Source organism: Rutidosis leptorrhynchoides, chromosome 3 (genome assembly GCF_046630445.1).
Source record: "Rutidosis leptorrhynchoides isolate AG116_Rl617_1_P2 chromosome 3, CSIRO_AGI_Rlap_v1, whole genome shotgun sequence".
In the NCBI taxonomy this organism is placed as follows: Eukaryota; Viridiplantae; Streptophyta; class Magnoliopsida; order Asterales; family Asteraceae; genus Rutidosis; species Rutidosis leptorrhynchoides.
Window position 1 is genome coordinate 533,432,825 of NC_092335.1, and position 72,089 is coordinate 533,504,913.

Sequence of the window (72,089 nt, forward strand, 5' to 3'; positions counted from 1 at the left end):
ACATAAATGGAGAAACAACCCAAAATGCTTGAATTCATTTAAAATGGAATAAAGGAGAATAAAAAGGCAAAGAAAAGAATAAATAAAAGCTAAGTGTGGGAAGAATTTACCAATTTCTTTAAAACACATATCACATATTTGGTACAGATTATTGTAGGTACTTTTGCTTTGGACTAAACTAATCAGTTTTACCCGATTTATTATAATACCTTTGAAAGAATAGATGGATCTACACGATGAATCAATTCCATCATTAAAAGGAAGTAAAGTCTTCCAAAAAAGACACGCGCTTCTTAATTTAGGTCAGGAAGTTGTCGTCCAGACCAGTTGTAGAGTCTACGAAAAACCTTGAAAAGTTTTCTCGAAAATCAGTTGGAAATCCACGGACCTCAGCATCAAACAGGGTCGCCAAGTGGTCAGATTTATCCTAACCATGAGAAGGATTTATCTCGTAAAATGGGGAGGGCGCCGTGCAAATTAGCTTGATAAGACTAATGAATCAGACCCCCAGAAAGGATAATCTCATTAAAGATTAAAAAACAGCTTTTAAGACTGATATTACTCAATCCTTGAGATTGACTTTAAAGATTGAGAATTACAAACTCATAGAATTCGATGATATCTAAACTCGAGCTTGAACGAGTAAATATTTTGATCAAATTAAAACCGATTTATTTTCTGAAAACTCATTTTCAATGCTTTCATTACCATTGAACGTAAAATCCTAAGAATTCACCGGAATTCATTAGGTCACCTGAACCAAATCGGGTGTCAACCGTAAGAACGGTGGTTGCATAGCATGGTCGAAGACAGGACCTTGTGCCAGACCGAAAAACTATAGGGTGATCTTTACTATTGCTCCTACCAAGGATAGTAATTGCATCTGACACGATATAGACCATAATCAAAAGCATGTCACGAGACATTGCCTTAACAGTTGCTTGTTCAACGCTTTCCTTTACAATCGGACGGTAGTTTACCGAAAGTTAATATACGGAGCAAGTAAACTGGACGTGTTGCTTTTCTAATACAAGGTTAGCAAGTGGGTGACACAAAACCATGAGTTTTAAGCTAAAATTTTAAAATCTGAAACCCACAAAACCCACAAAAATATTTTTGCAAACACCGGTGAAGGGTTATTCCGAAAAACTAATCTAGAGTAAAAGCTAGATTGAAATTTCAAAAGATCAAATGTTTTCATAAATATCCAATAACCTTAAAGGATCTAAATTTTCATAGTCATGTGGGACTGTAAACCACAATGTTACTACCATTGTTCATATCGCCGTATAAAAATCACTGATGTACAAAGTGTGAAGAATAAAGAAGTGATTCTAGTATTTTTATTTCAAGACTATATTGCTTGAGGACAAGCAACGCTCAAGTGTGGGAATATTTGATAATGCTAAAAACGAACATATATTTCATAGCATTATCCTTCAAGAAAGACAAGCTTTTAGTTGCAGTTGTTCTATTTACAAGTTATATTAGTTTAAATAATAAAAGGTGAAGACAAAAGACAGATTCGACGAATTGAAGACGCAAATGACCAAAAAGCTAAAAAGTACAAAGTACAATCCAAGTGGTTCAAATTATTGATGAGAAACGTCTAAAAATTACAAGAGTACAAGCCGCTAAACGCAAAGTACAAGATATCTCAGCGTACAAAAGGACGTTCGAAAATCCGAAATTGAGACATGAACCAACTATCAACGCGCGACGCAACGGACCTAAAATTACAAGTCAACTATGCACATAAATATAATATAATATATAATTAATTAAGTAAATTATATTTATATATATATATATATATATATATATATATATTATAAAAATAAATGTCGGCAGCCTAGGATCTAATTTGTGTGAGCTGGAATTCGAACCTCCGCACTCGCGGAGCTGTGAAGCACAAAAGCTCCGCACTCGCGGAGCTGTACAGTGAAACATGGGCCTATAAAAGGCCGCGCATTCTGATCGATTTCCTTACCTTTTTTCTATCTATCTATCTACGATATATTTATATTTATATTTTATAATTTTAATTTTAATTTAAGTTTAATAATAATAAGGTTATAGTGGCTAATGTTTTAAGTTTGTAAGTCAAAATTTTGTCCGTGTAACGCTACGCGATTAATACTCATTGTAAGTTATGTTCAACCTTTTTAAATTAATGTCTAGTAGCTAAGTTATTATTATGCTTATTTAAGCCGAAGTAATCATGATGTTGGGCTAAATATTAAAGACGGGGTTATTGGGCTTTGTACCATAATTGGGGTTTGGACAAAAGAACGACACTTGTGGAAATTGGACTATGGGCTATTAATGGGCTTTATATTTGTTTAACTGAATGATAGTTCGTTAATTTAATATAGAAATTTACAATTTGACGTATCTATAAATAACCATATACACTCGATCTGACACGATGGGCGGGATATTTATAAATACTAATAATCGTTCATTTAACCGGACACGAGAATAGATTAATAGTCAATGGACTCATTAAAACAGTGGTGAATTATGTACAAGAACACTTGGCGTAATTGTTAACAAAGTATTAAAAGCTTGGGTTACACGCAGTCGATATCCTGGTGTAATTATTAAACAAAATATTAAGACCTTGTTACAGTTTAAGTCCCCAATTAGTTGGAATATTTGACTTCGGATATAAGGATAATTTGACGAGGACACTCGCACTTTATATTTATGACTGATGGACTGTTATGGACAAAAACCAGATGGACATATTGAATAATCCAGGACAAAGGACAATTAACCCATGGTAATAAACTAAAATCAACACGTCAAACATCATGATTATGGAAGTTTAAATAAGCATAATTCCTTTATTTCATATTTTATCGCAATTTTATTTACTGTCATTTTATTTAATTGCACTTTTAATTATAGTACTTTTTAATTATCGCAATTTTATTTATTTTCATTTTATTTATCGCATTTTAATTTATCGCACTTTAATTATTGTTATTTACTTTACGCTTTAAATTAAGTTATTTTTATTTTTAATATTTTACATTAGGTTTTAACTGCGACTTAAGTTTTAAAATCGACAAACCGGTCATTAAACGGTAAAACCCCCCCTTTTATAATAATAATATTACTTGTATATATATATATATTTATATTATACAAATATAGTTTTAAAATATAGCGTTAAACTTGGCTAGTTCCCTGTGGACGAACCAGACTTACTAAAAACTATACTACTGTACGATTAGGTACACTGCCTATAAGTGTTATAGCAAGGTTTAGGTATATCCACTCTATAAATAAATAAATAACTTGTGTAAAATTGTATCGTATTTAATAGCATTTCATAATAAATATATAACTATTTCGTATACACCTCTACGCACATCAGTAATAAGACTTGGCCTTTGACAAATTCACGAACCTAATAATAATATTCTTGTGTCAAGATATATATATATAATTAATATTCCATACTTATGATACTTGTGATAATTTTAATTGTCCATTGTTAGTAGTCCAATGTTCGTAGTCCAATAGTCCGATAGTCCAACAGTATAAATATATATATATATAAATATAAATGCGTATATTGTGTTAGAATTTACTATACTATAATATACTGTCTTAATATAATAAGACACATAATATGTATATTATCTGAAGCAATCCGCGACCCATTGTATACATGTCTCAGGCTCGATCACAACTCAAAGTATATATATTATGTTGGAATCCACTTCGACCCACAGCTAACTCGAGATTACTGCCAATGGTGTCTTATAGTTCGTTCCAATAATATATATAGAAGAAGTCAAAATGACATGTCAAAACTTTGTATACGAATCCACGGTGATCAAGTCATATATATATATATATATATATATATATATATATATATATATATATATATATATATATATATATATGGTGCTGATGGTTATGCGAGGTGTATATGAAATACTATTAAATTTTACAAGAAAATACTATTAAATACGATACAATTTTACACAATATATTTATTTATTTATAGAATGGATATACTTAAACCTTGCTACAAGACTTATAGACAGTGTACCTAATCGTACAGTAGTGTAGTTTTTAGTAAGTCCGGTTCGTTCCACAGGGAAAATAAATCTTTAAACAAAGCTTGACGCTATATTAGTTTTATTTTATAAAAATACAAATATATATATAAGTAATATTATTATTATAAAGGGGGGTTTTTACCGTTTAATGACCGGTTTGTCGATTTTAAAACTTTAGTCGCAGTTAAAACCTAATGTAAAATATTAAAAATAAATAAAAGACTAAATTTAAAGCTTAAAGTAAATAACGATAAGGAAATTGCGATAAATATAAGTGCGATAAAATAAAATTACGATAATTAAAGAGTACGAAAATTAAAAGTGCAATTAAATACAATAATAATAAATAAAAGTACGATAATTAGAAGTGCAATTAAATATAAAATAAAGGAAATTAAATATGAAATAAAAGAATTATGCTTATTTAAACTTCCGTAATCATGATGTTTGACGTGTTGATTTTAGTTTTATGCCCATGGGTTAATTGTTCTTTATCCTGGATTATTTAATATGTCCATACGGATTTGTCCATAATAGTCCATCAGTCATAAATATAAAGAGCGAAAGCCTTCGTCAAATTATTCTTATTCCCGAAGTCAAATATTCCAACTAATTGGGGATTCGAATTGTAACAAGGTTTTCATACTTTGTTTAATGAATACACCAGGTTATCGACTGCGTGTAAACCAAGGTTTTACTACTTTGTTAACAATTACACCAATTACCCTTGAATGTAATTCACCCCTATTTCAACAAGTCTATTAACTATTAATCCAGTTCCGTGTCCGGTAAAATGAATAATTATTGTTATTTATAGATATCCCGCCCACCGTACCCAGTCAAGCGTATGTGGTTATATATAAATACGTCAAATTATAAGTTTGTATATTAAATTAACAAGGTATTGTTTAGTTAATATAAAACCCATTAATAGCCCATAGTCTAATTTCCACAAGTGTCGTTCTTTTATCCAAACCCCAATTATGGTACAAAGCCCAATTACCCAATTTTAATAATTAGCCCAACATCATGATTACTTCGGCTTAAATAAGCATAATAATAACTTAGCTACGAGACATTAATGAAAATAATATAAACATAACTTACAATGATTAAAAATAGCGTAGCGTTACACGGACAGAATTTCGACTTACACTCTTACAATATTCGCTAACATACCTTATTATTAGAAATTAAAATTAAAATTAAAATTAAAATATAAATATAAATATTTACGTATACATATATAGAGAGAGAGAGATTTTTGGATATTTTTTACGATCAAACTGCGTTTGCTTTATAGGCAGTTTTTGAAATTGGGGCTCCGCGAGTCGCGGGATTTTTCTTCTTCAAACTCCGCAAGTCGCGGAGTTCGTAAAACCAGCTCACACCATTTTGTCTTTTAATTTTTCGACGGTTTATATATAATATAATATATATATATTAATTTTAAGAATTAATTATATATTATATTATATTCATGTGCATAGTTGACTTGTAATTTTTAGTCCATTGCGTCGAGCGTTGAGAGTTGACTCTGGTCCCGGTTCCGTATTTTCGAACGTCCTTGCGTACAATTTTATATCTTGTACTTTGCGTTTTGAATCTTGTACTCTTGTAATTTCGAGACGTTTCTTATCAATAATTGGAACCTCTTTGATTGTATTTTGTACTTTTGAGCTTTTTGGTCGTTTACGTCTTCAATTCGTCGAATCTGTCTTTTGTCTTCACTTTTTATTATTTAACCGAATATCACTTGTAAATAGGACAATTGCAACTAAAAGCTTGTCTTTCTTGAGGAATAATGCTATGAAATATATGTTCATTTTTAGCATTATCAGGTGTTCCCACACTTGAGCGTTGCTTGTCCTCAAACAATATAGTCTTGAAATACTAGAATCACTTCTTTATTCTTCACACTTTGTACATCAGTGATTTCTTTACGGCGGTATAAACAATGATAGTAACGGTATGGTTTACAGTCCCACATGACTATAAAAATTTAGATCCTTTAAGGAAATTGGATCTTTATGAAAACATTTGATCTTTTGAAAATTAAATCTAGCTTTTACCCTAGATAAGTTTTCCGGAATAACCCTTCACCGGTGTTTGCAAAATATTTTTGTGGGTTTGGTGGGTTTCAGATTTGAAAATTTTAGCTCAAAACTTGCGGTTTTGTGTCACCCGCTTGCTAACCTTGTATTAGGAAAGCAACACGTCCAGTATACTTGCTCCGAATATTACCTTTCGATAAACTACCGTCCGGTTGTAAAGGAAAGCTTTCAACAAGCAACTGTTAAGGCAATGTCCCCTGACATGCTTTTAATTATGGTCTATAACGTGTCGGACGCAATTACTATCCTTGGTAGGAGCAATAGTAAAGCTCACCCTTATAATTTTTCGGTCTGGCACAAGATCCTGTCTTTGACCATGTTATGCAACCACCGTTCTTACGGTTGACACCCGATTTGGTTCAGGTGACCTAATGAATTCCAGGTGAATTCCTAGGATTTTACGTTCAATGGTAATGAACGCATTGAAAATGGGTTTTTAGAAAACAAATCGGTTTGTAATTTTGATCAAAATATTTTCTCGTTCAAGCTCTAGTTTAGATATCATTGAATTCCATGAGTTTGAATTCTCAATCTTTAAGGTCAATCTCAAGGATTGAGTAATATCAGTCTTAAAAGCTGATTTTTGATCTTTAAGGAGATTATCCTTTCTGGGGATCTGATTCATTAGTCTTATCCAGCTAATTTGCACGGCGTCCTCCCCATTTTACGAGACAGATCCTCTCATGGTTAGGATAAGTCTGACCACTTGGCGACCCTATTTTATGCTGAGGTCCGTGGATTTCCTGCTGATTTTAGTGATGACTTTTCTAGATTTTTCGTCAACTTACAGCTGGTCTGGACGACAACTTCATGACCTAAATCAAAAAGCGCGTTTCTTTTTCGGAAGACTTTACTTCCTTTTAATGATGGAATTGATTCATCGTGTAGATCCATCTTTCTTACAGTAAATCGGGTAAAACTGTTTAGTTTAGTCCAAAGCAAAAGTATTTTGTATCTTTAAAAATATGTGACATATGTTTAAAATAACTTGGTAAATTTTCCCACACTTGGCTTTTATTTTCCTTTTTATTGTCCTCTATTCCATTTTAAATGAATTCTAACATTTTGGTTTGTTTCTCAATTTATGTCCTTTCCGAGGTAACAATAATTTCGGTGTTAACACCTAGTTTTATTGTTCATAAATATGTATAAACATGATTTTGAGTTCATTTAATTGAAAATTTTGAAAAATTTTACTAGAATTGGGTAGTCAGTATATAAGACTAGGGCTGTTCTTTATTATCAGAGAGCACTAGATTCTAATACAACTACTGCTTTACTAGTATTTCTAATGGTAACCAAGTGTATAAAGTAAAAATTTTAAAATTTGAAAGAATTTAACCCCTTCCCACACTTAAGATCTTGCAATGCCCTCATTTGCAAGAAATCAGTAACAATTTAAATTATTGAGGGTGATTAGCGTAGAAAAATGATTAAATTTTATCAAAGTTTCCAAACATATTGGCGTTTGTTTTCTGAATGATAAATGGTGCATATCATTTGTTCATTCCTTCTTGTTGTTACATCACATATATTTTGCATCTTGTCGTCAAAATTAGTAGCTTTTGTTGAACTTAATGCCAGTCTTTGAAAATGCGTTGTTTTACCCTGTTGTGTACATAAGATAAACTGCAAACATATATACATATTTTTGAAGTTTGGTATATTACCCCACGTTCAAAAATTATTAAAATCTAATAATAAATGTTAGAAAATTATAAAAACTATTACAATATTAACATAAGTGTTAAATGTAGTAACATTACAAAAATAAAATAAATAAAACTAAATAAACTAGGGTTGTTACTGATACCAGTAGTGGTTCCATGCATAACCATATGTGTTATAAAATGCTTCAGCTGGGTTATAAGTAGGATACGGTGGTTGCATCTCTATAGACCAGGGAGGAAATATGGGCGTTGGAGTAGGAATATAGTTTCTACCTACATGTTGGCAATGAGCTATGATTTGGTTTTGATGAACTTGCCAATCTTCAAATGCTCGATGTCTAGCATTTTCATACTCTTGTGAAGCTATAAACCTTTGCATTTCTGTCATTTCATTTCCCCCTCCCACATTACCTGGCTGTTGATTTCTCTCAACCTGTGGATGTCTTCCATGGTATTGTACTGCGGCGTTATTTCGCCTCTTCAAAACCTTAGCACCATGATATACATTTAAACCAATTATATCGCGAGGTTCTGGTTCTCCGATTAATAATCCCCCCGACTTATATCCACATCGAGATACTCAGCAATTAATGTAATAAATATACCACCTCCTATTATACTGTGCGGTCTCATCCCCCTAACCATAGCTAATAAATAATAACCCACACAATAAGGTATACTTACAGCGCTTTGTGGGTCTCGAATACACATATGGTAAAATAAATCTTGCTCATTTACCTTTTCCTTATTCTTACCTCGTTGTGTAATCGAATTGGCTAAAAACCTGTAAATTACTCTTAATTCAGCTCTATCTATATCCAAATAAGAGTAATTTCCCCCTTTAAATCGGTGATGGCTAGTCATTTGACTCCATACACCATGCGTATCAAAATTTTCATCAATTTTCCTACCATTTAGTATCAACCCTCGACAATCGGCAGATGCTAACTCCTCAGGCGTATATATATGTAAGGCCTGAGCCATGTCTAGTAGAGACATGTGGCTCATCGAACCTCCTAACAAAAATCTAATAAAAGATCGATCGGTTAAACTAGCTACCCGATCATTTATTTCTATACTACACAATAATTCTTCACACCATACTTTATATACAGGTCTACGCATGTTGAATAATCGTACCCAATCGTTAAAAGTAGAATTACCATACCTCTGTGTAAGTAATTCTCTAATTGGCTCAGCCAATTCTACAGCTTCTAATGGTCCCCATTCTATTACCCTAGGTACTTCAACAGCTTTAGAATGAAGAGTATGCAAGCCCCTTTGGTATTTTGGATAATCTATCCAACGTCTGTCTAATCTCAAGTTCGGGTGCAAATTTTCCACGTGCATATCTGAAAATGTCATAACTAGATGAGGTATATCTTGTTTATAATAGCTATCAACATCCTGTTGTTCCGCATTCTCAGGAGAAGCATTGCGAGCTTGGGATGAAGATTCACCCCTTTCAGTCTGCAAAACACATCAAACACAATTTTTGTGCATCCAAATATGCATTAGTGTCAGCAACATCATCAATCAAAATAATTACAATGACATGATCAATTTATATCAAACTTATGCTCATTTTCATATTTTTATCAAATCTACACTTTTTCAAATAAGCATATACGAAAATGTTCGCCAAGTTCATAAGCTTTCAACTCAAATAACATGTCAAAATAATCATTATTAGCAATTAAACAAGTTTTAAATGGCATTATCTCTCAAAAATCAAGTTCATGAATTTTAGACTTGAAAAAGTCCACTTTAATTCTCAAAAATCATGTTTAGGCTCAAAGTTTGGATCATTTAACTACCTAAACATGTTACACTATTTAATTTAGCAATAATTCATGACAAAAATCGGCCATAACCTGTTTATATCAAAAAGCCCCAAATTTGCTCAAGAACACAAACCCTAGATTACTCAAAATTTGAAGTTTAAGGCTTCTAATCATGTTAAATAGCATCAATCTAGGTTATACAAGCATAATACATAAGCAATTTAAGCATAATTACACTAAAAAAAGCATCAAAATCGAATTGGGTATAAAATTGCTCAAGAACACTAATTTTCGGATTAAATGGTGTTTAGGTGTAGAAATTTACCGTTTTTTTTGAGTAATTCCTTGATAGCATCCTTCTCAACATGATTTTGTGAAAGATTTGATGAAAAATGGTCAAAAATTGCGAATTTAGTGTGTGTTTTTTGTTGGTTTTTCGCAGTTATTTTGGGTTGTGGTGTGCAAACTGATCTGATCCAGCATTTTTATTTTTTTCTGGATTTTTTATCCTCCGCGACTTGCGGTGAATTTCTTCTTCAAACTCCGCGAGTCGCGGAGTTCCCTTTTTTTTTTATAAACTTTAACTTATAAAACAAATATAAAATAAATTTAAAATTTTGTTTCCCTTGTTATTTAGGACGAGGTCGTTTCGGATCGATGTCCTAGTCCGTCCCTCGACAAAATTTTAAAATTTGTCTATTTAAAGCGCGGTTTTAAAAGCAAAGATTTTTGGGTTTTTTTTTTTAATGTTTTTGACATACTTTAATTCAATAAGATTAAAAATAATGATAATAAAAGTTCTCGTCCCTCCCTCGGGTAAAGCAATTTCGGTTCAACGACCTAGTCTTCAACTCACGACGAATTTTAAAAATCATATTTTTAACTTAGCGAAATAAAGTAAATTTTTGTTTTTAAATTCACACCAAACTTAAATTAAAAATGCATAAAATTAAAAATTCACACCAAACTTAAATTATATTTTTGCTTTTATACATACAAACTTATATTAAAAATATTAATTTTCAAATATTTACAATTTTAAATATATTGATTTAATTTTAACAAGTTTACAATATTATTTTAATATTAATTTTAATAACAAAGTAAAAATAAAATTAAAAATATTTTTTTGGCTTTTATCCCACTTTAATCAATCAAATATTATCAAAAATATGCGCCCCTCTTTTCGGTAAAGTAATTTCGGTTCCATGACCTAATTTAACTCATGACGAATTTTTGAAATATTTTGGGTTGATTGATTAAAGATATTTATACCTTAAGAATAAACGTTAAATTTCGCAGTGATGTAATAAATTTTTGAATGATATCAATAATTTCGGTCGCAAGACCTAATTTTATCGAATACCAATTTAATACTTTATAGCGAACAAATTAGCGTTTATTATCAAAAGGTTAAAAATAAAAATAAAAATAAAAAAAAAACTGTACAGACTTACCTGTGAAATAGATTTCTTAGTGATATGCTCTAGCCCACTCATAAGATAGTCGGACTAATTGATTTTCCATGGCTACATAGGCGTAACCTCGAGCGTTTAATGTTTTTTCTTCTAAACATATGAACGGTCCATCTCTGCATAAAGTAACAAATTCGGTGTTTGAATAGGTTTGATTATTTGAACATTTACCTTCGTGTGACCATTTTCCGCATTTGTGACATTTTTCAAGGTGTCGTGCTCTTCTTTTCGCTGCGGATTTTTATTTTCCTTTACCAAATTGTAACTTATTATCTTCGCATCTGGAATCTTTTCTTACTCCGTCAAATTTTTCTCTGATTAATGATACTATTTCACTTGGAAGTGTGTCATTATTACGTTTAGTGATCAAAGCGTGTAGCATTAGACCATGGTTTAATTCACAGGAAGTCTTCATTTCGTAAAAACCTAAAAAAAATAAAAATTCAGAATGGGGGGAGAACACTAGTTTTTTAGGGTCTGCTAGGGAAAGACCATTCGGGTTCCATTTTCGAGAACTACACGAAAACAGAAAATCTAACTCTAACAGAAATACATATTATCCTTTAAAGACTTGATTCTCCCCACACTTAGTTAGCTGTGGTATCGAAATTGTGATTAACTTCGTTGTCAACTTCCATCGGACCATGTATGTAATGTTTAACTCTGTGACCATTAACTTTAAATTCAATCCCATTTGAATTTATTAATTCTATCGTTCCGTATGGGAAAATTCTTTTGACTATGAATGGTCCAGACCATCTTGATTTCAATTTTCCAGGAAATAGCTTGAATCGTGAATTGAAAAGAAGAACTCTGTCTCCTTCTTTAAATTCTTTTGAACTTCTTATTCTTTTATCATGCCATTTCTTCGTTCTTTCCTTATAGATTAAGGAATTTTCATATGCTTCATGTCTTAATTCTTCTAATTCGTTTAATTGACTTAACCGTAGACGTCCAGCTTCATGTAAATCAAGATTACATGTCTTCAAAGCCCAAAATGCTTTGTGTTCAATTTCTACTGGAAGATGACATGCTTTTCCGTAAATGAGTTTAAAAGGTGTGGTTCCAATTGGAGTTTTGTAGGCTGTTCTAAAAGCCCAGAGTGCATCCTCTAACTTAATGGACCATTCCTTTGGATTTAATCCTACGGTTTTCTCTAGAATACGTTTTAAAGCTCGGTTGGTATTTTCAACTTGTCCACTTGTCTGTGGATGATAAGCAGTGGAGATTTTATGAGTTACTCCATATCTTTTGAGAACTTTCTCAAGTTGATTATTACAAAAATGAGTTCCCCGATCACTTATTAAAGCTTTCGGTGTTCCAAACCTTGCAAAAAGACGTTTTAAAAAAATGACTACAACTCGCGCATCGTTAGTTGGGAGAGCTTGTGCTTCCGCCCATTTAGATACATAATCAATGGCTGCGAGAATGTATAAATTATTATGAGATTTTGGAAATGGACCCATAAAGTCAATACCCCAAATGTCAAATACTTCACATACTTGAATGACATTTTGTGGCATTTCATCACGTTGACTTATTTTTCCGGCCCTTTGACAAGCATCACAAGATTTGCAAAGAAGGTGTGCATCTTTGTAAATTGTAGGCCAATAGAATCCAGCATCATAAACTTTTCTTGCTGTTAGTTGAGGCCCATAATGCCCTCCTGTTGGTCCTGTGTGACAATGGTTTAAGATTTGATTGGCTTCATCTCCGAATACACATCGGCGTATTATTCCATCGGGACAACTTTTAAACAGATGTGGATCTTCCCAGAAATAGTGTTTTATATCACTAAAGAATTTCTTTCGTTTTTGGTACGACAATCCTTTTTCAAGGAATCCACATACTAAGTAGTTTGCATAGTCTACAAATCATGGAATTTCATTATAATCTATCTTCAATAGGTATTCATCAGGAAAGTTGTCTTGTATGGCCGATTCATTTAGAACTTCTAAGTCGGGATTTTCAAGACGAGAAAGATGATCAGCGGCGAGATTTTCTGCTCCTCTTTTATCTCGGATTTCAATATCGAACTCTTGTAAGAGTAAGATCCAACGGATTAATCTTGGTTTAGCATCTTGTTTCGAAAATAGGTATCTAAGAGCAGAATGGTCGGTATAGACCACCGTTTTTGCTAGAACGAGATATGATCGAAATTTGTCAAAAGCAAAGACAATAGCAAGGAGTTCTTTTTCAGTAGTTGTATAGTTTATTTGTGCTCCTTGTAACGTCTTACTAGCATAATTTATAGGTTGAAATCGTTTTTCAATCCTTTGTCCTAAAACGGCTCCCATTGCAAAATCACTTGCATCGCACATAAGTTCAAACGGTAGATTCCAATTTGGTGTTATCATGATCGGCGCATTAGTGAGTTTATCTTTAAGAATATTAAAAGATTTGATACATTCATCTGAAAAGATGAATGGAGCATCCTTTTCTAGGAGTTTATTCATAGGAGTGGCAATTTTGCTAAAATCTTTTATGAAACGTCGGTAAAAACCGGCATGCCCTAGAAAACTCCTAACTCCTCTAACATTGGTGGGATGTGGAAGTTTAGCAATTACATCTACTTTAGCTCTATCCACTTCAATTCTTTCTTTTGAAATTTTATGTCCAAGAACAATGCCTTCTTTAACCATGAAATGGCATTTCTCCCAATTAAGTACTAGATTTGATTGTTCGCATCTAATAAGCATTCGTTCAAGATTAACTAGACATGTTTCAAATGTATCACCGAAGACTGAAAAGTCATCCATGAAAACTTCCATGCATTCTTCTATCATGTCGTGAAAAATCGCCATCATGCACCTTTGAAAGGTTGCAGGGGCGTTGCAAAGTCCAAATGGCATGCGTTTGTAAGCAAAAGTACCATAAGGGCACGTGAATGTGATTTTATCTTGTTCTTCGGGTGCTATTGGAATTTGAAAATATCCGGAAAAACCATCTAGAAAACAATAGTAACTATTTCCGGCTAATCTTTCCAACATTTGATCAATGAAAGGTAAGGGAAAGTGATCTTTTCTGGTGGCGTCATTTAATTTTCTATAATCAATACAAACACGCCATCTTGTTACAGTCCTAGTAGGAATAAGCTCATTTTTCTCATTTGTAATAACAGTCATGCCACCCTTCTTAGGCACGCATTGAACTGGGCTTACCCATGGACTATCAGAAATTGGGTAAATTAAACCTGCATCTAGCAGTTTAATAATTTCTTTTTTAACTACATCTTGCATATTAGGATTTAGTCTTCGTTGGCGTTGCACATACGTTTTATGACCTTCTTCCATAAGGATTTTATGTGTGCAATACGAAGGACTTATGCCTTTAATATCATGAATCTTCCATGCAATGGCTGGTTTATGAGCTTTCAACACAAAAATGAGTTGAGATTTCTCATTTTTAGTAAGAGAAGACGATATTATTACAGGTAATTCAGATTCACCATGTAAATAAGCGTATTCCAAATGGTTTGGAAGTGGCTTTAACTCTAATGTCGGGGGTTCTTCTATCGATGATTTATATCGATATCTGTCTTCTTCTTTTAGCATTTGAATTTCTTCTGTTGTTGGTTCATATCCATTAGCCATTAGTGTAGCTAACATTTCAGCTTCATCAATTGGTTCAGTACCTTCTCCTAAAGAACATTCTCCTGTTCCTTGTAATTCTGGAAAATCTTCTAATAATTCTGCATGTGAATCTATAGTTTGAATATAATAACATGTATCATCTGCAGATTGCGGTTGTTGCATTGCTCTATCAACTGAAAAGGTAACACTCTCGTCCTCTATACTTAGGGTCAATTTCTTACCAAACACATCTATCATTGCTTTAGCCGTGTGATAATGCTAAAAACGAACATATATTTCATAGCATTATTCCTCAAGAAAGACAAGCTTTTAGTTGCAACTGTTCTATTTACAAGTGATATTCGTTTAAATAATAAAAGGTGAAGACAAAAGACAGATTCGACGAATTGAAGACGCAAACGACCAAAAAGCTCAAAAGTACAAAATACAATCAATGAGGTTCCAATTATTGATAAGAAACGTCTCAAAATTACAAGAGTACAAGATTCAAAACGCAAAGTACAAGATATTAAATTGTACGCAAGGACGTTCGAAAATCCGGAACCGGGACCAGAGTCAACTCTCAACGCTCGACGCAACGGACTAAAAATTACAAGTCAACTATGCATATGAATATAATATAATATATAATTAATTCTTAAAATTAATATATATATATATATTATATTATATTTATAAAACGTCGGCACAAGGAAGCAAGCAACATGTGAGCTCTCCCAGCTGGCCATGCGATCGCATGGCCAGGAAGAAGAAAGTCCATGCGATCGCATGGCATGAAAAGTCAGGCCACATCTCCTATAAATTCGAAGTTTGGTGCACCACAAAAACATATCTTTCTCTTCTCCATTCATACGTAATATTTATATTTATAATTTATATTTTAATTTTAATTTTAATTTTAATTCTAATAATAAGGGTATGTTAGCGAATGTTGTAAGGGTGTAAGTCAAAATTCTGTCCGTGTAACGCTACGCTATTTTTAATCATTGTAAGTTATGTTCAACCTTTTTAATTTAATGTCTCGTAGCTAAGTTATTATTATGCTTATTTAATCCGAAGTAATCATGATGTTGGGCTAATTACTAAAATTGGGTAATTGGGCTTTGTACCATAATTGGGGTTTGGACAAAAGAACGACACTTGTGGAAATTAGACTATGGGCTATTAATGGACTTTATATTTGTTTAACTAAATGATAGTTTGTTAATGTTAATATAAAGATTTACAATTGGGCGTCCCTATAAATAACCATTTACACTCGATCGGACACGATGGGCGGGGTATTTATATGTACAAATAATCGTTCATTAAACCGGACACGGGAATGGATTAATAGCCACTAGAATTATTAAAACAGGGGTGAAATTATGTACAAGGGCAATTGGCATAATTGATAACAAAGTATTAAAACCTTGGGTTACACTCAGTCGACATCCTGGTGTAATTATTAAACAAAGTATTAAAATCTTGTTACAGTTTAAGTCCCCAATTAGTTGGAATATTTAAACTTCGGGTATAAGGATAATTTGACGAGGACACTCGCACTTTATATTTATGACTGATGGACTGTTATGGACAAAAATCAGACGGACATATTAAATAATCCAGGACAAAGGACAATTAACCCATGGGCATAAAACTAAAATCAACACGTCAACCATCATGATTACGGAAGTTTAAATAAGCATAATTCTTTTATTTCATATTTAATTTCCTTTATTTTATATTTAATTGCACTTCTAATTATCGCATTTTTATTATTGTATTTAATTGCACTTTTAATTATCGCATTTTTATTATTGTATTTAATTGCACTTTTAATTATCGTACTTTTTAATTATCGCAAGTTTATTTTATCGCACTTTTATTATTCGCAATTTCATTATCGTTATTTACTTTACGCTTTAAATTAAGTCTTTTATTTATTTAATATTTTACATTTTGTTTTAACTGCAACTAAAGTTTTTAAAATCGACAAACCGGTCATTAAACGGTAAAAACCCCCCTTTATAATAATAATATTACTTATATATACATTTGTATTTTTATAAAAGTAAACTAATATAGCGTTAAGCTTTGTTTAAAGATTTTCCCTGTGGAACGAACCGGACTTACTAAAAACTACACTACTGTACGATTAGGTACACTGCCTATAAGTGTTGTAGCAAGGTTTAAGTATATCCATTCTATAAATAAATAAATATCTTGTGTAAAATTGTATCGTATTTAATAGTATTTCCTTGTAAAATTTAATAGTATTTTATACCCCTTAGCTTTAACATCACCGTGTTTAAGAATGGTCTTCCTAATATGAGAGGAACTTGAGAATCTTCTTCCATGTCCAGAACAATAAAATCTACTGGAAATACTAAAGTACCAACTTTAACTAGCATGTTTTCCATTATCCCTCTAGGATATTTTATTGATCTATCGGCTAGTTGTATGCTTATTCTTGTTGGTTTCAATTCTCCAAGGTCTAGTTTAGCGTATAGTGAATACGGCATTAAATTTATACTAGCACCTAAGTCTGCCAATGCTTCTATTGAACTAAGACTACCCAGAAAACATGGAATTGTGAAACTTCCTGGATCAGATAATTTTTCTGGTATCTTATTCAACAGCACTGCTGAACAATTAGCATTCATAGTAACAGCCGAGAGTTCTTCCATTTTCTTTCTATTCGATATTAGATCTTTCAGAAATTTAGCATATCTAGGCATTCCTGAAATTACATCAATGAAAGAAAGATTTACATTTATCTGTTTAAACATATCCAAAAATTTGGATTGCTCGGCTTCAAGTTTCTCTTTTTTCATTTTACTCGGGTAAGGAAGTGGTGGTTGGTATGGTTTAACATAAGGTTTAGCCTTAACTGTGTTATCTTCATTAACCTTTTCAACTACCGGTTCTGTTTCCTTATCTTGTTCAGGTTGTGGTTCTTGTGGAGTAGGAATAGCTTCATCAAAGTTACAGGTATTTCAGGTGGTTTAAGTGTTGTACCACTTCTTGTGGTAATGGCTTTAGCTGTTTCATTCCGGGGGTTTGCATTTGTATCACTAGGTAAACATCCCGGTTTTCTTTCACCTATTAACCTTGCTAGGTTACTTACTTCTTGTTCCAAGTTTTGAATAGAAGCTTGTTGATTTCTAAATGCTTGAGCATTTTGTTCATTGGTTTGTTTCTGAGATGTGAAAAACTGCGTTTGAGTTTCAACTAGCTTCGTCATCATATCTTCTAAATTTGACTTTTTATCATCGGTTTGTGGTGGTTTGTTTTGAAAATTAGGTCTTTACTGGTTGTAAGTATTATTGGATACTTGTTGATTATTAGGACCTTGTTGGTTGTTGTATGGAATATTTCAGTTATAGTTCTGGTTTTAATTGTAAATCGGTCTTGGCGATTGATAATTATTCTGATAATTATTTCCAGGCCTTTGGTTTAGATATGAAACATTCTCTCTTTGTTCCATTGTTAATTCAATACTAAGACAATCTTTTGTCAAATGTGGTCCTCCACACTGCTCACAACTAATTCGTATTGAGTGTATATCTTTAGTCATCTTTTCCATTCGTCTTTCGACAGCATCTATCTTTGCTGAAATGGAATCTAAGTCATGGCTAGAATCGGCTCTAGCTGCTTTAGATGATCTAACGATATCTTTTTCTTGGTGCCACTCATGTGAGTGGGAAGCAGTGTTATCAATAATTTTGTAAGCATCAGTTTCTGTTTTCTTCATAATAGAACCACCAGCTGCTATATCGATGTCTTTTCTTGTAGTGATGTTGCATCCTTGGTAGAATATTTGTACTATTTGACAAGTGTCTAAACCATGTTGCGGACATCCTCTTAATAACTTTCCAAATCTTGTCCAAGCCTCATATAGAGTTTCATTTGGTTTCTGTGTGAACGTAACAATTTCTCCTTGAAGTCTTACGGCTTTAGATGCCGGAAAGAATTGTTTAAGAAATTTTTCAACTAAAACGTCCCATGTGTCAATCGCCCCTTCAGGTAACGATTCCAACCAATCTTTGGCTTCTCCCTTTAAAGTCCAGGGAAATAACATGAGATATATCTGTTCATCCTCCACTTCTCTATTTTAAATAGTGTGCAGATCCTATTAAAGGTACGAAGATGTTCGTTTGGATCTTCCTTCGGCGCACCACTAAATTGGCATTGATTAGTCACCATGTGTAGAATTTGTCCTTTGATTTCATAATCTGGCGCATTAATGTCTGGATGAGTAATTGCGTGACCTTGGCCAGTGCGTTTAGCTCTCATTCGGTCTTCCATGCTTAAAGGTTCCAGATTTTTCATAATTGAATTTGTTGAGTCTGAATCACTAGAGGATTCTGATTTAATGGTTCGTTCCTCAACAATCTCTGTTTGAATGATTGGTGGTTCCGGAGGAAAAATTAATGGTTCAGGATCTATAAATTGTCCCTGAATATTCTCCGGATTCTCAATTGTGAGGTCGGGTTCAAAAAATGGATTATCGGAAATTTGAATTGGAGTACTTGGTTGACTGGATGACGATTCTAAAGAAAAATCAACGGCGACAATATTTGCTAGATGTCTTGATCTGGTTACAGGTGGTGAACGTACAAAAGGTGGTGAACGTCTTGCTCGGTGCATTCTCTGAATATCCTATTAGTTTTTAAAAGGAAAGAAAAATTATATGAGTTATCCAATTAATAGACTTTTCTGATTTTGCCCACGTTTCGAATAGCCAAAAGATGCAGCAGAGGGGCAGGATTCGTTTGGTCTCAATATAATTGAGTACTGTTTGGCTCCAATAACCCGGTCCACGTACAAATCCAACTATTACTACGAACCAGAAAATTTTGATGTCTATCAATTTATCCACTTAAAATAAATTTTCGTAATTTTAAGAAATTTAGATAAGAAGTAGAATAAAAAATCTATGTCCTAAAAACTAGAATGGCGAGAAATAAGAAAGAAAAAGAGCGCGTCGAAAAAGGTCGAAAAAGAAAAGAATTGAAAAATAAAAGGCGTCGAAAAATAAGAAAGAAAAAGAGTGACTTATAAAACTTTAAAATACTCGACTAACCCAACCTTATTACTATCACTAACTTAAAATTAAAATTGCAAATTGAGATTACTAATTGGAGTGATAATTGATACATAGGTAAAAGGCGTCGAAAAATAAAAATAAGAAATAAGAAAGTAGTGCGTTGAAACTTAAAAAGGAACTAAAAACTAAAAATTAAAAGTTGTGTCTAAAAATATTAAAGCTTACGAGTAAAACTATATCCCAAATGGCAATAACTTAAAAAGGAACTAAAACTTAGATAGGCGTCGCAAAATTCTAAAGCACCTAAATCTTAGTCTAAAGAAAAAGCACTTAAGGGATTTTACGACAAAGCCTAAAAATCTAAAAATAAAAATAACTATGGCAAAAACTATATTTAAAACTAAATACGAGCAAAAATTACAAAAGTTGCGCTAAAACAATTAAAAAGGAACAAAATATAAAAATATACTAAAATTTGTAAAAAAAATACAATTTTTATAAAAATATTATTTTTATATTATTTATTTTATAAAACTATTAATTTTATATTAATTAAACTAATTAAAACTAAATAAAATAAGAAAATTAAAACTAAATATTATACTAATAATACCCTAATTAGGGTTTAAATAATAATAATTAATTAATTACTCCGTATTAAATGCGAGATTAGGGTTCTGGTCTGGCCTGTCAGGGCGGCTCCGCGAGTCGCGGTTGGCCCGGTTCAATATCTCCGCGAGTCGCGGAGGTTACAGGTTCACGTGCACCAGGTTCAAATTTCGACAGGTCAGTTTTTTATTTATATATATATATTTTTTATTTTTCTGTTTTTAGTATTTATATAAAATATTTATATTAATTAAATAAAATCTTATGTTTTTTTAAAAACTAAAATAAAAATAGAAATACATAAAAATCTTAAAACTAGATTTATATGTATATTTTTTTTCGGTTTCTTTTTTTTTTAAATAAACACAAAATATTTAAATAAAACTTATATTTTTATAAAATAAAAATAAAGAAACTTTATAAAACTTAAATATTTAACAAACTCTTAAAAATATTTATATTTTTGTTTTTCTTTTTATATTTTCGAATATTTAAAACGTATTTTTACACAAGCGTATTTTTTTATAAAAGTAAACTAAAAATAAAAATCTTTTTTTTTTATATTTAGCGTTGCGCTTCCGGCATTTAAGCTAGATTTTAAGATCCCCGGCAGCGGCGCCAAAAATACTTGATGGTTATGCGAGGTATATATGAAATACTATTAAATTTTACAAGAAAATACTATTAAATACGATACAATTTTACACAAGATATTTATTTATTTATAGAATGGATATACTTAAACCTTGCTACAACACTTATAGGCAGTGTACCTAATCGTACAGTAGTGTAGTTTTTAGTAAGTCCGGTTCGTTCCACAGGGAAAAATATCTTTAAACAAAGCTTAACGCTATATTAGTTTTGATTTATAAAAATACAAATATATATATAAGTAATATTATTATTATAAAAGGGAGGTTTTTACCGTTTAATGACCGGTTTGTCGATTTTAAAACTTTAGTCGCAGTTAAAACCTAATGTAAAATATTAAAAATAAATAAAAGACTAAATTTAAAGCGTAAAGTAAATAACGATAAGGAAATTGCGATAAATATAAGTGCGATAAAATAAAATTACGATAATTAAAGAGTACGAAAATTAAAAGTGCAATTAAATACAATAACAATAAATAAAAGTACGATACAATAAATAAAAGTGCGATAATTAGAAGTGCAATTAAATATGAAAATAAAGGAATTATGCTTATTTAAACTTCCGTAATCATGATGTTTGACGTGTTGATTTTAGTTTATTCCCATGGGTTAATTGTTCTTTGTCCTGGATTATTTAATATGTCCATACGGATTTGTCTATAATAGTCCATTAGTCATAAATATAAAGAGCGAAAGCCTTCGTCAAATTATTCTTATTCCCGAAGTCAAATATTCCAACTAATTGGGGATTCGAATTGTAACAAGGTTTTAATAATTTGTTTAATGAATACACCAGGTTATCGACTGCGTGTAAACCAAGGTTTTACTACTTTGTTAACAATTACACCAATTACCCTTGAATGTAATTCACCCCTGTTTCAACAAGTCTATTAACTATTAATCCAGTTCCGTGTCCGGTAAAATGAATAATTATTGGTATTTATAGATATCCCGCCCACCGTACCCAGTCAAGCGTATGTGGTTATATATAAATACGTCAAATTATAAGTTTGTATATTAAATTAACAAGGTATTGTTTAGTTAATATAAAACCCATTAATAGCCCATAGTCTAATTTCCACAAGTGTCGTTCTTTTATCCAAACCCCAATTATGGTACAAAGCCCAATTACCCAATTTTAATAATTAGCCCAACATCATGATTACTTCGGCTTAAATAAGCATAATAATAACTTAGCTATGAGACATTAATGAAATAATATAAACATAACTTACAATGATTAAAAATAGCGTAGCGTTACACGGACAGAATTTCGACTTACACCCTTACAACATTCGCTAACATACCCTTATTATTAGAAATTAAAATTAAAATTAAAATTAAAATATAAATATAAATATTTACGTATACATATATAGAGAGAGATAGATTTTTGGATATTTTTTACGATCAAACTGCGTTTGCTTTTATAGGCAGTTTTTGAAATTGGGGCTCCGCGAGTCGCGGGATTTTTCTTCTTCAAACTCCGCAAGTCGCGGAGTTCGTAAAACCAGCTCACACCATTTTGTCTTTTAATTTGCCGACGGTTTATATATAATATAATATATATATTAATTTTAAGAATTAATTATATATTATATTATATTATATTCATGTGCATAGTTGACTTGTAATTTTTAGTCCATTGCATCGAGCGTTGAGCGTTGACTCTGGTCCCGGTTCCGGATTTTCGAACGTCCTTGCGTACAATTTAATATCTTGTACTTTGCATTTTGAATCTTGTACTCTTGTAATTTTGAGACGTTTCTTATCAATAATTGGAACCTCTTTGATTGTATTTTGTACTTTTGAGCTTTTTGGTCGTTTGCGTCTTCAATTCGTCGAATCTGTCTTTTGTCTTCACTTTTTATTATTTAACCGAATATCACTTGTAAATAGGACAATTGCAACTAAAAGCTTGTCTTTCTTGAGGAATAATGCTATGAAATATATGTTCGTTTTTAGCATTATCAGGTGCCTTACGATCTTTATTAACACTATAATATATTGTCGTAGAACTTAATCACGACTATTATAAATTGTATTTCCATAAGTTCGGGAACAAGACATGTATAAATACATGTAGGATAAAAGGTAAGTTAGCTAGGATAAGGTTAGCATCCATTTTTATTAATCAATACCGTAGCTAAAAACAAACAAAAATATTAAATTTTGTTTTACCCATAATTTCTTCGTTTCAAATCCGTTTTGTGTGATTCGACTTGCCATGGTTTTGTATCGAACCGTTATTTATTAATCTAAACAGAAAAAATATATGTTTATAGTTGAAAATACATCTTAGATGTCAAATACAAGAAGATAGTCATATCCGTCGTAAGAACGACATCTTGATGACTCTTTTGAAAAACATACTTCCAATTAAAGTTTAACCATGGATTTTGGATATATTTCATATCCATATAAAATAAGATTTTTCACCAAAGGAAATCTTTTAATTCAAAGTTTAAGATAGGTTTTTAAAATCAAACCCAAAACAGCCCCCGATGATCTATGACGGCGTATGTTCAGTTTTAAGGTGTTCTTCGTGTTTACAAGTATTATATCCTTATGTTAGCTTGACATACTGTCATAATACATGTGTTGAAGTATTTTAAAAGTCAAGTTAGAAGGATTAAGTTTGTTTGTGAACAAGTTTAGAATTAATCTAAACTATGTTCTTGTTGTTGTATGTTATAAACTCATAATAAGATAGCTATATGGATATGAATCGAAAAAGATTATGAATAAGGTGACTACCTCAAATTAAATGAAAAAAGTTTCTGATAAAATAAGATAATAATCTTGTGATTAAAGATATCCTTGATGGCTTGTAATCCTTGGAGTAGAATCATAGAATGAACAAAAGTTCGAATAAGATTTCTATCTTGAATTAAGATAGTTATAAGTATATGAATTGAACCAAAGCTTATATATGATTCTTACCTTGATAAAGAGGAGTAGATGAGTTAACAAAGTGTTCTTGAAGCTAGTTTATGATCAAAGTGAATGAAGATTTTCTAGTACTTGAAGTATGTGTGTTTAAAGAGTGTTTAAAGAGTAAGAAATGGAGAGAATACTTGGAGTTCTTGTGTGTGAGTATTATGAGAGTGAAGGTAAGTTAAATAGCTGATATGAATGAGTAAAAAGAGTATTAAAAGTCGTGGTTCATGTATATGGTTAAGAGACTTTATTAAAATTTGGAATATAGCATAATAATGCAAACTAGAAGTTAAATGTTGGTTCCCACAAGTCTCCATCATGTTTATCCTTATCTTGTGACTCATAGGGCTGATAAGGAGGCTATAATTGGTATTTCATATTGGTATATACTCATAGTATTTAAGTATGGAAGCTGGGTATGATACGGGTGTAAATACCGAATGAATACGAATAGAATTCTTGATGGAATTGAATGAGATTATGAGTATAGCTATCTTTGTTGAGTATAAGTATGTTAGTATATATGTTTAAGTCCTTAAAAAGTGTATTAATACATATTAATACAATACATATACATACATTTTAATTTAGAAGTTATTACAACGTTAATCGTTATATATATATATGTATATAGTCTTGAAGTCTTTATGTTAGTAATCTCATTTTATGTATATAACCAATTGTTAATATGTGTAATGAGATACTTAAATATCATTTAACAATCATAAGTATATATTTATATTCATATATGCGTCAATAAATAATTATTACGAATTATGACGTTCGTGAATCGTCAGACATACGGGGTGGCCAAATGTTTGTATAAAATTCATTTCAAATAACCAAGTCTTAATGAGTTTGTTTGCTTAACATATTGGAAACATTAATTATGTAAATATTAATTTTCTATATATTAACGGAAAAATCCGGGTCGTTACAATATGTAAGATATATTGAATGTATATTTATATGGTTTCGAATTTATTTAGTAAACGATATAGCACTCGTTTGTCAGTCGATCGATATTAAGCAAGTTAAATTCAATCTTATATTATTTTAAAATAAACTGTGATCCGAAAATGAGTAATATAAATTTTAGGCTTATTAAAAATGTATTTAGGAACTATTTGTTGAATTTTAAAACTTTTTATATTTTACTTGGGGTTGGGAGTGAATAATTAATGTAATTTTTATTTAGTAGTTAATAATCAAATTTTATACCATAATGACCAAAATAAATAAATAAAGTTAATTTAAAAGTACGAGATTATTTCAAAGACTTTTATTCGCCACTGAATTAATCAACGGGGCAAGATATAACACTCCGATAAGAGTGTCGGCACAATATTACAAAATGAGGCTGCTAGTTGCTAATGTGGTTACTGTTTCACTTTGAAATCATGTGATTATTATTATTATTATTATTTTATATTATAATTATTATTATATTATAATTATTAATTATTATGAGTATTATATATAACCATGAGTTAACCACTACACAGATTCATTCCCTTCTTTAAACAAACATCAAACTTTCATTTGCATAATTCACTATTCATTGTTCGTTACTAACCTTCTCGATCATCATTCTACGAAACCACTTGTCGTAGGAAAACCGAGACTAAGAACCAACACCGTGTTCGACCACCTCATCACCACAACCTTAGAACCCGTTTCTTTTTCCTCTGTCGTGATCAACTAAACACGCCATCCTCTATCACCACCACCGTGCCACCATCTGCCACCACCACAAACCACCGCAACACCACCACACTTTCTCTCTCTCTCTCTCTCTCCTACTTCTATCGCTAGAAATCACCACCACACTCCTCGAAATCACTTGATATGTTCTCCTGTATGTCGTAAGGCTGCTACTAGTATACTACTATTTGTAATTACCTGTCCAACGAATCACCAAAGCATCACCATCATCCATCCCTAAGAACCCTACTGTACGACTGTTCAAATTTTTTTTCTTTTTGATTACTGTTACAACGGTTAATGATGGTAGCAATTATGTTGTATAATGATGTGATGATGAACGAGAGTGTGACGACCAGGAAATTTCTGACCAAATTTAAACTTAATCTTTATATAATTCCGACTTGATAAGCAATGAATTTTTAATAAATCTTGAACCTCCGGAAAGAGTTTTACACAAGCTTTTGTTCACCCTTTTATTCCGACGATTCACGAACGTCATAACTTGATTTAATTGTTTAATTGTTTAATTATTGTGTATATATATGGATTTATATATATTTAACTTGAAAATATGATAATTAAATATCTCATTAAGTATATTAACAAAGTATTGTATACATATTTTCATACTACTAATTTAAAGAGTTTTTGAACAATATATATGTTACTATTTAAACGACGTAATTAACTTATGTTAAAATGTATTTACATATAATGTATTACAAGTGTAAATACATCCTTACAAGTATTGAATACACTTTATAATATATCAATACATATAAAGGATAGCTATACTCGTATTTCTGTTCAATTTTCTCAAGAATTCTACTCGCATTCATACGGTATTTTTACCCGTATTATACACAACTTCTAGAAGTATTTACTATTGATATATACCAATAGAAATCTGCAATTATTTGTGTAATATTTCATCCATGACCTAATCAATTTAATATGTCATCCATGACTTAATACATTTTAACTTATCTTAGATATTTTCACTAAAAGCCAAATTTTCAAGCCTATAAATAAGCACCATTTCTAACTCATTTTTACACATTCATTTTCCAAATTTTACTTCCAATTTTCACACACACTTGCAAGAACTCTCTCAAGTTTTATTCTACTACTTCTTTCCAGCAACTTTACATTCTAAACTTGAGGTAAAAACTCTACTTCAACTCTTGTTCAATTCATATGTTTATAGCTATCTATATAAGAGTTTATAAACTAGAACATAGTTTAGTTGATTCTAAACTTGTTTGAAAAACTAATCTAATCTTTCTAAATTAACTCTAATAACACTTATTTATATGTATTCTGATGTTATATTAAGTTAATATAAGAACTTATAACTTGTACATATGAAGAACACCTTGAAACTTAACATATATCCTTTAATCTCCATTCAGTAAAAAGCGGGCTGTTTTGGGTTGGGAATTAAAAACCTATCTTAGACTTTGAGTTCGAGGCTAAGACTTTGGAAATATGTTAATATATGTAAATAAGACTTCCAGTATTTTTTTCATGATTTTAGACAAAGTGGAAGTATTTTATCAAAAATCATATATTGGGTGGATGCCGGGATTTTTCCAAATCTGTCCACCGACTCAAAAATAGGGTAAAGCTCTAAAAATCACTACTTGGGATGAACTTTTCGAATTGGTTTTATAAAATTGACTTCTTAAGGAATCCATAGCAATTTGATTCACTTTAAACGGATTTGTAATGAATATTTGGCGAGCAAAACAAAACATGCTAAAATTAACGTGGTATGGACGAAATTTATATTATAAAAACTATATTAACGATATCCTTGTTAACTTTTCCTATATCCTATATATATTTGGACATGTTATCATTAGTATAACAAAATATTATAATCTTGATTAATTTCGAGATTGTATATATATAATAATCTTGGTACGTTCCATGACAATACGTGCACAATACGTTTTGATAAATCCTAAGACAATACGTACACAATACGTCTTAGTTAATTCTAAGACAATACGTATACAATACGTCTCTGGTTTGATGCGAGACAATACGTACACAATACGCCGTGGGGTAATTCTAAGATTATATATATATATATATATATATATATATATATATATATATATATATATATATATATATATATATATACATATATATATATATATATATACCGATTATTGGACTGTTGGACTTTTCGAACTATTTTGGACTACTAAACTTGACAACTTAAATAATCACATGTGATTGAAAATATAAATAATCACATGTGATTGAAAATATAAACTTAAATAATCACATGTGATTGAAAATATAAATAATCACATGTGATTGAAAATATAAACTTAAACAATCACATGTGATTGAATATATGATATGAACTTGCTATATTAATTTTGTTCACATGTATTATTATCTGAATCGTTATTATTATTATAGGTTCGTGAATTCAAGGACGATGACCATATTTTTAATAAGTTAAAAACTTATTATTAATATACTTTTACTACCGTGAGTATATAGTCCCATTTTTAAACTCTACAAATATTTTGGGATGAGAATACATGCATTTTATGTTTTACGCCATGGACACAAGTACTTAAAATATATTCTACGTTGAGTTGTACCACCTTGCATATCTTCCCTAATAGCTTGGTAACTAATATTTACATGTTGTAAGAACATGTAAGCGCGAATCCTATTGATAGATCTATCGGGTTTGACAACCCCAACCGGGCTAGTCGCTCTAGTATCGTAAACGGTTGCATAGTACTTCGTTTTTACTACACTTGGTACAGTGTAGGGAGATTTCATAATAAAGGGAATATGCCACATTAATGGTTAAGTATGGTTACCGAAGCGCTCAACAACTTATAGAATACTTTTATACACTTGCGAGTGTACATATATTTATAACTATGAAAATCTTGTGGTCTATATTTATATCGATGATAAACCTATATATCTCACCAACCTTTGTGTTGACTGTTTAAGCATATTTATTCTCAGGTCCTTAAGAAAGTCTTCCGCTGTTGCATTATCTGAGCAAGCTGTGCATGGAGTCTCATGCTTTTGTTTAAATGAAGTGTTGCATTCAATAAAACCTTTATCATGATTATATTCGATTGTTATGTCACGTGTGTAGTATTTGGAAACCGATGTATCATGGGGATTATTTCTTAAATAATCGCCCACTTGTTTAAATCATGCATTATGTATAATAATGGTGTGCTTTTTATGAAATGAATGCAATATTTTTCTAAAACGTATCATATAGAGGTCAAATACCTCGCTATGGGACCAATGAATAACGTACTGCATTTATAGTAATATGGACGGGTCGTTACAGGTGGTATCAGAGCTGGTATAACGCCATCCATGTGTGACGGGTTAGTCGTAAAGGAGGTTCTCACAGTTTTACCTGTGACGAAGCATTGGCTCTTACTCCTTGCGATCCCTTACGAGGGTTAGCAGTAGCAGAGAGGCAGGCCCTAAAATCAGTAACTGAGGTACACTCAGTGGTCACCAGGCGGTTAGCTGGGAAGGCACTGGGTGGGACGGTGGTTGTCCCCAACTGTTCTACAGTTGGTATCAGAGCGGTGGTCTTAGCGAACCAGGTTTGCATTAGTGTGTCTAACTGATAAGTCCTTAGGATGCATTAGTGAGTCTGGACTTTGACCGTGTCTGCATGTCAAAAGTTTTGCTTATCATTTGTGTCGAAAATTACCTACTTATCATCCTTAGGAAATTACCTGCTTATCATTCTTAGTCTAGACACGTCTTGCTGCATTGATTGCATAAATAGTGTATAGACAAAATTCATATCTTAGCGTATCTGCTAAATCATATCTTATCGTATCTATTACCGTAAACTTTGCCTGACATATTACGTAAATTCCTCTGTAATCTATGAAATTTTTTGATCTATATATATAGATATTCTATGTAGTTAGAATACCACCCGATAGCCGGAAAATCATTTCGTATCGAAAAATCCTTTATCAAATCGTACGAAATGGAATTCGTCATCAGTTCAAGTTCCTCGGATTCCAAAATGGAATCCCACTCAAGCTCCAAAAGCAGTGTGACTGGAATGGATCAACCAATCAGCCATCATCTATTCTGGATGAATTGGGGATGGGTTCGTAGCCTCCTTAATCATTAGAGACAAGAAGAATACGATCCTTTCCATCCACCACATTGCCCTCTTGGCGAAGAACCTGAAGCACTTACCAGCGAACCTGTCCGAAACACCATTTTCTCTCTCATTTCAAGAGTATCTCGTCACGATTATATACTATACTAAATTCTAGATCTTATTTATCCGCTCGTCCGAACCGACAATCACCCACGTGTAATAGAAGAAGTCAACGAGCTTCGCACTCGGGTAGTGGCTTTGGAGAATATGGTGCAAAGGTTACAAACACCAGCAGCAGCACCAGCAACATAACCAGTACCACCATCAACAACATCAACAGTACCATTACCACCACCAACAACAACCGCATCGCAAATCTCAACTTCACAATCTGTCCCATGAGCATCGACGTCATACGCCCTGTAGATACTAAGGAATACCACAACGATGAAGTATTGATTCATAACTTCATTGGGAAAACATTCTACGACGATTATGTAATTTCTAAAGTTTAGAAATTATCTATCCTAGCCTTAACCATAAATCAAATGAGTTTAATTTAATATTAACTCATTAAATCTATATTACATCTGAAGAAATATACACATATATTTCCATAAATACTGTAATAAAATTCTTTTGTACAAAATATTAATTGTGACATTTTTTTTAACGAGTAGGTAATACCCGAGAGATATATAAATTCACAATTAATATGTTACATTCTTCGAATTTGATTCAGCAAATCATCCATTATACTCCCTACTTTCACAACAATATACATTCTTTTATAGAAATCAAAACAACCATACTCATTCAAAAATCTAATTACATATTGTGATTTTGAAATCGCCGAATTCAATTCAAGATATAACCGGTATCATCACTCTTAGATTCTTACATCTTTTAAAGCTATACTTTGACTTCAAAACTGTGTTAGAACATCGTATGTATATTAATGATTTTAATCTGTGTTCAAGCCCTTCGAAATACCTGAAGACACTTCAAATAATGAACAATCGAGATGATGATCCAACCACATGTTATCCACAGTTACGTACCTGAAAAACTCTTGAAACCAAAGTCATAATTTAACATGTATCCATGTCAGACCTTTTGGCATTTACTATCTAAAATAACTTTTCAATCCCTTCTAAAAATAGACGGTTTTGTCACACCTCCAGCAAACCAACTTCAATTGTTCATTCGAATAAGCCTTATTATAATGATTACCTCTTCATCATTATTACCGGGGAACCTTTCATATCTCGCCACATTAGCAGTAAACTTATTAACAACTTCATTGATCTTTGACTTTCCGAAAAATCTTTATATTTATCAAAACCCCATCATTTCCTCATCTGCATCTTGTAACGAGAATTGCCATATGAATCATCGGAAATTAGCAATCAGTATTTTGAAATCTCGCAGCATGTCTACGCCAACAATTATACGTGTCTATCTTCTGGACTTATATACTTTGAATGTGAAGTTTCTGAAAAAACACCCTAAACTGTGAACTAGTTCTCGAAATGCTGATGAAGTAGCAAAAACTATAAACGACCTTAATAGTAAAAAGTTTGATGATAAAGAGTAGTGTGTTGGCAAAGCTCAGAAAAAGAGAAGATTTGGTACTGAAAAATACGGATTGAGCAAACCATGAAGAAGGCTGTGGATAAATTACAAGGAAAAAATCTACCTTCAAAGAATCCAAATGATTCCGTGTCTGCTGAAGTCATTATCGAATACCTTGCTCCTGACTCTAAACCCTTACGGACAATATTCTTCATCATCCTCTGATATTAGAAATTCTAAGATATCATCGTATCTTTCATTATAAATATCCTCCATATTTCTGAAGATATTTCCATAATTATTCTTATCTGAAATCATTTACCTCTTCACGCTGTCTGTATTACATCATAAAAGAAACTATTTTAGTTTCTAAATTCTGAAACTTTCGAATTTAAAATAGGAATATTTTTGAAGTAGTGTTGGAAACTGAAGCATGAACTAGTATAATATAATGACACTTGATCAACGTGATTATATTACAGTAAGTCATGCTGAGTTTCTAAATGGAACGTGATGATTCACAAGATCATAACGTCATCATGTGCTATGTTACACGACTCTTGTATTCTCTTTAACCTCTAAAATATCAAGAAAATATTTCTTGATGATTTGGCCTTTTCCGAGGTATTCTAGTAATTTGACAAGTCAAGATCGTGCCATTACAATTTCCTTCTTAGAACATTAACAATGTTCATTCCGAAATTCATATATGCGAATTCTGGACCATTACAAGCGGTGCTTAATCGCAAGAAGAAGAAACGAAAGGACAAAACTCCGAAATAAAAATTGGGGTATAAATCGCAGCAAATAAAAGAGAGCATTAATTGGGGATGACAATGATTATAGAAGACAGAAGCAGGGACATCGAAATATAAGGGAAGATATAAAACCCAACAACAACCCAGAAACTATAAACCGTATATATCGATGCATATAGCAATATAAAGACACGGAAGAACTAAAAACACTATAAAACCAAGAGTATAGTAGAAGTAAATAGATTCTTCCGGAGGTAGATGAAAAAGAAGAACCACAGATATGAAAGTGAGGAGTATATCGAGAATCAGCACTGGATGAAGCATATTGGCGAATAATTTTGAAGTAAGAATTGAGGGAGAAAGAATAGAATGTGTGAATTAAAAGGAAAGAAGGAGGTGGATTTATAGTGAAATATCCGACAGAAAAATCGAGATGAATCATCGCATTAAATCGAAGAGGATCATAATTTCTTTAATCACCGAAGAATCAAATCCTATATAGATTACAAAGATTTTCTTTAATCCGGAGATCAACCGTGATGACGTCAAAAGATAAGACGAATCCCTATTTTCTCATTTCACTCTTTTACGATAGCTTCACTCATACGTTTCGAGTAATCGAATTATTTTATCCATATTTCTCAATCATGATAAAACCCTATGAATCAACTTATATTCTTCATAATAACATTCTTTTTGTTAGCTATGACGACCTCGATCAAATTTCGGGACGAAATTTCTTTAACGGGTAGGTACTGTGACGACCCGGAAATTTCCGACCAAATTTAAACTTAATCTTTATATAATTATGCCTTGATAAGCAATGAATTTTTAATAAATCTTGAACCTCCGGAAAGAGTTTTACACAAGCTTTTATTCACCCTTTTATTCCGACGATTCACGAACGTCATAACTTGATTTAATTGTTTAATTGTTTAATTATTGTGTATATATATGGATTTATATATATTTAACTTGAAAATATGATAATTAAATATCTCATTAAGTATATTAACAAAGTTTTGTATATATATTTTCATACTACTAATTTAAAGAGTTTTTGAACAATATATATGTTACTATTTAAACGACGTAATTAACTTATGTTAAAATGTATTTACATATAATGTATTACAAGTGTAAATACATCCTTACAAGTATTGAATACACTTTATAATATATCAATACATATAAAAGATAGCTATACTCGTATTTCTGTTCAATTTTCTCAAGAATTCTACTCGCATTCATACGGTATTTTTACCCGTATTATACACAGCTTCTAGAAGTATTTACTATTGGTATATACCAATAGAAATCTGCAATTATTTGTGTAATATGTCATCCATGACCTAATCAATTTAATATGTCATCCATGACTTAATACATTTTAACTTATCTTAGATATTTTCACTAAAAGCCAAATTTTCAAGCCTATAAATAAGCACCATTTCTAACTCATTTTTACACATTCATTTTCCAAATTTTACTTCCAATTTTCACACACACTTACAAGAACTCTCTCAAGTTTTGTTCTACTACTTCTTTCCAGCAACTTTACATTCTAAACTTGAGATAAAAACTCTACTTCAACTCTTGTTCAATTCATATGTTTATAGCTATCTATATAAGAGTTTATAAACTAGAACATAGTTTAGTTGATTCTAAACTTGTTTGAAAAACTAATCTAATCTTTCTAAATTAACTCTAATAACACTTATTTATATGTATTCTGATGTTATATTAAGTTAATATAAGAACTTATAACTTGTACATATGAAGAACACCTTGAAACTTAACATATATCCTTTAATCTCCATTCAGTAAAAAGCGGGCTGTTTTGGGTTGGGAATTAAAAACCTATCTTAGACTTTGAGTTCGAGGCTAAGACTTTGGAAATATGTTAATATATGTAAATAAGTCTTCCAGTATTTTTTTCATGATTTTAGACAAAGTGGAAGTATTTTATCAAAAATCATATATTGGGTGGATGCCGGGATTTTTCCAAATCTGTCCACCGACACAAAAAGAGGGTAAAGCTCTAAAAATTACTACTTGGGATGAACTTTTCGAATTGGTTTTGTAAAATTGACTTCTTAAGGAATCCATAGCAATTTGATTCACTTTAAACGGAGTTGTAATGAATATTTGGCGAGCAAAACAAAACCTGCTAAAATTAACGTGGTATGGACGAAATTTATATTATAAAAACTATATTAACCATATCCTTGTTAACTTTTCTTATATCCTATATATATTTGGACATGTTATCATTAGTATAACAAAATATTATAATCTTGATTAATTTTGAGATTGTATATATATAATAATCTTGGTACGTTCCATGACAATACGTGCACAATACGTTTTTATAAATCCTAAGACAACGCGTACACAATACGTCTTAGTTAATTCTAAGACAATACGTATACAATACATCTCTGGATTGATGCATGACAATACGTACACAAATAATTCTAAGATTATATATATATATATATATATATATATATATATATATATACCGATTATTGGACTATTGGACTTTTCGGACTATTTTGGACTACTAAACTTGACAACTTAAATAATCACATGTGATTGAAAATATAAATAATCACTTGTGATTGAAAATATAAACTTAAATAATCACATGTGATTGAAAATATAAATAATCACATGTGATTGAAAATATAAACTTAAACAATCACATGTGATTGAATATATGATATGAACTTGCTATATTAATTTAGTTCACATGTATTATTATCTGAATCGTTATTATTATTATAGGTTCGTGAATCCAAGGACGACGACCATATTTTTAATAAGTTAAAAACTTATTATTAATATACTTTTACTACCGTGAGTATATAGTCCCATTTTTAAACTCTACAAATATTTTGGGATGAGAATACATGCATTTTATGTTTTACGCCATGGACACAAGTACTTAAAATATATTCTACGTTGAGTTGTACCACCTTGCATATCTTCCCTACTAGCTTGGTAACTAATATTTACATGTTGTAAGAACATGTAAGCGCGAATCCTATTGATAGATCTATCGGGTTTGACAACCCCAACCGGGCTAGTCGCTCTAGTATCGTAAACGGTTGCATAGTACTTCGTTTTTACTACACTTGGTACAGTGTAGGGAGATTTCATAATAAAGGGAATATGCCACATTAATGGTTAAGTATGGTTACCGAAGCGCTCAACAACTTATAGAATACTTTTATACACTTGCGAGTGTACATATATTTATAACTATGAAAATCTTGTGGTCTATATTTATATCGATGCTAAACCTATATATCTCACCAACCTTTGTGTTGACTGTTTAAGCATGTTTATTCTCAGGGCCTTAAGAAAGTCTTCCGCTGTTGCATTATCTGAGCAAGCTGTGCATGGAGTCTCATGCTTTTGTTTAAATGAAGTGTTGCATTCAATAAAACCTTTGTCATGTATTATATTCGATTGTTATGTCACGTGTGTAGTATTTGGAAACCGATGTATCATGGGGATTATTTCTTAAAAAATTGCCCACTTGTTTAAAACATGCATTATGTATAATAATGGTGTGCTTTTTATGAAATGAATGCAATATTTTTCTAAAACGTATCATATAGAGGTCAAATACCTCGCTATGGGACCAATGAATAACGTACTGCATTTATAGTAATATGGACGGGTCGTTTCAGAGAGGTAACAAGATTAAAGAAGATGAGGTTAAAATATAATGATGCTGATGAAACTGTGAGGTTATCACGAAGAAGATGATGAATAGTACGTGAGTATGATTATGTTGCAGCGAATTTCGATGATAACAGTGAATTTGATGACAACAATGATATTATGATCATGGCTGTTGATAATGATGATGTCGATGCTTATGATGATGATACAACGAAGGTTTCTTCATGTTTCTATTTAGAACGAATGAGGTGAATTGATGATGAACGATGATACAGTTATGATGAAGAAGATGAACTGAATTACTTTCTTTTGGCTACTGCAATCATATTTTTTTATGAACGTGAACCAGAACCCACGATTTCTTTTTTTTTTCTTTTCCTTCTGGTACCTGTCGACGAGAGATATAGATATAAAATTATCGACTGGACTGTTTTAGGTTTAGTGTTATGATTGGTATTGGGCCGTGAATTTTGATTGGTATTAGGCCGATATAATTTAGGACTAGGGAATAAATATATCGCGGTGATATGGGTTATAGAGTTATAATTCGGTATGAAAATAGAAAAATCAAATGGATCAGGTGGTGTGGGTGTTGTAAGGGTGAGCGAGAGGTTGCGGGTTCGAGTCTTGACTGGGTCATTTTCTTTTTGGAAAAGCTTTTTAAGGTGGTATTTCCTTATTATTATTATTATTATTATTATTATTATTATTATTATTATTATTATTATTATTATTATTATTATTATTATTATTATTATTATTATGTTAATAATGGTTATCACTAATATTAATATCATAAATGTTGTATTTATTAACATAGTTTATATTATTATCAGTAGTAATATTATTAGTATTAACATTATTATTATTAATCCTATTATTATTATTGTATTATTATTGTTATTAATTATTATGATTAAGTTTATGGACATGTTAATTATTGTTACTACTAACATTAAACTTATGAATATTATTATTATTAATACAAATAATGTTATTATTATCATTATTATTAGGACTAGTATTTGCATTAAGCATTAATTGTGTTATTATTATTTTTTAAGATTAATATGAAGATATTAGAATAATAGGAAAAGTGTTAAGAAATAAAAATATTATAATTAAGTATAATATAATTAAGATCATGATTAAAAAGTGTTGTTATAAACATTAAATCAAAACTTCGAATATGAAAATAATATTTTATTATAAATAATATTATGTAATATGTATAAATTATGGGTTTAAAAGCTATAGATAAAGTTATGATTTATGTAAGTTATTAATTATTATTATCATTATCATCAATATTATTACTAACACTACCGTTAATAATAATTAGTATTATCATTCTTATTTTTATTTTTATTATTACTAGTATCATTAGTATTATTAAAATCACTATTAAATATGTAAAACCACATCTAATATATATATAACCTAACACTATTATTATATATAAAATAAATATTTTTAAGTTATTAATAGAACACATAATTTATTAAAATAACAGTAAAATTACTAATAATAATATATATATATCTACTTAATTACAAATACGTGTATTAATATATGCACAAATTATATAGGTTCGTGAATCCAAGACCAACCCTACACTTGTTCAGTGTCGTCATATGTATTTTTACTACAAAATACAATACAGTGAGTTTCATTTGCTCCCTTTTTAAATGTTTTTGCAATATATATTTTTGGGACTGAGAATACATGCGCTGCTTTTATAAATGTTTTACGAAATAGACACAAGTAATCGAAACTACATTCTATGGTTGGATTATCGAAATCGAATATGCCCCCTTTAGCTTGGTAGCCTAAGAATTAGGGAAATGGCCCCTAATTGACGCGAATCCTAAAGATAGATCTATGGACCTTGACACGTCCCATTCGGGTTACGAATGCTTTAGTACTTCGATTATCATGTCCGATGAAAGTCCCGGAATGATGGGGATATTCTATATGCATCCTGTTAGTTCGGTTATCAAGCGTTCACTATACGAATGATTTTTATCTCTATGCAGTTTACGAAATGCCTGATATGAGATGATGTTTATGAGAAATGAAATGAAAATCTTGTGGTCTATTAAATTAATAGAAATGATTGTTTATGATAAACTAATGAACTCACCAACCTTTTGGTTGACACTTTAAAGCATGTTTATTCTCATGTATGAAAGAAATCTTCCGCTGTGCATTTGCTCATATTAGAGATATTACTTGGAGTCATTCATGACATATTTCAAAAGACGTTGCATTGAGTCGTTGAGTTCATCAAGATTATTATTAAGTCAATTATAGTTGGATATATTATGAAATGGTATGCATACCGTCAACTTTCGATGTAATGAAAGATTGTCTTTTCAAAAACGAATGCAATGTTTGTAAAATGTATCATATAGAGGTCAAGTACCTCGCGATGTAACCAAATGTAATGTATTCGTCCAGATGGATTAGGACGGGGTCCCCGACTCGGCCGACGCTTCCTTTTTAGGTCTCGACCGATGCGTCCCCGACTCGCGACTTTTACAACCTTGCCTATACGTATATTTATATGTTATACACAATTAATCCAAATCCTCAAAACTATATACATATTTTAAAACATAAAACAAGCTAAAAAGCGTTTAGTTGGCATGATTCGATAGACACTAGACCTTCTTAGACCACTTCCAACAATGACATGCTTCTTAAAAAAGACTGAATTCCACATCAGTGTCACGTTAATATCTTTTTAGAAAGACTGAAAAAGACTAAACGCTACTAACCATAAAATACTTATTCAAAAAGACTGGACTCACCTAATATAGTATTATCAATTATTTATTAAAGGTTAAAATAAAATAATAGGAGTAATATAAAATGGATGAAGCATGTTCACATATATTAATTCTTGAGGTGATGACTATGACATGTGGGGTCTATTGGAGTGCGTCCTCTAACTTCACCAAATAGACAGAATCCAAATATATCTTTCTATCGACGTAAATGAAGGAGCACTTACTACGGTGTCTTTATCCGTCAAAAAATGACGGTTAAAAAGACGTATCTATTGTTACTGGTCTTATTAACTACTCCAAACTTTAGAATTTAGCCAGTAATAATATATTAATATTAAGACGTTGAATACGATGTCTCAAAAGAATGACCAAACAAAATTAATATTACTCTATAACACTAATTATTAAAAATCCCAACACCTTAGTCACATACTCGTTTGTATTATATTATGTTTAAGTCCCGCGAAATTGCGGATTATAAGCTAGTATGTAATGGAACAAAAAACCTTATACACGCCCAGATTTTGAATAACATGAAATGGAACAAAATCTTTCAAGAATTCCACCTAAATTATTAAATCATACATACATAAATAGATAGATAGATAGATCGTAACAATACTTATACCGGCCTTGACGTTTCTTGTTTTCAACAAAACCGTAAGACTGGGTGAAACTAATGACATAATCATCCAATCGATGAAGGTAAAATAAAGCAGATTCATTAGTTTCAACCAATCTAATATCTAATATATAGCTTATACTACGGTTGTAATGTGTAAAGGTGACGTGAAAAACGAAATTGTTACTTTTATGATGATCATGACTTGCGATGGCATCTTTGTTTTGGCTTCTGAGTGGTCAGCTTTTTGCCAAACATACACATGCCACCGCAGCCTGCAGATACCTTTGGTGAAGGAGGGTCAACTGTGGGTCCAACTTCCATAGTTCGATATGGTTTCGAGGTTGATCTTGGTGGCTCAGTTTTTTCTCTATTGACTCCAGTTTTTAGCTTCATATCCCCTGATAACAATTTATCATCCCAAATAAGTCCAGATGAACCTGATCTTCTAAAAGACACATCTGATCTTGGTAACCCAGCCATCAAAACTTCTCTTTTTTAACAGGCTCAAATTGGGCGGGTCAGACTTGTATGACTTTTTATCTCTTTAATCACAACTGGGTTTGGTATTGTGTTTTGTATGGTTAATTGTCTAAGGGGTATATATACTAGAGGATATAGATGATGACAAATGAAGCATAAAAGAGGGTAAAGTCATGAGATGATATCTATTTAGGAGTGTGAAATTACATGATTGTCCTACTCCAACTCTTACGTTCTTGAATTATCGCGGTTCAATCAATACTTTCTAAGAAAATATCAGTGATAACAACTACTAGTACGAGTATAATTTAAAATAGGCGTCAGTATTGAATGTTTCCTAGTAAGGAAGTAGACAAAGTCAATACAAGATCATGACCAAATATTCAACATGGAAAAAAAATAAAGTAGGAATATATCAACTATGAAAGCATATATGTTACATACTCCTTCAAGTCCAGTTACCATTATCATGTATGTTGTTACTACATAGTTGTAGTTTTGATTTTGGAAAATTTATATCTAAGAACAAGAAAATGAATCATGAGCTTTAAAGGAGGCTATTTTGACCCATATGAATAGGTAGATTGAGGTTATGTTATATCTATTCTATCTATAATCTATAATAACTGATAAGAAAAGGAAAAAGTTTAGCTAAGAAGGACAAATTTCAACTAAAATATCCCATAATTATGGCAATACAATTTTTAAAGTAATTATGTATGAACAAAAAATTCTAAGTAGACAATAAAGTTGAAGGGTTTTTTTTTTTTAACCTGATACCAACCCAGCCCATTTTGCTGTTAGTAGATTAAAGTATAATTTCCTTTTTTTCAATCAAGATGACAACAATCTATGAACTGCAACGACATAGCTAGATTATAAACATCAAAAACTGATGGTGACTTCAACTACTCTACTAGTTCTAAAAAACCATATGCTTTCATATTTGATCTCTGATCATTATATAAACATCAGATTCATCATGAACAACTTCATACATGATTTTCAGATCTGAGCTCTGATCATAATAAACATCAGATTCATTGTAAATCAATCTGTTAGACTGTTAGTGTTGGGCACGATCAAATGGTTTGTGCTTAGGTCGGATCACTGTGTTGTTCAAGATGGTTCTAATCAATCTGTTGGAGTCCCTCGTGTTAGCATTAGTTTATTGTGGCCCATGTATATGGCCCAGCCCATTGTAATATCTATATATATGTGTGTTGTATAATACTTGTATCTTGACTTGATTCTTGTTTTAAAATCAAGCAATCATGAAACAATGATATATGATTATGTATGTTATATGGCCCAGCTTCTCTAATTGATCGTGTTGCTAGTTTGGCTCATAAGGATGGTCGTGCTCTGAAAACTCATGCGAGGCTTCTTGTAAGATTATGTGGGAAAACGTTCAAAGGATCAAAGGTTCGTTGGTAAAAAAGGGACTGGACAAATTGGTTCATCCAACAATTATAAGCTACACATAAAAGATAAAAAGAAATAAGTTATCCCTTCAATCAAGTCATTTAGCTTGAACGGAGAGGGAGGACATATAGAAAGCGGTTCAACCAGGATCATACCGATCTGATACCATGTTAGACAGTGAAATTTCCCGTAATCATAACTTTATTATAACGCGGTATTTATAGGATATATAAACCCTAAAACTACATAAACCCTAATGGACCCTAGACCCACATACGAACTCGGGCCTTATTATCTAATCCGTCTAACACTAATCAACCTGTTGGAGTCACTGGTATTAGCATTAGTTTATTGTGGCCCATGTATATGGCCCAGCCCATTGTAATCTCTATATATATGTGTGTTGTATACTATGATCTTGACTTGATTCTTGTATTAAAATCAAGCAATCATGAAACAATGATATATGATTATGTATGTTATATGGCCCAGCTTCTCTATTTGAGCATGGTGTTGCTAGTTTGGCTCATAAGGATGGTCGTGCTCTGAAAAATCATGTGAGGCTTCTTGTAAGATTATGTGGGAGAACGTTCAAATGATCAAAGGTTCGTTGGTAAAAAAGGGACTGGATTATGGGAAGGAAGAGACGGTTGCGTGTAAATCAAAAAAGAAGTCGAAGAAGAACGGTTTGGGTGGTGACATTTTATTTGCTCTATGCGATGAGGAAGATGATTTTGCGTTGGATGGTCATTCCGATGCTTTTGAAGGGTTTTTTGAAATGGTTACGGTCGAAGGTAAGTTTGTCGCGTGTTCAATGGCTTCCCCTTCCTATTCACTAAAGGTATATTCATACTCTTCTTTATCGGGAAAATTCGTACTTGTTGAAAAGGTCGATGGTAAGTTATCAAAACCGGGGTTGAGAGGTAAAAAAAAACTACTATTGACGCGCATTTGCCTGGATGTCCATGAGTTGATTTGTCGATTGGGTTTTGTTGTGCTTGATCGATTTTTGTTGTTGCCCTGTGTCTTATTTTCTTGGACATGTTTGTTGGTTAATGTAAGATCCTATATTTTTTTTTTTTATCTTATTTTTAGTTGCTGTTTATGTAGATGTTTTGTTTCTTTGATGTTTTATATTATTGTTAGTTTAGTTTGGTTTTGTTTGGTAGCATCCCGGTTGTTTCTTGCTTTGTTTCCGACTTGACTCGCCTGTAGATGGTCTTTAGGCTACTTTGGTTTTAGGATCGCTTTTTGATTGCGAGGTTGACCGGTTTTGGGTGTATCGGTTTGTTAAATTCTTTCAAGGTTAATGAAGGAGTGTGGTTATATAAGTTATTGTTTTTTTTTGGGGAAATATAAAGCAAGAAACTTTACAGGTAAAGTATTTTTAAAACACTTCTTAACAAAACACTTAGGAGTAAAACATAATTTAATGAAATTAATAAGCTCTCGAAATTTTGGGTCAAAAGTAATTGATAAAAAATTTGATGATTGATCATCATAGATCCATCCCTACTTAAAAATTTGCTCATCAAAGCCCCACCTAAACTCGGTCCTTACCGAGTCGTGACTCGTTCACTTCCATTATTGTTCCCACGATCCAAAATTAGAACTTTTGTACAAACCCTTTTCCCTCAGTCTACCCCTTCTTTCCCTTCCACATCTCACTCATAAAAACACTTTTAATCTATTCCCCATTTTTGTAAACAAAGGGTTTGATCCCAGAAAAATCCAATCTTTTTTATAAAAAGTATCTCAGATTTTATGTTTGAGTAAAAAACAATTTTTTATTTTTTTTTCTATTGGGTACATGGGAATTGAGAGTACATCATCATCAAACTCAACAAGCCCAGAACGAAATTACAGTAGTAATATGGATACACAAGTTTTGTTGAATGTATATGATCTTACACCTGTTAATTCATATACTGTCTGGCTGGGTTTTGGTATTTTTCATTCGGGTATTCAAGGTTAGCAATAAATATTTTGGCTTTGATCTAATATTTCATCTTTATAATTTTTTTGTTTCAAATTGTTTACTGTACAAGATATGGGTTTTGTTTAGTATTTAGTCATATGATATATGTTTTATTTTATGTTTAAAAGTTTAATGTTAGATGTAGTCCTTGTAGGGGTTGTTGAACTGTAAAGATGTGTTCTTGATATTAGGCTTATTGCCTTATTGGTGATTATGAGTATATGATTCATGAATTTTCATTCTTGTGTTAGCTATAGTGATTTGGGTTTTGCTTATATAAAAGTTTAAGGGTTGTTGATAACATTGGTTACGTTTTCCACACCAGCTTGTTAGATACTTAATTAAATCCCAAGAATTTTATGCTGTTCTTTCAAATTCGGAGTCGAAAGTTAAATGATTTGGGCTTTATTTTGTTTGTTTTGTATTTGGTGATAACTAGCGAGAACTGATCGCGCGTTGCCGCTAGTCCCAACTATGTCTTTTAGTATATATGAAACATTGTTGGCGAAAGTTAGCCGAAAATTGTAGGGAAAAAGAAGGTTAAAAATAGCAAAATAAGGAGCGTAACGTTTTTGTGAGAAAAATAAGTTTTAAAAAAAAAAGGTAAAACGTTTTTGTGCAGGCCTTTAGTAAAAATTGCAGAGGAAAATGTGGGGGAAATAAATAAATAAATAAAAAAAAATTACTGTAGCTCATTAATGGACCTTGTGTGTACAACTATTTTTGCACAGCGTAATAGCCGATAAAGCTTGGGAGGGGGTACAATTCACCATTAGTACCCCAACTATGTCTATTAGCATATGTATATAATGACCATTTTTTTTTTTTTTTTGCGAAAAATACATATACCATATGGTTTTGTAGTTTAATTCGGATTTGGAGCTTCAATAGGGTATTTAGTGTTAAAAGGTTTTCGAATGGTGGTCAATTAGTTTTGTAGATGATCATTGGGATGGTATTGCTTTAACTTCAAATTGTCAGTACAGTTATTCGGGTGTACTTTTTTCTTTTTCTTTTTTGAAAGGCAAACTCACACACCCACATAATATTAACACGGATATATACACCACGAAATGTCCTAAGCAGGACTCGAACTCTCAACCTCAAGGTTGTACGGGTGACCTCGATACCGCCAAGCCATTGACTCTTTGGTAAATACTTTACTTTTTTCTTTTATGTTTGATGATATTTGTTTGGTAGAACTGATTAAAACTTCCATTTGTCTTTGCTTCTATGTAATGTTTGATTCTTTTGAGCCATGTGTTCTTAGTTAGTTTTATTAGTGATCATATGACTACATGTTTATGGCTTTGTAGATATTGAAGATTGTTTGGGGTGTTATTATAGGCAACGGTTTTTTAATAATACTCTTAAGCTTGTAAACTCGTTTATTTGTTATGGATCCTTTAACTGTTAAAGATGTCATCTTGGTGAGCTTTTTTTGGTGATCTCCATTAAAAGTTTGTTATTAAATACCTAATGGATATGTTTGTTTGTTACTTAACTTGCAACTAAATGAAATGCATGGATTATAATTTTGCTAACCTTCTAATCTTTTTAACCATTTTGTTAATGTAAGAATTTGGGATACTTGTGTAGTTTATGGTAAGGAATACGGGTTTGGAGCACACGATTTTCCGATTAGTGGCGTGTTTGAAGTTGAACCGAAGTGTTGCCCAGGTTTTGTTTACAGATGCTCGATTCCGATTGGGCATGTAAACAAATCACCATCCGAGTTTCGGGAATTCATTGAAACCGTGGCTTCGGAGTATCACGGGGATACTTATCATCTTATTTCCAAAAATTGCAACCATTTTACGGATGACATTGCACAAAGATTAACGGGCAAAGGGATACCCGGATGGGTCAATCGACTTGCAAAACTAGGTGTGTCCAATATTCATTATTAGTTCATTCTTCTTATTTATTTATTTATTTATTTATTTTTGCTTGTTTTGCGAGTAGGGATTGATTTGGGTTATTTTTTTTTTATCATTAATGACTTAATCGGTTAAATAAGTAAAAACCCGTAGCTTAATAGGAAGCTGTTAGGAACTCAAAAGCCGTCTAAAGTGTAATTTTAATTTATTAAACCTTCCGAAGCAATTTATCTATAAGAGACTAGATTATTACTGAAGCAATATAATTCTGTAATCGTATTTGACACACCATTTATTTATTTGGATAATAACAGTTTTTCCGGGTGAACCCGAAGGCGGACTTATTGGTTTTTGGTCATTTTTCGCAGGTGCTGTTTGTAGTTGTCTACTTCCTGAAAGCCTTCAAGTAACGACAGTAAAACAGCTACCAGAGTATCATAATTGTGGTATGTGTTCTTTTTGCCATGCGTTATTTCTTTTTGATTTGGTGTTCAATACTTGAATGTGATTAAGATTAGGCCCTTTGTTCGTACTAGGAAAATATAGTAGTTTCACTTCAATACTTGAATGTGATAAAGATTATAGTTGATCATGGTTTAGATAATTTAATATCACGATAGGTGGTTGTCTCACATCATGTTGTACATGTTAACACCATAAACTGATTATGTGGCGACTTAAGATAACTTAAAATCTTGATCATAACACCATAAACTGATTTATGTGACCCTTTTTAATGCATTAAATTTTCTTACTTTTTATGATCGATTTGCAGAAGAAGATGGGACCGCCTCGGAGTCAACCTCAAATGCTCAAGAACCTTTAGACTTTTGTGATGTGGGTGAAGACAAATACCTTCTCTCAGCAGCAGATTCGAGTGATGTAGCTTTTATTAAAGAGGTCTCTAGATGAAGATAAAAACAACGTTTTTCGTACAACCAATTTGTCGATTGCAAGTGATTCCTTTATTTATATTTTTTTTGCACTTCTGGTTTGTTGTTGTACAATCAAATGTAATTTTCATTTTCCATTATGGGAGATTGTAGAACTTCAAAATTGAAAAGATCGTATTGATTGATTGTTTGGAGTATCCTATCATTTTGTTAAGCCAAAAGTTCTTCATTATAACTTATTATTTTGACATCAATTTTTTGCACTGATGTATAATTCAGTAGTATATGTGCGCGCAGCGTGCGCGAGTGTGTAAAACCATAAACAAAGGCAGGTTAAACCTTGTTAATCTTATTCAACAATTACCCCGATTAATCACTAGCCAACCCGCCTCACAATCCTATTTTGACACCTCTATTTGTTTATTATTATTATTTTTTGTATGAATATTTGATAATAAACGGTAGTTCGATCTTGCTTAAGAAATAAGAACAGTGAACACAGCCTTGTAAGCAGATGAGACATACATTCATAATGCAAACAGGCAATGCACACCAGTGAAGAGTAAATACACAGATGTAATATACATGCGTTACCTTTCGATATTTCACATTACAAAATAATTGTGTTACCGTTCACAAATTGTAGTTTAACCAATGAATTTTTTAATCCTGTTTGTTCCAACTTTGATGAAATCATGACTCAACCTTGAGATTTAATGTTGAGGTTAGCCATGAACAAACATCATCCATCTCTTCAGGCATCGTATAGTGGCCGAGCCTGCATATTGATCAAAAAAGATACATATGTTTAATCACTAACGAAACGAACACGTATAATAAATAATAAATATAGATGAAAAATAGCTTGAAAAGAAATGGGTTGAAGTCATTGTATTCTGATGCATAAAACGTCAAACCATTTTAGTGGGGAAAAAAATCGTTAATAAATGCTAACTTTGTAATCAGGGGCGAACCATTGGATTTGCAAATTTTAGTGCAAATTTTTTCGATTTTTGATTTTTCCCCCGGTTTTTTGCTCCAAACCCTTCATATTTTACCCCAAAACCTCCATATTTTGCTCCAAAACCTTCGTATTTTGCTCCAAAACCTTCGTATTTTGCCCGAAAACCTCCAAATTTTCTCAAAAAACTCTATATTTTGCCAAAAAAAAATTCCCTACGTTCTAAAAAAAAATTTCGCCCCCGGGGAAAACATTTCCTGGCTCCGCCACTGTTTATAATCACAATAAATCACACACTAACTATACACTAAGAATGAAGACTGTTTCATGTCAACACGGCCCAGACAGACACATTTCAAGTTTTCAACCCATATCCAAAGAACTTTGTACACCACAACCCAGTTTTTAAACCATTACCAAAACAACACTGCCCCCATGTTGCTACTGTATAATTTATAAATTCAAGTTAAAGACTAGGGAAGAAAACATACAGGTCATAGGTTTTAAAGGTCAACTTCTGAAAGCCAGTTGAAGTAAGTGTCTCTGCTGACTTGTCCCCATGACGAAACAGAACCACATCATCAACTGCAATCAGATTGCAGAACAAGTTAGAAATACATGTTACTTTCCAGTTAATTTCTATAAAATAAACTGAAAAACGTAACATATAAATGCCCATATACCACGAAAGCTGCAGTCATGCAGCTGCTATTCAGCACATAAGGTCAAAGACTTTAGTTGCGAATGTCTAAAAACAATATGTAGTGGTTAATAATTTCAAATTTTCAACCCAATTACTTTTATTCAGCACATGATGGTCAGAAATGTTACCTCTAACATGTAAATTTTTTACTTGATTAAAACTGAAATGGGTTAAAAGTGACCCACAGAAGAGACAAAGAAGTGTTTAGAGATAAACTACAACCCAATCCGTATGTATTTTTCCCCATTCACCCCTGTTCCGCCACCTTCAACTATATGCAATAAATGAGGACCAGTAAATCGTGTTGACACAAACGCTGTAATTTTTTGGGAGAAGCAAAAATTAAAATTTTTATCAAGCTAGAAGAAACAAAACAGGAGTGTTGTATTGGGTGACAAATAATATCAGTAACTAGAAGAACCTGATACCTAAAACGAAAAACGGACTGTAATCATACGGTAACAATAAAATATAAAATCTACTCAGATGGTTATAAAAATCTGAGAAATGAGCTATGGTAAAGACAGCTAACAATACATAAGACAACCAATAGATGTACTATATAATTCTGCATATATGCAATCCTGGAAAAACCAGAATGTTTAAAAAATTGTTTGACTTTCAGTTATAGATGCCTTGAATTTCCTTTACATAATCACAGAAGATGAAAATCTTGTGGTAAAAAATTATATGAAAAATGGAAAAGCTAAAGTTACAACTTATTTTCCCGAAAATGCAAATGTTTCCCAAAACAAGAATTAAGAAGTACAATAATACACAATTAACTTTACAAAATAGAAGAGAAAATGTGGTCGGCCCTAGTACCTTTGCCATGACACAGCAAAATGGGCAAAGAAGACGCTCGATTTGCAGCTTCATCCCCTTCTACCTTGTCAGTAAGATCCCTGACAAAGAACAACAGCAAATGTTATATCACATCTGTGTAAGAATATTTGTATTTGTATGAGATAAACACTTCTAAAACACACATCCAAACACCCCCTAACAAGACGTGGCAAAAGAGAGGTTAATAAGCTAGCCGTACTTTGCACAAGGAAGCCAGCCACTAAGGCCAACAACTGCATCTAAATGGGTTGAGTAAGTATTCTCGTTCCCAAGTTTTCCATGAGCAAAGCAACTTGCAGAGTATAGAGCAGTTGCCGCACCCATACTGAACCCTCCTACACCCAGTTTGACTGCAAAGTAATAGAACATATATATCATCAAAGAAATATTATAATAGCCAAATGAAAACATGCTCTGAAGAATGTTGAGAATGTTTGTGAAAATAAAAAAGCTCACTAGATGTTACTTTAGTGTGAAAAGTATGCCAATTAGTTAAGTTCTGCTAGAGCTAGAAGATGGGAAGGATGACTAATGGGTAACAAGTTGGAACAGGTTCAGGCTAAAATGGGTCATGTCAGGTTGGGTTAATCCACACACTTTTACTATCAATATTTCTATTTTCTGTGAATGACCGACGTTAATTATGATACCCAAAATAATATTCTTACAGCAAATATCGAAATGCAATATCTTTATAATAAATTGATTTACAAGGTTGCATGAATTTAAGCTGAACTACTATTGAAATACATTCAACCTCAAGCCCATTAGGGGAAAAAACCATTGCACAAGGAAAAGATCAAGAAAAATATAGTGAAACTTACCATTTGCAGGCTCAGTCGAGAGTAGGCTCAAAACATGTGCCACCGAAGCATCTAGCCCCTCTACGTCTTGTTTTGCCTCTTCAGAGAGGTCACTTACATCAAACCCTAACAACCAAGTGACCAACTATTTTAAATGATTTCATGCATGTCAATCTTGAATGCTTTAGTTCTTTACTGCAACGCCAACTAATGTGTTCCCCAAATTAGATACTTGCAAAACTTAAGATAATTTGGATATATCCTTATTATTTTTATAACAGCATATTCGTGTATTATCCTTTTGAAAATTGTAATGATGCCAAAATTAGTTAATTGGTCAGTTTTGTAGAGAAACAAGAAAAGATTATCAAAGCATTTCAACATACATGCATTCGAAGGAAAGCCACCAAATAGTGTTAAGGGTTGAGTGGGAGAGGTAGGACATATCCATTTGATCTGCATCACATTTAGTAAAATGCAAATTAATAAACTTGATTGTACAAATGTGACACTACCATATCAGTTTGATCAGGGTTATATGATGTTTGTATATAAGGCTCAAGTCATTTACATAAACAAATGGATACAAACACATTGGGTCAGATGAGATAAATAACACGTCCAAATGGGCAGTTGTCAGTACATGGTCAAAATAGGTTGACCACTTGACCCACAACACTTTGTGTTTGTTATTTTTTTTTTTTTTTGCTTCTAGAATAAGTATGAGGAAATGATGGCGGAAAAAAACCGTTTCATATTTAGCTGATTTTTGAGTTTACCCATCTGACGAATTTCATAAACCCAGATCCGCCCATTCAGAAGTTAATGGATCGAAATTGTCACCGTTAACATAGACAAAAATAATTCTTACATTTGGAAGAGGAAGGGTTTCCAAGAGCTGGGACCAGCTGTTAGGAAACAGAACATGGATCTCAGACTATTCACTAGTTGTGTAAAAACAATGTCAAAAGCTTAAATACAAATAGTATAGGGAGTTGATGCAAATATATCGTTAACAAAAAATGTGGATAACTTGATAAACATTCTATCGACATTATGATTTTATCTAATTTAACATATTAGAGATAGATCAATACTCATAAGAATTCATAGTTGTTGCTATTATAATGAATAGATGGTAAGTTACGTGATAGAGATATATGCCCTTCGTAAATCAAGCTATATAAAGAGTGTCAATCTTCCTATAATCTATTCACATGACTAACAAGACAAACACTTAATAACAATCAAAGTAAGATAAGCAAGATAGGTTAAAAAAAGTGTCACTTCAAAGTTTTGCATCATATGGTATTTCTAGAATTGTATATTAATTTTGAAATTAGGAACTTGTCAATAGATCTTTTGTATTATTAATGCACTCCTCTTTTAGAGCGTTGCATGCAAAAGAACGTCATGAAAATTATATGCAGCAAACAAATTTACAGTTTTATATCAGGGAGAGGCACATTAGGTTTCTAAAGTTGTGTGATCATATATTGAAGATATTTCCCTAATCAACTTCGCATATGCACAGAAAGCAGAAAGGATGAAGAGTATTCAAAAACTAGACTATTTTCAAAAGCACTAACAAACAACACCTATCTACTAAAAACATCTGGTATTCCAGTTATCAACATAAGACAAACAAAGAAGACGACATCGATATTAGGTTACCTTGAACCGTTGTCACCAAGGCCATGTAACCAGACAATAGTTGCCAGGTGTTCACCTTTAGGTTCAACCACATGTGTCTGTCCAAACTCAAGTAACCTTCTTCCAGATCCACTACCTTTGATAAAAAGATCCAATATTTCCATCACATAGCAAGAACCAAATAAAAAATAAGGGCACAGTGTCATGGAAAAAGGCCAATTATTATTATTATTGTATGTAAAACTGTAAGAGTTGTAATAATGTATTTCAAATTACACACGGCAATTTCAAACCAATGGTGATAGGAGTCCCCAGCATTTATGTACCATCCAATTCGCCAATGCAACACCCTTACAACCTCTTACAATAAATAATATTTTTGCTAGATATTAGTTACTAAAAGTTAAACCAGCTGTTTTTTAAAAGACTAATTAACAAACATTGGTTCTGTACGATTCTGGTTGGATTGACCTCTTTCTATTAAACAGTTCCGACAAATTTGTATTGTATTGGTTCAGACTAATCAAAAAAGTTATCGTTGACTACTGTTCATGTAACCATACTAACAGAGATGATGCATAAGTATAATGTTCGCAGAGATAAAAAGAAACTAACCGGAACCTAGAGATGGGCCATCAAAACTCATATTGATTTATTGATTAGAGATGCAGTCCACAACAGTAGCGAAGGAGGAGAACAAATTCTGCAACAAACAAAACTCACACACCTTAAACTACATAAACTTCAAAACAGAAGCAACCATTCTGCAGTGTGATTTATCCATTAACTCAAACGATCAGTTGCGATATAACAAATCATTTCTATTGTTCACGTCGTTATATGCATACACCAAATTTTATCGAAAAACAGTATACCTAACATATTCGCAATCGCTGAACATTAATTCTCTGATTCTATACCAAAAACCTCAATTATATCTCTAACATTCAAACACAAATAGCATCTGACAAACTGTATCTCAATTATTATAAACAAATACCTAACTTCCTTTACATAAATATATCAGCTATTTATCTAACCTAAAACAATTAAACTTTAATATAAACTAAAAGCATAAAAAGTACTCCGTATCTCAGTCAATTTTATGAGCTGATGTAAGCATACTTGTATTACTACTGAAATTGATATAATTAAAAAGTCTACTGTGCAAAAACCTAGTTCTACATATACAATTAATACACATATATGTATATTACACACGCGTGCGCGTATAAACACTTTTATTCATAGAGATAAAGGATCATTAACAGTGATGTTTCCTATCATAATTCAGATGAAAATTTGCAAGATCTAGAAGAAATCATCAAGTATTTAGATCAGTATCTACCGATTATTGAATTAACGGAAGCACAAGTTGAATTCGACTTACCTTTGACGCTTTTGTGATCGAGCGTGTCTCTCAAAAATGTGTATTTTCTTCGTTCGTGCTTCGTGGCATTTTTTTTTACCCACGTGAGGGCGACTACTACAAGTCTACAACCAATCAGATGAGTTTGGATGAATTTGTTATTAGCGATCTTGTAGTTTAGGTTTATGGACAATTTCAGCCTTGTTTTTATTTTATTATTTTTTTACAATTTATCTTTCGTTCCATAATAAGAGTTGCAAACATATTAAAAATATGAAGTTTATATACATTCTTATCTTGATTATGTTTTGTCCTTTGTTTGTAAGTTGTTTTCTGTTTCAGGGTATATATTTAAAATATGTCAAAATTGATGCAGAAAGTTTAACTTGTGAAGTTCAGGGACTGGAGTGTAATTTTTATGTATAAATATTTCTCTTTTTATTATATTTTGGGTTGAAGTTTTTTGATATCTGCTTCTTTTGTTCTTACATCTTCATCTTCATTCTCTGATTTGTATGTGAATGATTAATACATGTTGGTGTTAATTCATTGAGAGTTTTTTATTGTAACAGAGAGGATCGATTCTTTGGGTCTTGTATCTTTTGGGCTTTTCCCGATACAGTTGATGTAATGTTCTTTTTAATTGAAGCATGTTTGTTCCGCTGATTGAAGATAATATTATGTGTTTTTGATTCTATATTACTTTACATTGTATCAGAGCTTGGTTATGATGATTCTGGTGATTAGATTGACTGTTTGACGATTGACGATTTTAGGGTTTTCTCAACCCTTTCTTCTGTTGATTGGTGATTCGTTTATTCTGATAAATAAACGATCACTTCTAGAGATTGTTTTCAAAAATTGTTGGAATATATTGTGGGTGATTGCCTGATCTAAACTTCAAACCCCAATTTTTCAAATTATGGTTAGGGTTTCCTCTTTGTTGTTCCAGAGAAGTACTCTGTAAAACTCTTCCACTCTTCTTTGTGCGTGCATTTTATTTAGGGTTGCCTAACATTGTTTCTGTTTTCTTGTAGCAAAGAGGACTCCAAATAAGACCTGGAGTAGATTCCTTGAGAATTTGCTTATCTGGATCATTGTTTGGACTATCCTTTAGGGTTAATGATAGTGCTCCAAATGAACATATATTTAGGCGCAATATCCTTCCAATATGTAAAACTTTTAGTTACTATTGTTCTATTTTTATGTAATATTCGTTTAAATAAATAAGTGCGAAGACAAAAGAAGAAAATGACGATTTGAAGACGAAAATGACCAAAAAGCTCAAATGTACAAGATACAATTCAAGTGGTCCAATTTATTGATAAGAAACGTCTAAAAATGACAAAAGTACAAGTTGTGGAACGCAAAGTACAAGATATCTAAGCATACGAAAAGACGTTCAAAAATCCGGAACCGAGACATAAACCGAGCATCAACGCGCGAGTCAACGGACCTAAAATTACAAGTCAACTATGCACAAGAATATAATATAATATATATATATATATACTTAATATAAATTATATATATTATATATATATATATATATATATATATATATATATATATATATATATATATATATATATATATATATATATATATATATATATATATATATATATATATATATATATATATATAGGATCAATGGGGAAGTAACCAATCGAGGGGAAGCGGGGGGAAGCTAATTTTTTTTTTTTCGTTTTTTTGGAATTTTTTTTTCCGGCAACAAGATCACACGAAAATATGAACATTTAGAAGAGACACTTCGTGATGAATGTTATTATTTAGGCGGGAAAACGATCGACAAAAATAACATTCAAGATAATATTGTTCGTGAAGAATATGAACGTTTTTTTTCATGTTTTGTGAAGTAAAATTTAGCCCGATTTAGAGTTTAGAGTTTAGGGTTTAGGGTTTAGGGTTTAGGGTTTGGTGTTTTGGGTTTATTCCATAAACCCAAAACACCAAACCCTAAACTCTAAACCCTAAACTCTAAATCGTTCGTGTTAAAAACTCAATCTAAATCCTAAATCTAAACCCTAAATCTAAACCCTAAACCCTAAATTTCTAAACCCTAATATCTAAACCCTATAAACCCTAATATCTAAACCCCAATAGCTAAAACCTCAAAATACGCTCGAAAACCACGATTATTGTTATATATTACTTCTTCGAGCGTTTTCCCGCCAAAATAAAAATATTTATCACAAAGTGTCTCTACTAAATGTTCATATTTTTATCTCATCTATAATGTTCGTGAACAAAGTTTTTTCAAAAAATGAAGAAAAAAAAATTTGCTTCCCCCCGAATGGTTACTTCCCTCTTGATCCTACCCCTATATATATATATATATATATATATATATATATATATATATATATATATATATATATATATATATATATATATATCGACAAGCAAAACAACAGAAAAATTCTGAGCTGGCACTGTAGCCCATGCGATCGCATGGGAAATAGGCATAAAACCCATGCGATCGCATGGTGAATAGTATCCGAAAAAGTTCTATAAATTCGCATGTTTCTGCTCGATTGTTTACACCTTCATACTTCACACTCTTTTCATTCCTTCTTCTGTAAACATAAATATATTTATATTATAATATAAGTTAATTTTAATAATAAAGTTATGGTTTAGTTGGGTTATTGTAAGAAATGTTTTACGGGTTTTAAGTCGAAACTCTGTCTGGGTAACGCTACGCTATTAATAATCACTGTAAGCTATGTTCTTCCTTTTTAAATTAATGTCTCGTAACTAAGTTATTATTATGCTTATTTGAGCCGAAGTAATTGTGATGTTAGACTAAATATTAAGATGGGGTTATTGGATTTTGTACCATAATTCGGGTTTGGACAAAAGACCAACACTTGTGAACATTGGACTATTGACTATTAATAGGTAGGAGATATTGTCTAATTGAATGACAACTCATTGGAACCTGTCGAACCTATCTTCAAATTAGTTAATCTAATAATTATTAAATTGATTACGAATGTCCTATTTAGTGACGTTTATACGACATCGTTTACAATCATTTAATTAATCAATTGGATTGGGTAATTGATTATTCATTTTGGCCAAGTGGATAAATTAATATATCATGGACTAATTAAAACAGGGGTGGATTACATACAAGGGTAATTGGTGTAATTGTTAACAAAGTATTAAAACCTTGGATTAAACGCAGTCGATAACCTGGTGTAATTATTAACAAAGTATTAAAACCTTGTTACAGTTTAAATCCCTAATTAGTTGGAATATTTGACTTCGGGAATAAGGTTAATTTGACGAGCATTTTATAATTATGATCGATGAACTATTATGGACAAAAACCAAATAGATATCAAATAATCCAGGACAAAAGACAATTAACCCAGGGTAATAAATTAAAATCAAAACGTCAAACATCATGATTACGGAAGTTTAAATAAGCATAATACTTTTATTTCATATTTCATCGTACCTTTATTTACTGTCATTTTAATTACTACAATTTACTTTATCGCAATTTAAATTCTGTCATTTATATTATCGTCATTTATCTTTACGCTTTATTTAAAATCGACAAACCGGTCATTAAACGGTAAAAACCACCTTTTATATATTATTATTATTACTATATATAATTATATATATTTTATATAAATATAGTTGTTAAAAATATAATACGTAATCGCTAGCTCCCTGTGGAATGAACCGGACTTACTAAAAACTACACCACTCTACGATTATGTACACTGCCTATAGTGTTGTAGCAAGGTTTAGGTATATCCCATCTGTAAATAAAATTAATTAAAACTTGTGTAATTTGTATCGTATTTTATAGTAAACTATAATAGTATTTCGTACCCCTCTGCTTTAACATCAAGTTTTTGGCGTCGCTGCCGGGGAACTCGGTGAAACATGCTATATTAAAAATATATAATTTTTAATTTTAATTTCGTAAAAATATTTTGTATTTATAATAAGTGTTAAAAATACAAAAAGGAAAAAAAAATAAAATATATATATATATATATATATATATATATATATATATATATATATATATATATATATATATCTTTAAGATTTTATATATAATTTTAACAAGTACTTTTATTTTTAGATTTTAAAATATAAGTTTATTTTAAAATTATATCAATATTTTCTATAATATAAAATCAGAAAATTAAAATCAAATAATAAATATTAAGATTGGGCCGAGTCAGTTTAACAGTCCGAATCAGTTCTGGATTACTGGGCCATGCGATCGCATGACCCATAAGGGAAAATTTCATGCAGTCGCATGAGATCAGCTGGCAGGCCACATACCTCGTACAATTAATTACGCGTTAGGGTTTTTATATTTTTATTATTTAACTTAATTAGGGTTCTATTTATTTAATATATATATATATTTCTAGTTTTAATTTATAATTTGTTATTTTAAATTTAAATATTATTATTAAATATATAGATTAATACTTTTATAAAATATCATATAAAAATAATATTTTTATAAAATTTGTATTTTATCATTTTATTTTATATTTTGTATCTTTTTATCGTTTATTCGTAGTTTTTAATATTTGTCGTTCGTAATATTAATTTCGTAGTTATAGATTTGCCGTAGATTTTTAGCTTTTAAGACTTTGCCTTAAAATTCCTTAAGTGCTTTTTTCTTGTATTAAGATTTAGGCGCTTTAGAATTTTACGACGCTGTTATAGATTTTAGTGCCTTTTAAGTAATTGCCATTTTCCGAATAGAATTGTATTTAAGTTTTAATACCTTTAGACGCAACTTTTTAGATTTAATTCTTAGACTTTTAAGTTTCAACGTTTTTCTTTCTTATTTTTATTTTTTGACGTTTTTCGACGCGCTTCTTTTTCTTTTTCATTTCTACGCTCTAGTTTTTAGGACATAGAATTTTCTTTATTTTCTTTAAATCTCGACGAAAAATTATTTTAAGCGATTAAATTGATAGACATCCAAATTTTCTGGTTCGTAGTAATAGTTGGATTTGTTAGTGGCGAGTTGTGGGCTTCCGATTTAAAGGGTCCTGGCTACCTGCTGCATCTATTGGCTATTCGAAACGTGGGCAAAATCAGAAAAGTCTATTAATTGGATAACTTATATAATTTTTATATTTATAACTAATAGGATATTCAGTGAATGCACCGAGCAAAACGTTCACCACCTTTCATACGTTCACCACCTGTAACCCGATCAAGACATCTAGCCAATATTGTCGCCGTTGATTTTTCTTTAGAATCATCATCTAGTCGAATAAGAACTCCAATTCAAATTTCCGATAATCCATTTTTTGAACCCGACTTCACAAGTGAGAACCCGGAGGATATTCAAGGACAATTCCAAGATCCTGAACCACTAATCATTCTTCCTGAACCACAACTCGTTAAATCAGAATCCTCTAGTGATTCGTATTCAACAAATTCAATTATGAAAGTAACGGAACCTCAAATAATGGAAGACCGAATGAGAGCCACACGCACTGGCCAAGGTCACGCCATTATTCGGCCAGATGTTAATGCGCCAGATTATGAAATCAAAGGACAAATCCTACACATGGTAACTAATCAATGCCAATATAGTGGTACGCCAAAAGAAGATCCAAACGAACATCTTTGAACCTTTAATAGGATCTGTACTCTATTTAAAATCAGAGAAATTGAGGATGAACAGATCTATCTCATGTTGTTTCCCTGGACTTTAAAGGGAGAAGCCAAAGATTGGTTAGAATCGTTACCTGAAGGGGCGATTGACACATGGGATGTCTTAGTTGAAAATTTTCTTAAAAGATTCTTTCCGACATCTAAAGCCGTGAGACTTCAAGGAGAAATTGTTACGTTCGCGTAAAAGCCAAATGAAACATTATATGAGGCGAGGACAAGATTCGGAAAGTTGTTGAGAGGATGTCCTCAACACGGTTTAGACACTTATCAAATAGTACAAATATTCTACCAAGGTGTCGACGTTGCTACACGAAAAGACATCGACACAGCAGCTGGTGGTTCCATTATGAAGAAAACCGTAATTGAAGCTCACAAAATTATTGATAACACAGCCTCCCATTTGCATGAGTGGCACCAGGAAAAAGATATTTTTCGTTCATCTAAAGTGGCTAGAGCCGATTCTAGCCATGACTTTGATTCCGTTTCTGCAAAGATAGATGCTTTCGAGAGATGAATGAAAAAGATGACTAAAGATATTCACGCAATACGAATCAGTTGTGAGCAATGCGGTGGACCACACTTAACGAAAGATTGTCACATTGAGCAAACGATGGAACAACGTGAGAATGTTTCCTACATGAACCAAAGGCCAGGAAATAATTATCAAAATAATTATCAACCGCCAAGGCCAAACTTCAATAGAAATCAAAACATTCTTTACAATCCAAATGGACCCAACAATAACTCGTACAACCAACAAGGTCCGAATAACCAACCAACTCAAAACAACACTTTCAATCAACAAAGACCTAGCTTGTATAAACCACCACAACAAACCGAAGAGAAAAAGTCAAATCTAGAAGAAATGGTACAAAAGCTAGTTGAATCTCAAACACAGTTTATTACATCTCAAACCCAAACGAATGAGAGGTTTGATCAGTCATTAAGAACTCAACAAGCTTCCATTTTGAATCTAGAAAAACACATAAGTACTCTTGCTAGCATGATGAGTGAGAGGGAACAAGGAAAGCTACCGAGTAATACTGAAGTAAATCCTCGAAATGAGAATGTTAATATGGTATCAACGAATTCTGAAAAACCAGCATTAGAAGATGGGAAGGTTTTCGATGTGAGTAACAATGAAGAAGTTACAACACCACCACCACCAGCCGAGTATGTAAAGCCAGTAGTTATACCATACCGACCACCCATCCCGTTTCCCAGAAAAGGAGTTGAGTATGAGCAAGTAATAGGTAATAAAGTTTGTGATACCTCTGGAAAGAAGAAGAAGAATAAGAAAGTGCAAGAAACAAAAACCGTAAAAGTAAACCCGGTGAAGACAGTTCCACCAAAACTTCCACCCAGGTTGGGTGATCCGGGTGAATTTATTGTTCCTTGTCTACTTAGTGATTGTGTCATATATGATGCACTAGCAGATTTAGGTGCAAGTGTGAGTGTTATGCCTCTTTCATTATATAAGAGATTAGAAGTAGGTGAGTTAAGTCCAACGGAGATGAGTGTTCGACTCTTTGATCAAACCATTAGGCACCCAGTTGGAATTGCTGATAACCTACCCATTCAGGTAATTTAACCTTTCTAGTCGAATTTATTGTCATTGACATAGAAGAGGACCCAAACATTCCTCTAATTTTAGGTCGACCATTCTTATCATCCACCGGGGCGTTATTTGATGTAAGAAAGGGTAGAATGACACTTAGTGATGGTGAAAAATCGGTCACCTTTATGATTCGAAAGTCTAAATCTCCACCAACCAAAACCGTTGAACCAATAAAGACGATTGGTAAGAACCATGTTGTTTTACCAACTCCAGCGGTAGTGCTTAGCAATAATAAAACGCTTAAGTGTGGGGAAGATGAAGTACCACCTAATGATGACTTGATAATAAAGAACCCCGTTGTTGATACGAAATTAAATGATCTCGTTATTAACAGTTCAATGAAGAAACTTATTAAACGGATTCGCGATGTTAGAACCAAGGGGAACTTTAAGTTATGTAACCGGTTAGTATCCAATCTTTTGCCTAAAGAAAAGGCGAAACTAGTTGAATTTGTGGAAATTACACAGGAATCCGACCAATGGCTTAAAGCAAAAGTCACAGATATGCAAGTTGATTATGGTCCAAAAGAAATTGACGATGAAGTTAATCACAATTTCGACACCACAGCTACCTAAGTGTGGGGAGATTCAAATGTTCTAAGAAAAAAAATGTTGTCTAGAGTTAGTTGTTCTATTCTCGTGTAGTTCTGAGAATGGAATCCGATTGGTCTTTTCCAGTAGCAGACACTAAAGAACTAGTTTTCTCCCCCCATTCTGAATTTTTTGTTTTGTAGGTTTTGTATGAAATTAAAACGCTTTTTAAATTTATGTTTTGTGTGAATTTAAAAACAAAAATTTGCTTTATTTCACTAAGTTTAAAAAAAATGATTTCTAAAATTCGTCGTGAGTTAAAGACAAGATCATAGAATCGTAATTGCTTTACCCAAAGATGGGGCGAAAAATTTTGTTATCATTATTTTTAATATTTTTGATCTAAAGTATGCCAAAAAAATAATAATAATTAAAAAACTCGAAAATCTTTGTTTTTAAAAAAATTGCTTTAAAACGACAATTTTTAAATTTTGTCGAGGGATAGACTAGCTAAACGTACCGAAACTACCTCTACCTAAAGTAAAAGGAAACAAAATTTTAAAAAATTATTCATTTAAATTGTTTTAATAAATAAAGGTTTTACAAAATATATATATATATATATATATATATATATATATATATATGTTTATATATATGTTTGTAGTCTATCTTATGTATAAAACATGGTAAAACAGCGTACTTTCAAAGACTGGCATTAAGTTCAGCAAAAGCTACTAATTTTGACGATAAGACGCAAAACATATGTGAAATTACAACAAAAGGAATGAACGATGAGGCGCGCCATCTATCATTCGATGAGCTTAGTAATTACAAACTGGGTATTTTTAATCACTTTTCTACACTAATCACCCTCATGAATTTATAATTATAGTCTGATTTCTTGCAAATGAGGGCATTGCAAGATCTTAAGTGTGGGAAGAGATTAAATTCTTTCGGGTTTTAAACATTTGACTTATACACTTGGTTTAATAGCCACCGTTAAATTTTACTAGTAAAGCAGTAGTTATATTAGAATCTAGTGCTCTCTGATAATAAAGAACAGCCCTAGTCTTATATACTGACTAACCACTTCTAGTAAAAATTTTAAAAATTTTCAAATAAATGAATTCAAAATCATGTTTATACATATTTATGAACGATAAAACTAGGTGATAATACCGAAATTATTGTTACCTCGGAAAGGACATAAATTGAGAAACAACCCAAAACGTTAGAATTCATTTAAAATGGAATAGAAGAGAATAAAAAGGCAAAGAAAGAAATATAAAAGCCAAGTGTGGGAAAAATTTACCAAGTTATTCAAATTACATATCACATATTTTTGTACAAATAATTGAAGGTACTTTTGTTTTGGACGATTTAATCAGTTTTACCAGATTTCTTATAATATATTTGAAAGAAATGTGCCACTTGATTTAAAAGGAAGTAAAGTCTTCCGGAAAAAGAAATGAAGGAAGTAAAGTCTTCCAAAAAAGATACACATTTCTTGATTTAGGTCAGGAAGTTGTCGTCCATACCAGCTGTAGGTTGACGAAAAATCTAGAAAAGTCATCTCTAAAATCAGCAGGAAATCCACGGACCTCAATATCAAACAGGGTAGCCAAGTGGTCAGACTTATCCTATCCATGAGAGGATCTGTCTCATAAAATGGGAAGGGCGCCGTGCAAATTAGCTTGATAAGACTATTGAATCAGACCCCCAGAAAAGATAATCTCCTTAAAGATTAAAAATCAGCTTTTAAGACTGATATTACTCAATCCTTGAGATTGACCTTAAAGATTGAGAATTCAAACTCATGGAATTCAATGATATCTAAACTCGAGCTTGAACGAAAAAAATATTTTGATCAAATTAAAACAGATTTGTTTTCTGAAAACCTATTTTCAATGCGTTTATTACCATTGAACGTAAAATCCCGAGAATTCATCAGAATTCATTAGGTCACCTGAACCAAATCGGGTGTCAACCATAAGAATGGTGGTTGCATAGCATGGTCGAAGACAGGACCTTGTTCCAGACCGAAAAATTATAGGGTGATCTTTACTATTTCTCCTACAAAGGATAACAATTGCATCCGACACGTTTTTGACCACAATTATCTGCATGTCATGAGATATTGCCTTAACAGTTGCTTGTTCATCGATTTCCTTTACAACCGGAAGGTAGTTTACTGAAAGGTAATATACGGAGCAAGTATACTGGTCGTGTGCTTTCCTAATACAAGGTTAGCAAGTGGGTGACACAAAACCGCAAGTTTTGAGCTAAAATTTTCAAATCTGAAACCCACAAAACCCACAAAAATATTTTGCAAAAACCGGTGAAGGTTATTCCAAAAAACTTATCTAGGGTAAAAGCTAGAATGAATTTTTAAAAGATCAAATATTTTCATAAAGATCCAATTTCCTTAAGGGATCTAAATTTTCATAGTCATGTGGGACTGTAAACCATATCGTTACTATCATTGTTTATACCGCCATATCAAAATTACTGATGTATAAAGTGTGAGAATAAAAAAGTGATTCGAGTGAACTGTGATTTTAATTTCAAGTTCTGTATTGCTTGAGGACAAGCAACGTTCAAGTGTGGGGATATTTGATAGTGCTCCAAATGAACATATATTTAGGCGCAATATCCTTCCAATATGTAAAACTTTTAGTTACTATTGTTCTATTTTTATGTAATATTCGTTTAAATAAATAAGTGCGAAGACAAAAGAAGAAAATGACGATTTGAAGACGCAAATGACCAAAAAGCTCAAATGTACAAGATACAATTCAAATGGTTCAATTTATTGATAAGAAACGTCTAAAAATGACAAAAGTACAAGTCGCGGAACGCAAAGTACAAGATATCTAAGCATACGAAAAGACGTTCAAAAATTCGGAGCCGAGACATAAACCGAGCATCAACGCGTGAGTCAACGGACCTAAAATTACAAGTCAACTATGCACAAGAATATAATATAATATATATATATATATAATTAATATAAATTATATATATATATATATATATATATATATATTTTATATATATATTTTATGTATATATATATATTTATATATATATATATATATATATATATATATATATATATAATAATAATATGTCGACAAGCAAAACAACAACAAAATTCTGAGCTGGCACTGTAGCCCATGCGTTCGCATGGGAAATAGGCATAAAACCCATGCAATCGCATGGTGAATAGTATCCAGAAAAGTTCTATAAATTCGCATGTTTCTGCTCGATTGTTTACACCTTCATACTTCAGACTCTTTTCATTCCTTCTTCTGTAAACATAAATATATTTATATTATAATATAAGTTAATTTTAATAATAAAGTTATGGTTTAGTTGGGTTATTGTAAGAAATGTTTTACGAGTTTTAAGTCGAAACTCTGTCCGGGTAACGCTACGCTATTAATAATCACTGTAAGCTATGTTCTTCCTTTTTAAATTAATGTCTCGTAACTAAGTTATTATTATGCTTATTTGAGCCGAAGTAATCGTGATGTTAGACTAAATATTAAGATGGGGTTATTGGATTTTGTACCATTATTTGGGTTTGGACAAAAGACCGACACTTGTGAACATTGGACTATTGACTATTAATAGGTAGGGAGTATTGTCTAATTGAATGACAACTCATTGGAACCTATCGAACCTATCTTCAAATTAGTTAATCTAATAATTATTAAATTGATTACGAATGTCCTATTTAGTGACGTTTATACGACATCGTTTACAATCATTTAATTAATTAATCGGATTGGATAATTGATAATTCATTTTGGCCAAGTAGATAAATTAATATATCATGGACTAATTAAAACAGGGGTGGATTACATACAAGGGTAATTGGTATAATTGTTAACAAAGTATTAAAACATTGGATTACACGCAGTCGATAACCTGGTGTAATTATTAATAAAGTATTAATACCTTGTTACAGTTTAAATCCCTAATTAGTTGGAATATTTGATTTCGGGAATAAGGTTAATTTGACGAGCATTTTATAATTTTGACCGATGGACTATTATGGCCAAAAACCAAATAGGTATCAAATAATTCAGGATAAAGGACAATTAACCCAGGGTAATAAATTAAAATCAAAACGTCAAACATCATGATTACGGAAGTTTAAATAAGCATAATACTTTTATTTCATATTTCATCGTACCTTTATTTACTGTCATTTTAATTACTGCAATTTACTTTATCGCAATTTAAATTCTGTCATTTATATTATCGTCATTTATTTTACGCTTTATTTAAAATCGACAAACCGGTCATTAAACGGTAAAAACCTCCTTTTATATATTATTATTACTATATATAATTATATATATTTTATATAAATATAGTTGTTAAAAATATAGTACGTAATCGCTAGCTCCCTGTGGAACGAATCTGACTTACTAAAAACTACACTACTCTATGATTAGGTACACTGCCTATAGTGTTGTAGCAAGGTTTAGGTATATCCAATTTGTAAATAAAATAAATTAAAACTTGTGTAATTTGTATCGTATTTTGTAGTAAACTATAATAGTATTTCGTACCCCTCTGCTTTAACAGTAGTTAATTTTTCTTGCATCTTTGTAGGCATCTGTTTGCTTTATTTCTGTTTTTTATTGCTTTCATATATTCTGCTTGTGCTTGATCTATTTTTGTTAAGATGACTAAAGGTGATGATGCTGAGTCATCATCTGTTACACTGGTTAATAAACTAGATTTCAAAGATCCTTTGTATCTTCATGCTAGTGACACATCTGGTACTGCTTTGATTTCTATAAAATTAAAAGGTGTTGAAAATTATAATGTTTGGAGCAGAGCTCTACTTTTGGCATTAAATACTAAAAATAAACAAGGTTTTGTGGATGACACTTGTTTAAGAATTGCTTGTGCTTCAGATGATGTTCTTTTGAACCATTAGGATTATTGTAACTTTGTTGTTCTTACTTGGATTTAACATTTATTTATGATAAATTGTATCAAGGAATAATCTTTTCTGATAATGCTAGTACTGTATGGAAAGAATTTAAGGAGACTTATGATAAAATGGATGGATTTGCTACAATTAATCTACATCGAGAAAATAAATTCATAAACTCAAGGTTGATGAAATGCCCCGTTCATATTGATTATAAACATTTCATATTAATTGATTTCATTGCGAGATTTTGACCTCTATATGAGACGTTTTTCAAAGCCTGCATTCGTTTTAAAAATAAATCATAAACTTTATTTCATTTATAAAGGTTTAAATGACATATTATAGATTATCATTCAACGATAATATAAAAGTACAAAGTTTTTACGCAACCATTACAATATATTACAACATGAGATTTCCGAATGCAGTTTAAACATTTTAACACAAACATGTTGACTTCAAATCTTGACCTTAGACAGCATGCAACAGCGGAAGCTTTTTAGTAGTCACCTGAGAATAAGACATGCGTAAAATGTCAACAAAAATGTTGGTGAGTCATAAGTTTAACCTATATCATAAATCGTAATAATAGACCACAAGATTTCATTTTCATAAACAACATACAGGCATCTCGCAATCTGTATAAAAATCATTCATATGATGAACACCTGGTAACCGACATTAACAAAATTCATCTAGAATATCCCCAAACATACAGGAATCTCATCTGTATAAAAATCAAAGTACTAAAGCAGTTCAAATTCTCTGACTGGGGCGTGTTAATGCCCATAGATCTATCTTTAGGATTCGCGTCAATTAGTGGCAATTATAATAAACACTAATTCTTATGTTACCAAGGAAAAATAGGGATATCCGGTATAATAATTCAATCTTAGAATGTAGTTCCAAGTACTTGTGACTATTTTGTAAAATATTTATAAAACTGCATGTATTCTCATCCCAAAAATATTAGATAGTAAAAATGGGACTATAACTCACTTGATAAGATTTTCAAATCGTCGAAGAATTAAGACTTGGCCTCGATATGATTCACGAACCTAATAACGATATTATAAGTCAAAATATGTTATAATTAATATTTCATACTTATAATACTTTTAATTATCCAATATTAGTAGTCCAATGTTAGTAGTCCAAATATAGTCCAATAGTCCAATATATAATCTTAGAATTTAATCAAGACGTACTGTATACGTATTGTTCAAGACTCAATCACTACCCATTGTACGCGTATTGTCTTAGAATTAACTCAAACGTATTGTGTACATGGTGTCTTATGATTTATCCGAACGTATAGCATACATATTGTCTTAACTAATCTAGACTATATTATATTGTCTCGGAATTAATCAAGACTAGTATATTACAAGGAAATAGTCATGACATGTACAAATACATGTAGGATATAGGAAAAGTTAGCTAGGATATGGTTAATATAGATTTTTAACAAAATTTCACGTAGCTAAAACTAGCTTTCCTAACCAATATTGTTTTGCCCATAATTTTTTCATTACAAGTCGGTTTTGGGTGAATCGAATTGCTATGGTTTTGTAATGAACTTAATTTTCCAAAACTAAACTGTAAAAGTATTGATTTATAGTCGGAGTTACATGTTACATATCAATTTAGAAGAAGGTAATCATATCCGTCGTAAAAACGACATCTAGATGACCATTTTGAAAAACATAGATCCACTTTGAGTTTAACCATGAATTTTGGATATATTATCATGTTCATATGAAATAACATTTTCTCAGAATACAAACTTTCAATTCAAAGTTTAAGATAGGTTTTAAATATCCAACCCAAAACAGCCCTCGATTTCTCTATGACGGCGTATGTTCAGTTTTAAGGTATTCTTCGTAATTACAAGTTATATATCCTTGTGTTAGCATATCATATAGATATATTACATGTGTTTAAGTATTTTAAATAGTCAAGTTAGAAGAATTAACTTTGTTTGCAAACAAGTTAAGAATTAACTAAACTATGTTTTAGTAATTACAAGTTATATACTCCAAATAAGATAGCTATATGAATATGAATCGAACAAGATTATGAACAAGGTTATTACCTCAAATCAAATGAACAAGGTTTTTGGAAAAATAAAGATTTGATCTTGAGCTTGATGATGTTCTTGAAAGTTTGGAAATTTTTGAAGTAGAATCATGGAATGAAACAACGTTCAAATAAGATTACTACTTGATTTAAGATGACTATGTTTATAGGAATTGAACCAAAGCTTGAATATAATTATTACCTTAATTAAGAATGAAAAGTTACTGAGATTAATTAGAAATTCTTAATCTTTGAAGAGTTTTTGAAATGGATTCAAAAGCTTGAAAGTATGAACTTGAATTAGATGATCTTCTTGAATGATTCTTTTTATGATGATTATAGATTAGTTTTTGAAGGAAAAATTAATGTAGATGAAGAAAGGTTGCTGAATATAGATGTGTTTTTGAATGAGAGTGTTTAGATAGAAAGAATATTAAGATTAAAATTAAAATCAAATGGGTTATGGTGATATAAATATGTACATGAGTATGTATGTATATGTAGTCAAAATTGTTTAACTTTCTAGTTTGGAATTTAGTTGCAATAATTCTTACAAGTAGTCAAAAGATAAACCCTACTTGAAAGACTCCAAATTCTAATCAATTATGGCTGATTATGATGGTTTCCTATTGGTATATACTAATAGTAAATACGTCTAGAAGCTGTGTATAATACGAGTATAAATACCGTATGAATACGAGTAGAATTCTTGAGAAAATCGAATGCGAATACGAGTATAGCTATCTTTGTTGAGTATAAGTATTTTAATATATGTATTTAAGTCTTTCAAAAGTGTATTAATACATCTTAATACAATACATATATATTCATTTTAACTTAATACTTATTACGTTGTTAAACGTTACATATATATTTCATTTCGATATTCTTAAATTAGTAGTCTCATTTTATGTATATAGTTCATTGTTAATATACTTAATGAGATACTTAAATATCATTTTATCAAGTTAGATATATATATATATATATATATATATATATATATATATATATATATATATATATATATATATATATATATATATATATATATATATATATATATATATCATTATTACAAGTTATGACATTCGTGAATCGTCGGACGAACTGGGTGGTCAAACGTTTATATAAAACCCGTTTCGAATATTCAAGTCTTAACAATTTTGATTGCTTAACATGTTGGAAACATTTATTTATGTAAATATTAATCTCATATATATCTATGAAAAAAATCTGGGTCATTACAGTTGATATAGTGTATTTGAATAGTATCATAAGTTGCACACCTTATGGAAACAATATGATGCATTAGTAAAGTTGCCTAGCTGCTAATCAATCTACAACTCATAATCAACTAATGAAGTTAATGCAATTCTTAATGAATTTAGATGATGTTTATAAACATGTTAGGAGTAATATTCTTACAAGAGACCCTCTTTCCATTGCGAACCTGCATTCTCTTTTGATTATAAAGAAGAATCACATAGGGGAATTGAAATTAGGTCCACTGATAGTGCTAATAAAACTCAAAACTCTACTTTTGTTGCTAAAACCTCTAATAATTATAACAACAATAATAATAATAATAATAAGAGGTTTGTGAGGGGTCCTAATCCTAACTATAAGTGCACTAAATGTGAAATCCTTGGGCATACTGTTAATAGATGTTCTGAGATCATAGGATACCCACCCAACTATAAGAAGAAACCTTTTAATCAAGGGGCCCCAAAGTTTGCTGTTAATAATAACTGTTATGTTGATAATGTTGAAGGTGTTCCTACACCAAGTTTACCTTTTACTAATGAATAGATTCAAATGCTTGTGATGTTGTTAAATGAGAAAAATGGATCTGAAGTGCCCCGTTCATATACATTATAAACGATTCACAATAGTTGGTTACATCGCGAGGTACTTGACCTCTATATGATACATTTTTCAAACATTGCATTCGTTTTTTAAAAGCCAAACTTTCTTTACATCGAAAGTTGACGACATGCATACCATTCCATAACACATCCAACTATTTTTGACTTAATAACAATCTTGATGAACTCAACGACCTAAAATGAAACGTTCTTCGAAATATGCCATGAATGACTCCAAGTAATATCTCTAAAATGAGCTAATGCACAGCGAAAGATTTCCTTAATACCTGACAATAAACATGCTTTAAAGTGTCAACCAAAAGGTTGGTGAGTTCATTAATTTATCATAAACATTCATTTCTATCATTTTAATAGACCACAAGATTTTCATTTCTCATAAATACACATCTCATATCAGGCATTTCGCAAACCGCATAGAGATAAAAATCATTCATATGGATTGAACACCTGGTAACCGACCTTAACAAGAAGCATATAGAATATCCCCCAGTATACAGCGCGCAGCTAATATACTAAATAATACCTCAAAGTACTAAAGCATCCATACCCTGGATGGGGCTCGTTGGACCCGATAGATCTACCTTTAAAATTTGCGTCAATTAGGGGCCATTTCCCTAATTCTTAGGTTACCAGACTTGAAGGGGCGATATTCGGTTTAATAATCCAACCATATAATGTAGTTTTCGATTACTTGTGTCTATTTCATAAAATATTTATAAAAGCAGCGCATGTATTCTCAGTCCCAAAAATATATATTGCAAAAACATTTAAAAAGGGAGCAAATGAAACTCACAATACTGTATTTTATAGTAAAAATACATATGACGACATTGAACAATGCAGGGTTGGCCTTGGATTCACGAACCTATATCATTTATATATATATTAAAATATATAATCGTAATTGAACAAGTTTATATATTATATCTTAAATTATATATTATACTTATCTAGTCTGTGTATATATTCAAAATATTTAATATTTATATAGTTATATTGATATATATTTAATTAGTATTTTAATAAAAATACCTAACATGTTATATATGAATATTTATATAAACTTTGTTAATTTGATTAAAAACATACTTACAACCTTAATAATATCTTTAAAACTTTTATTTTTATAAACGTAATTATTTTTGGTAATATTGATATAGATAATGCTGATAATAATAATAATGATAGTTTTAACAAAATAATAATTTTGGTAAAAATAATCATAGTAATAATAATAATAATAATTATATTAATAATGATAATATCAATAATTTTTAATATAATGAATAATTTAATAATAATAATGATGATGATAATTTTTTATGTTAATACTTAATGCCTATTAATAATAATAATTATAACAATCTTTTTACGAATGGTAATTTTAATAGTATTACTTTTGTTAATAATAATAATACGTCTAAAATGATACTGATACTAATATTAATGATAATATTAATGCTTATAATACTTATAATAATACTAATTATAATATTAATAATAATAATAATACTTAGTAATAACACTAGTAATGACAATAATATTAGTAATAGCAATATTAATAATAATAATCATAATTGTTATTATAATTATGATAATAGTAATAAATGGTAATTAATACTTTTATTGATAATAACAACTATAATACTAGTGATAATTAAATTAGTAATAACAATGTTAATATTAACTATAATTACTATAATTGTAATAATCATAATAAGTTATAAATAATAATGATAATAATTATAAGTCTAACAATAATAATAATAATAATAATAATAATAATAATAATAATAATAATAATAATAATAATGATAATAATAATAATAATAATAATAATAATAATAATAATAATAATAATAATAATAATAATAATAATAATAATAATAATAATAATAATAATAATAATAAAAATTTGATTATTGAAAACTACCTTAAAAAGGCCTGAAAAAGAATTGTTGCAACTAGTAGGGATCGAACCCGAGACCTCACAAATACCCAAACATCCCTTTTACCAATCCTTCGTTCCCTTTATTTCTGTAATTAACCCTGAATTAAATCTATTTAACTAGTTTCTGTTCCCCTTCTTCTTCATCAATAGTTCAAACGACCTGAATCAATACCACAATTATAAGGTTGTATTACCAGTTAAATTTAGGTTTTACAATCAAAACAGAAACGTTTAAAAAGAATTTAAATGGATTTAATATAACAGAAATTAAGAAAAGAGTTGTAATAGCAGTCGCTGTGATAAGGAAGAACACGATTATTGATTTCAAAATTTTGATAGTTTGAGACCTCAATTTCTTCATGAATTATTTTCCAAATCATTCCTATAAACTTTATCAAACATCAATTTAACTTAAAACAACTATATGAACTCAAATTTGATAAATGTTCATACGTTTGACTTTTTGAAACGAAACTTTGACTCGTGAATTCGAATTCGTTTTTAAGAATTGGAAGGTGGGATTTTGAAGAAAGATTGAATAACTAATTCCTAACCTAACTGCATTAACACAATTTGAAATTTCATTCATATTCGAGTTATGAGTGAAATGAGCCAAGAACAGAGTTATTGTCTGTTTAAAAAAAAATTGTTTAGTTTGCTGTGTTTATCGATGACAGGAAATTATAATTGAAGTTGAGAGTGTAGAAAGTGAATGAATTTTATCAATAACATGGAGGGATCGATTTATTGCAGAGAAAAAATAGGTCGACCAAAAGAATCATGTTAAGAAGAAAAATACAAAAAAAATAAAAAGAGAAAATGATGTAACAAGATTTTTGGATTAATACTGTGTTTAATTACTGGTTCGTACGAGTTTAGAGGCTAAAAAGTCACTTAAGCACAGTTTGAGTTATATATGTAATTGATTTGGAATCCTAAATTGTATGTATGATTTTATATATTTGTTATTAATAATTAATAATTATAATTATACTAATAATAATCTAAATACAAATAATAATAATAATTATTATAATAATAATATAATAATAATAATAATAATAATAATAATAATAATAATAATAATAATAATAATAATAATAATAATAATAATAATAATAAGAG

The 72,089-nt window shown here is 31.1% G+C and overlaps 2 protein-coding genes across 2 annotated transcripts; one reads left to right on the forward strand and one right to left on the reverse strand.

The window, feature by feature from the left end:
- Positions 1-42,679: 42,679 nt before the first annotated feature.
- Positions 42,680-46,096, forward strand: LOC139898401 (deSI-like protein At4g17486). The gene is made up of 4 exons (XM_071881127.1): positions 42,680-43,118; positions 44,726-45,013; positions 45,375-45,452; positions 45,782-46,096. The coding sequence occupies exons 1-4, from the start codon at positions 42,959-42,961 to the stop codon at positions 45,916-45,918; spliced, it is 663 nt and encodes a 220-aa protein (XP_071737228.1). The 5' UTR covers positions 42,680-42,958; the 3' UTR covers positions 45,919-46,096.
- A 316-nt stretch (positions 46,097-46,412) lies between these two features.
- On the reverse strand, positions 46,413-51,820 carry LOC139898402 (uncharacterized). The gene is made up of 9 exons (XM_071881128.1): positions 51,481-51,820; positions 50,887-51,001; positions 50,084-50,120; positions 49,599-49,668; positions 49,234-49,338; positions 48,609-48,759; positions 48,389-48,468; positions 47,352-47,445; positions 46,413-46,677 (listed from the first exon to the last, which is right to left on the reverse strand). The coding sequence occupies exons 1-9, from the start codon at positions 51,509-51,511 to the stop codon at positions 46,593-46,595; spliced, it is 768 nt and encodes a 255-aa protein (XP_071737229.1). The 5' UTR covers positions 51,512-51,820; the 3' UTR covers positions 46,413-46,592.
- Between the last annotated feature and the right edge of the window lie 20,269 nt (positions 51,821-72,089).

Bases quoted from the DNA above. Each gene is read 5' to 3' on its own strand.
- LOC139898402 (XM_071881128.1), bottom strand. From the start codon at position 51,511: ATGAGTTTTGATGGCCCATCTCTAGGTTCCG. The intron at 49,669-50,083 runs GTAAGAATTATT...AATGTGATGCAG, and splicing joins AAACCCTTCCTCTTCCAAAT to ATCAAATGGATATGTCCTAC. The intron at 46,678-47,351 runs GTATGTTTTCTT...ATCAATATGCAG, and splicing joins ACCTTTAAAACCTATGACCT to GCTCGGCCACTATACGATGC.
- LOC139898401 (XM_071881127.1), top strand. From the start codon at position 42,959: ATGGGAATTGAGAGTACATCATCATCAAACTCAACAAGCCCAGAACGA. The intron at 43,119-44,725 runs GTTAGCAATAAA...ATACTTGTGTAG, and splicing joins TTTTCATTCGGGTATTCAAG to TTTATGGTAAGGAATACGGG. The intron at 45,453-45,781 runs GTATGTGTTCTT...ATCGATTTGCAG, and splicing joins ACCAGAGTATCATAATTGTG to AAGAAGATGGGACCGCCTCG.